The sequence below is a fragment of the Gorilla gorilla genome, chromosome 3 (genome assembly GCF_029281585.2).
Source record: "Gorilla gorilla gorilla isolate KB3781 chromosome 3, NHGRI_mGorGor1-v2.1_pri, whole genome shotgun sequence".
In the NCBI taxonomy this organism is placed as follows: Eukaryota; Metazoa; Chordata; class Mammalia; order Primates; family Hominidae; genus Gorilla; species Gorilla gorilla.
The window spans coordinates 179,135,027-179,207,115 of record NC_073227.2 but is presented as its reverse complement, the minus strand read 5'-3'; the positions used below and the strand labels follow the sequence as shown (position 1 = coordinate 179,207,115).

General features: G+C 36.8%; 1 protein-coding gene across 2 annotated transcripts; it reads left to right on the top strand.

Annotated features, from left to right (window-relative positions):
- The first annotated feature begins 16,028 nt into the window (after positions 1-16,028).
- On the top strand, positions 16,029-56,971 carry GASK1B (golgi associated kinase 1B). Of its 2 annotated transcripts, none has more exons than XM_004040566.5 (5): positions 16,029-16,068; positions 16,808-17,941; positions 32,547-32,761; positions 50,517-50,743; positions 53,946-56,971. In XM_004040566.5, exons 2-5 carry the CDS (start codon positions 17,032-17,034, stop codon positions 54,151-54,153), a joined length of 1,560 nt encoding a protein of 519 aa, XP_004040614.5. In that variant the 5' UTR covers positions 16,029-16,068; positions 16,808-17,031; the 3' UTR covers positions 54,154-56,971. The 2 variants fall into 2 exon arrangements, with proteins under 2 accessions (XP_004040614.5, XP_055240734.2); XM_055384759.2 differs by lacking the exon at positions 16,029-16,068 and adding an exon at positions 18,063-18,163 and having other exon boundaries at positions 17,032-17,941; positions 32,624-32,761.
- The last annotated feature ends 15,118 nt before the right edge of the window (positions 56,972-72,089 follow it).

Sequence of the window (72,089 nt, the reverse complement as noted above, 5' to 3'; positions counted from 1 at the left end):
ATAATATTAAAGACTAGGTTATTTTTCTATCCTCCCTAGAGAAAGCATTAAAAAAATCATTGCTACATAAAGAACTTCTCAAAGCATATCAAGCCAAAAAATGTAGAATAAATATTATAAAGCTGTATCAGGCAGTTAATGATGATACTAACAGTAGTAATTTATTAAATTTTTAAAATTGTGATGTTTATGGTATTTATCAATTTTTAAAATGTTGTAACTTGTTTTTATGTATTTTCTAAGTAAATATTCTCTTTAGTATCTAAATTTGTATTCTTTTAGTTAAATAGGGTCCTCCAAACTGTATGATTGTCAGACCCACAAAACCTACATCTGTCACCTGTTTTATGAGTCGAATATTCTGAGTCTTCTTCAGATGAATTGGTTTTAACTAAAGCTTATTTCTCTCCAGCATCTTCCTGCAATCTATAAGAAGTATGAACATGGTGAAGTATCTGCCTATTTTTCTATTTTCTAAAATTTCAGACATAGCAGGCATGTTGTCTGAATCCTAAATGCAATAGGCAATGATTTAACCAACTGTTTTGTTATTACATGTACCAGTTTCCTGGAAGTACCACAAACTGAGTGGCTAAAAACAACAGAAATTTATTCTGTCACAGTTCTAGAGGTTAAAAGTCTGAAATCAAGGTATCAGCGGGGTATGCTCCTGGTGAAGACTCCAGGGAAGAATACTTCCTTGCCTTTCCCTAGCTTCTGGCGGCTCTCACAGTCCTTGGCTTCCTTGGTTTGTAGCTGCATCACTCCAGTCTCTGCCTCCATCTTCACATGGCCTTCTTCTTTGTGTCTCTGTGTGCCCCCTCCTCTTCTTATAAGGACACCAGTCATTTGATTTAGGACCCACTGTAATTCAGTATGACCTCAACTTAATTACATTTGCAAAGGCCCCATTTCCAATTAAGGTCATATTTTGAGGTTTCAGGTGGATATGAATTTTTGGAAGGCACTATTCAAACTACTCCATTACGTAACAGGCACATTGTACCCCCAGATGGGGATGGAGTGATCTGCATTGTTCCTATGCCATCTTGTTCCAGCAAGTTCCACATTTTAAAGTCTGTAATTGACAAGATTTCAGTTCTAAGTATAAATACTCCTAGACTTACCTCTTTGATAAATCTATTATATATTCATAATATTCTAAATTGAAAATGCATTTAATACACCTAGCCTACCAGATATCATAGCTTAGCCTACCCTACTTTAAATATGCTCAGAAAACTTACATTAGCCTATGGTCAGGCAAAATCATCTAACCCTAAGATTATTAGATAATAAAGTGTTGAATATATCATGTAATTTATTGTGTATAGTACATGATAGAGTACAGTATCATTTTTCAGTCCTCATGGTCACATGACTTGGAGCTGTGGCTCACTACTGCCGCCCAGCATCACGGGAGATTATCATCTCATATCTATAGCCTCGGAAAAGATCAAAGTGTGGTTTCTATTGAATGCATGTAGCTTTTGCATCATTGTAAAGTTGAAAAATTGTAAGTTGAGCCATAACTTGGGGACCATCTGTACAAATCTCTGCATCAATAAAAAATCTTTGAAATGAAAGTGATTGAAACTCAATTTGAGCTTGTTAGGCAAAAGGGTAAATTTATTGGCACATTAATTATGGTAAGGACAGGGAAGATGGAACATCGAACTAGAGGCTCTAATCTGTATTATTCTCTTCCTTCTCCTCCTGTGAATCTTTCTAAACAGTGACTTCATTTTCTCAAGCTGGCTGAAATGATGTGCACCATCCCTCTTCCTGGGATCATAAACTCATTGCTTCATGACTAGAGATTAAATGTTCTCAATGTAAAAGTCCTGGAAGAAGGCTAATATTCCAACCTTGAGTAAAGTTCTCAACTGTGGGCCAACTGCTGTCCTAACAAGGAGATATACTGTTTTTGCCATAGCTTAGCCATGTATTCATTCTTACATCCAGGACAGTGATGGGGTCTATTACTAGAAGAAATGAGGAAAAAATGTTAGGTAGACAAAAGGTAGATGTTTACTATCAAATAATAGTTCCTTTCTCCATTCTCTCCTGTACTCCTCCACCCCCCTTTCACATAATACAGAGAATTGGATTAGAAATTGTATGGATCGGTCGGGTGCGGTGGCTCACGTCTGTAATGCCAGCTCTTTGGGAGGCCGAGGCGGGTGGATCACCTGAGGTCAGGAGTTCCAGACCAGCCTGCTTAACATGACGAAACTCTGTCTCTACTAAGAATACAAAAAATTAGCGGGGTGAGGTGGCAGGCACCTGTAATCCCAGCTACTCAGGAGGCTGAGGCAGGAGAATTGGTTGAACCCAGGAGGCGGAGGTTGCAGTGAGCCAAGATCATGCCACTGCACTCCAGCCTGGACGACAAGAGCAAAACTCTGTCTCAAAACAAAACAAAACAAACTAACAAAAAAAAATTGTGTGGATCACCCAACAAATAATAGCTAAAGCTAAAAACGAAGGTGAAAGAACAGTAGTTTTTGCTTTCAGTTGCAGTGCTCAAATGCCATCTAAAAAAAAAAAAAAATACATGTGGAAAACACTCTGCACTTGAAAGCTCAGAGACCTGAATTTTAGTCCCTCATCTGCCTCTAACATGTGATCTTGAACAAGTGACTAACATTACTCTTTCTCACTATCAATATACCTGACATTATGAAAGTCAACAAGAAAGATTTAAAAAGTAGTTTAGGAAAATCTATATTTAAAATGATAGAATGCTCTATATCTTCTGAGAAAGCTGTTGATTTAATTTAAGAAAATTAAATAGGAGAGAAAGTCTTGTATAGTGAAAATATCATTTAATTTGAATTTAAGAGTTCTGATTCTGTCTGACTCTCAAGTTATTTACCGGTAGGCCCCTCAAGCTGCTGCTTCTATAAAATCAGTGGGTTATATTTAGTTTATCTCTTAGGTCTCTTCCAGTTCTAATACTCCATAAAAATACAATGAAACCTCAATTATCCAAACTTTATATTGCTTGCTTCTTATAAAATGGAAATGTGTTTATCCTTCTGGAGGCTTGTAGCATGTCTTAAATCTGAAAAGCTACTTTCTCTTCAAATATTGTTTTAGTCCCATTTTCTTCTCCTTTCTTTCTGTACCTTGAGTAAACCTTTTAATTATATCTGATAAGTTTCTCAGGCGCTTTCTGGATTCTCCATCCTCTTAACTGTCCGTGTGTCCGTTTGGGTATTTTCTTCTGACCTACCTTTTAGTTTATAAATTCTCTTTTCAATTGTATATATTTTGTTTTTTTAATAAGTGAACTATGAGGTGTTTATTGATAATTTCCTTGTACATATCTTGTATTGAATTCGATAATCTTACTTAATCTTTGGGTTGATAAGTTTTTTGAGTTTGAAAATTCTATCATCATCTTTTAAAATATTGTTCTGCCACCATGTCTTTCTCTTTTCTTTGGGTCATCCAGTTACACCTATGTTTGATTTTTTAACTGTGTCCAATACATATCTTAAACACTTAGTTTTAATTTTTTTCTATTTATTTTTCTAATACTTTGCCTTTATATTTAATATTTTCTAGGGACCTGTTTTTAATTTCATAAACCTCATGTTCTGCTTTGTTCTATCTGCCTTTAAAACCAAATAAATTTTTTTAAATTTCAGATTTCTAAAAAATTTCAGACTAAGAATGTCCACTTAATTTTTTTTTTTTTTTTTTTTTTTTTTTTTTTTTTTTTGAGACAGAGTTTCACTCTCTCACCCAGGCTGGAGTGCAGTGGCGTGATCTCGGTTCACTGCAACCTCCACTTCCTGGGTTCAAGCGATTCTCCTGCCTCAGCCTCCTGAGTAGCTTGGATTACAGGAGCGCACCACCATGCCTGGCTAATTTTTGTATTTTTAGTAGAAATGGGGTTTCACCACGTTGGTCAGGCTGATCTCAAACTCCTGACCTTGTGATCCACCCGCCTCGGCCTCCCAAAGTGCTGAGATTACAGACATGAGCCACTGTGCCTGGTCCCACTGATTTTTTATAGCTTCTAATTTTCTGTTGAAATTCTCCCACTCCTTATCTTTTGCTTTACTTTCTTTTATCGATCAATCTAAGCATTTTAAAGTCTGAGTCTCCTGTAGAACTCTCTCTAAGTCATTATCTCTATCTTACCGGTAGGGAAACTAAAAAATTTCATGAAGAATAAAATCCATTGTACAATGCGTAATATAGTCAAAGATCTTGAAAAAGAATTGGTGTCTAAACCATTATTTTTCACTTTTAATCAATAAACATTATTCCTCTTTAGAGGAGATAAAAAAACCCATATAAAATATACTGAAAATAAATTTCATTAAACATTAAATGATGAATAGTTCTAAATCTATCTTCTTTGCATTCATTAACTAGCACTTCAGAGCAAAAATAGTGGTAGCTTTTGTTATGGCTTCATATTTCTTTAAAATATTGACTTAAAATAGATTTCCAATCTGGGGAATAGATAAGAACTAATGCCATTTGGTTTTAAACAGAATTGTGTTGTAATCCTCAAGCTAAAGGCATAGCAAAAAAAAAAAAAATGACAACATCACTGGAAATTTGCCTCAGTCTACTTACTGTTCACCATTTAATCAGACACTTTTTAATTCTGGCAGAAAGTCTAAGGAATTCATGGATCCACCTTCTAAGCACATCAAGGAGTGTTAATACACTGGACAGTTAGAACAATGGCAGCAGAACATCTTATTTAAACTCTTGACATAATAAAATAATTTTTTCTTGTTTTGGTAATAATATCATTAATACTTTACAGTTGTGGCATACTACAATGTTAAAGATTCAATTAAGCAAGAGAGCACCATAATACACTTTAAATAAGACTGCTATAACTTTCACAGGCACAGTTTCAAACAAGACTAGTCAACCCTCATTATTCATTAGGACTACTTCATATAAGTCAGCTTACCAATAAGTAGCATTTTACAAAAGCCTCTTATCTACTGACTTACCATATAGGTCTTAGGAAAAATGTTTTATTTTTGAATAGTTATATGGATACTATAAAGATGGTGACTGTTTATCACTATGTTGTGAAATTTCTTGCCTTCCTTCAATTTTTTTTTTTAAGTGGAGAAATGATTTTCTAAAAAGTCTGAGTCTTCTAAGCATAGCTCATCTCCTGGTAAAAATTGCAGTGCCCCATTAGTTAATAATGCCATCGCAAGCCGTCCTTTTCTCTCTTCTATTGTACCATACAAACAAAATTTGTGCAAGTCAAAGAGCAGGGCAAAGTTTTCATACTTCATAGAGCTTTAAGTAAGTTTATTTCATAGAACTGTGAGAGTGCCAGCCAAAGAGCTTCCAGTATGAAACTTTCAGTTGCCTTTATGGAGATGGCCACTGGCAGCCTACCACCTTGGTCATGCTCCGGTGGGCAGGCAGGGAGAAGGCAGCTTGCGCAGACAGCACAGGAAAAACGCCTTTGGATAGAGGCGGCTTCCCAGGCTCGTGAGCTGCAAGAGCCAGGCGCTCCAGTAGCACAGAGCCCGGAAATCGGGCACGCAGTCGGAGCGCGCGTGCAGGCACAGGAAGTGACGCAGAGTTGATGCATCAGGCTTAGGCTCAGGCTGCAGTGACAGCAGCTGCATGCAGGTCTCCTCGAGTTCCTGAAGGATGGAGCCTGGGTTTTGTTTTTTTTTTTTAATTTATTTCTAAATTTCCCCCCTTTTCCGTCTGTGTTGGTCATTTGCTGTTGTTATTTTTGGCATGTTTTATAATTTTCAGTCGGTTTTCAGAATATAGATAGCATACTGTACATTCTCTATATGATGTTCCCACGAAAGCGCTGTTTTTGTTTTTTAGTTATAAAGCACTTCAGTGAATGACCTTGATCCAGTTGAGACTTAGTTTTAAGCTTTGTTATACTTGACCTTTTTAATTTGCTGCTTACAGGATGTGACCATTAATCTTAGAAAGTAGCTTTGCCCAAGTCCTGGACCTAGGTTTAGCACGCTCCCTCTGGATTTAATTCTAATCTCTAACTCCTCAGTGCCGTTCAGCTGCTGAAATCTCTGCTCAGCATTCAAGCTTTCTGTTTGCTGTTTCCCACTACATATCTTGAAGGCTTGCCTTGTACATGCACAAGTCAGAAATTTACCCACAATTTGAGGGAAATTAGGATGCAGATTTGGGGACACTCTCTCAGCTTCCTGTCTTTTTCAATAGTTTGCTCCTCAAATCACAGCTCCTTTGGCGTCCTGAAACGCCAGACTTTGTCTCCTCTGACGTGTGAGACTCCTGCTTTCTTCTTGGGCTCTTTTCGCCTTCACCACAACTTGGAAAATGCCCCCAGGAAAATTCCGAGGTGAATGTTGAATACATCTTGTGTGCTTCCCTTTCTCAAGGATTTTAGCTGCTCAATATTACTTGCACTGGCTCTCCAATGCCTTCAGGAGATTGTTTATATATATATATTTTTCCAATTTTTAAACTTATTTTTGGTAGGAGGTTTAGTTAAATGTAAGCTACACTGTTGACTCCAGGGCCCAACATTTTATGCAGTGAATTTTAATTTGAACAGTTTTATCATTTCTGAATGTTATTTTAAGATTTCTTTTTAATGTGTACCCAATCATTTTTAAAACCTTTTGTTGCATGTTCCCTTTGTCTTCCTTTAAACAGTTTATATTTATCTATCTATATTTATGTTTGGATTCAAATAATTCCAAAAATTCTCTGTCTCTCTTTGTGTTTTTTTTTCTTTGTATGCTTGTGATTTCTAATATTAACCACAGATACCTTGATGTCATTTATGGAAGTTTTAAATTTCAGAATCTTTCATTTTTAGGAAATTTGTAAACAATGGATTATATGCATTTTTTCCTTATTTATTCTGGGTCTAGGTTTTAGGTAAGATGGCCTTTGAGAGTTTCCAGCCTGACAATATATACTGCTTGAAACAGAAAGTTATACATTTTAATTTTGAATTGTGCTCTCTGTGGAAAACTTGAAAAGAAATAAAAATGTTTCATGATGAACTTATGTTCACCAAGCCTCTCAGACACTTATATGCTTTGGCTGCAGAAATTCCAAACTCAACTTATTAAACTTTTTTATTTTACAAAGCTATATATTTTAGAAAGAAATCTATCCACCTGTTAGCTGAAATTCAATTAATTGTAAAGCATTTTTTCTTATTTAACGAAAAGAAGAATGTCTTTTTTTCCATGATTCAATAATTGAATAAGTGAAAATAAGCTTTGGTTCAGTTTGAAACTTATGACAGATTGATAGGTGAATTATTTATCAATGAAAATGAATTATCTATAAAACTACCCAAAGCAGTCCAATACTGTCACTTGGTAGACAAATTTAGCATGATTAGAATTGACATATTTGAGGTAAGTAGGCATGGTCTACTTAATTATATTGAGACAGATAGAATGGGAAGAATTGAGACCTGAAATTAGACATTTCTGTTTGGTTTGGGCAGGTTCTCAGGGTGGCAGATGAGGAAGAAGGTGGAGAACAGGATAGAAATGAAATTTTGAGAAGGGAGTCCAGCCTAGAAGGTAGGATCCTATAAGTCCCTTGACTGCTAGGCCATTGTATATCATTTTAACTGCTACTTCCAAAGTGTTTTCACAACGTCTCTCACATGATAGTTGCTCCAAAAATATTTTAAATGAAAAAAATAGAATAATAGAGGAGTCTAAAGATATGACAACAAATACTTCGGTCTCTAATAAGCGATTACAGGTTTCTCCATAATAAGGAGATACCTGCCAGGAGAACTGACTAAATCCATTCAATAATTGGGTGACCTCTCCCTTGATCAAAGTATAAATGGGCATGACCAACTCTGAATCTCCTTTTGACCGTGATAAATGAATATTTCTAAGGTCTGTCTTTCCCCACCTGATAATGACAAAGGTGACTTTTTTTATTTTTTTGGCATGGTAAGGGCTTGCATGTATTAATTCATCTAATCCTCACACCAGCTCTATGAGATTGATGCCATTATTAAGAAAGGTAAAACAAGTATTCAATTATGATACCCCCCATTTCAATTACATTGCCATGACTTACCTCATTATAGCCTCATATAGGTTACCATAGACTAGTTCTAAATTTCAAAGGCAAAAATTGCCAAAGATTTGAATCCAAAGTAGCATGCAGACTACATTCCTGATTATATTTTAAGTCTTTTGTTAAGTATAAAAGAAGATAGTGAAGCAAATTCTGGATAATTTGCTGCATTAGTAACTTAATAATACAACTTTTTCTTGAACCTGAAATCATGTGTTGGTCAATGAGTCTTACCAACAGTGTCTTACATCTCTTTAGAGAGTGCCTAGCCATTAGTATCATCCTTGCAAGAAAAGAGAAAATAATGAATGAGCAATTACCTCTTACAGTATATCGAGCACTGTGCTAAGTGCTTTACATATAGCATCCAATTTAATTATTAGAACCGTTCTGTGTACTAGATATAATGCTCTTAGCTTTTCAGATGAGGAAACTGGGCAAAATTAAATATCTTGCCAAAAGCACCTACCTGAGATAGGAATTTTTTTGTTTACAAATTCGTTAACTCAGTTAAATGCAGATTTGTTGTCATAAATTATATTGTCTGGTTATTTCTCTAAGCAATTAGTGCAAAGATAAAACAAGGAGTTGCCTTTGAACTGATGATTACCTCAGTCAAGGGTGGCTTCATTCCCCAAAGAACTGCAGTATAATGTGCATTCTTAACCAAAGCACTGGTCATTTCCTGTGGAAAAATAATTGGAGTGTGTTATATTTAGAGAACGACATGTTCATTCTTATAAAAATATTCAATTTTTTTTCCTGTGTTATACTCCTTGGTATCTTTTCATCTTTTTATTTCGGAACCCATTCCAAGCTTCTAACCAAAAGCTTTTAGGCTTATAATTTTTGGCTATGCTACACGTTACATGACCATGGGAACCCGATGACTGCCTTTTGGAACAGTGTGATTTTACTATAAAAGGAGTCTTTATGGATTCATAACTGGTGATGGGCTGTTGAGGATTGATTTTTCTCTGGCGTTTTTCCTTAGGCAGTCCCTCCACACCCAGCCATGGGTGCTCCTGGTTTTCATTCCATGGGATGTGAGCTGTAGTCTCTCAAATTCCTTCTTTTTCCGGTTTCTACATGCTGTGAACTTGCTTTGAGAAGGGGCTTGAATCTATAGAGCTCAGTAGGTGAGAGTGGGTGGCTGGGCAGGGTATGTGACGTTAACACATTCTGTGTTTTTGATCCAAAGGGTAAAATATCAGGAAGGAAATGGAACTCTCATAAAGACGGGAAAAGGAATAGAACGACCTTAAATAAACTGCAAATATTGTTTTGAATCACCTCACAACATTTTGCTTTTCTGTCCTTCTTCTTTTGGCATCTTTCTGTCTTCCTCCTGGCCTGCCCCATTCTTTTTGGGGCTTCTCACTAGGGCAGTCACCTGGAGGGCTTGTTTCAATATCTGTATTGAAACAAGACTGTCCTCCAGTTTCCGATTCCATAAGTCTCCGGTGGGTTTTGAGGATTTTCATTTCTAACAAATTTCTAGGTGAAGCTGATGCTGCTGGTTCAGGGCCACACTTTGAGAACTACTGGCCTTGGGATGTGTTTTACCATCTTAATATGTTCATTCATTCATGCATTTGTTCATTCAGTTAATGTCCAGGCAGTGCCTTAGACATTGCATACTCCCCACAGAATCCAGCTTTAGTGACAAGCATTGAGTAGGTCTTCAATACATTTTAAAGTGTTGTGCAACGTGCATTTCTCCAAGTCTCACTAGCCCATGGCTACCAAGCATTCTTTGGCAGGAGTGACTTGAACTGCACTGACTTTTACCCTCTCCTGTGTAGAACAAGAACTCCAGCACCGCTCCAAAAAGCACTTATTGTGTCTTAGGGATGCCTAGTCTTGTAGTTCATATACTTATAACCCAGGCAGTTCTGGTTACCACACACAAGCCTCTCCCATGGATGTCTTCTCTCTGTGCAGCTACTTATGGGTAACTTACTGCTGCACCTGCTGCTGTTGCTGCTTTCTATGGTAACCATGAAGTACACACCATGGGAGCTACCCACCCGTGCTCCAGAAGTTGCAATACTGGAGAGGTGATGGAGAGGATGAGATGCTCCCTGACCCTGCATCATATTTCCTCACCTTGCAAGCCAATGGCTGCTGATGCTTTGATATTGCACAGAATAATGTATGAAAATATCTCCATCAGTGCCTTCCTGTAGTTCTTCTTTTCTGGTGCTTGAATCCATAGTGTTGGGGAGGTGGGCGTGGGTGAATGGGTAGGGTATGTAACATTAACCCAGTCTGTCTTTTCCAATCCAGTTTTGCTATCAATTCTTCAAACTTGTGTATGTAGTTACACACCCCAACATTGTATCAGATATGCTATATATGTCTGAATCATAGTAGGTGATCCAACTCAGTTGCAAAACTACCAGATACAGATGAATAAAGGATTCCAAATTTCTCTCTACATTTTCTCCTGCACTTTAAGGTGTTTGTTTATAATCCCAATGCATTTCTAACATTCCAGATTTAATCTAGTGAAGCCAGGGGCCTTCCCTTCCTTTAAATGTACTCTGTAGAATTTTTTCTTTTACATAAACTATACTTTAGGTGAGGAGAGAAAAAAATAATTTGTTGGTCTCCGCTAGTTTCCTGCAAGGAGCCCAAGGGTTGAGCAGTTTTATCCAATCTTTACTCCTTTACAAACACAGAAAACTACTGCTGCGTGGGTTGTTCTATGCCAAGAATGACCTAGAGCCAGTGTGTCTGTCCTGGTTTCTCCTTTGTGTGTGTGCCCTGGGGACAGAGATGGAGCAGAGTATCGAGACATTGAGTGCCCATTTCTGAAACAGAGAAGCTTAGTTGTCTAGATTGTATGGGGGCTTTTTGAAGAAACCCAGGGCAACCTCCAATTTTCCTAATTCTTACTTTATTCCATGATAACTCTATGAATTATCAGGTTTTAGAACTCTAAAACAAATGCAAATTATTCTAATCTGCATAAATTATCTAATTATTAAGAAGTGAAATAATAACTTTATACATGTCTATCATTTCAAATATATGCAAAATTGGCTGTCATACATTTTATCTGTTTACCATATCATGGTATGTTCACGCAGACATCGCCCAGCTTCTGATCATGTGGCAGGACCATTCTAACACAGACACAACATCAAATAATGGAACAAATGTTCCTAGGGAAGTGAGGCAAATGGATTATTGCAGGAGATTTCCATACCAGGACATTGGAGGAAGGTGCATGGTATAATAGTAGACAGAGGAGAGAATACCTAATACAATGCAATGCCAGGCATTTTATCCGCTGGAAATATGCTTATTTGGTGTTCTCTTGGTCATATATGAGTGATTAGGCTATGGCACATAGTGTTACTTCACAGACTTGTAAGACCAGTTCTGAGGAGACAGGTGATTTTCTCCAAAAGCACTTCTCCTACTGCAAATAGATGTACTAGTTTAGGTCAACAGGAATGATGTCCTTAGGGTGAGCAATCAAGTGTCAGATAAAAAGTGCACATATTTCTATAAAATATATTCAATGTAACTTCTTTTGCATACAGTTCAAAAGACAGATACAGTATAGAGTACTATTTAACACTTTTATGACAAAATTTCAAAGACTATTAAGTTAAAAGTTTTTCAGCTGCAGGCAGGGCAGCTTGGTGCTGTCCAGGCCTGGTGTTGGAATGGATAGCAAAGGTATTAGCAAATTCCATACAATAAGTAGGGCAAAGGTTGTAGCCAGGAACCTATGCTAATGCTGGGATTTTAATTATAATAGGGTTATGGCTCCTAGAAATCAGGACTATGAGGAGCAAGGGATAGGGTCCCCCAGTGGAGGAGTCTGTGCAGCACTGAACCAGGAACAAGGTATCCATCTCCAGGTCTGCAATCTATGCAACAAACCTGGGTCAACAGTGGCAAGGAAAAACTTAATACTTAGCTTTTAAGTGATTGGAGTCCTTATATATTGTCCTTCACTTTCCCAAGGGCTCTCAGGAGATGGGCAAGCTGCCACACAGTCACAGCAAGTGACACACCTGACAGGAATGGGGGAAATGAGAGTGCTGTGGGTGGAAGAATGAGGCCCGATTCACTATCTAATCTGGTCCAGGAGTTGTCCCAGACTGAAGGCAAATAGCCTTTACCAAACCAGGATCTTACTATTGGAAGCCTTGAAGGATTTACGGATTACTTCATTGCCAGTGAAACCTAAGACATCATTTAATTGTAAAAAGGTGTTAACTTGCTCCTAGAACTAAGTATTTAACTCATAGTACAGTGAATTATAACTCTGCACATTAGAAGCTTTTAAAACTGTGGATTCCTGGGCCCTACTTTAGATCATTTAGAATCTCTGGGAAGATGGATGGGGTCTAGACACTCATATATTTTTAAAATTTTCAGGGATTTTACTGTTCTTTAATATTTAAACTTAATTTTTAAATGACTGAAGTAATATGCATTTTTTATTGTAAACAAATTATTTGTCCTACTCTACTTCTATATAGATTTATAACATATATACAAGGTATAAAGAATATAAAATAAATAGCTATTTATCTACCACCTTTTCCAATTTGAAGGATAAGATATATATAAATATGGAAAAGTACAGAAATCACAAATGTATAGTCAATGTGTTATCCCAAAATAAACATACTTAGGTAAATCCCATCTAAATGAAGAAACAGAACATTCCCACAATCCTGCTTTGCTCATGTTTTTTCTCCATCACCATCCTTGCCCCTCCATAAAGATATAAAAAGTCCCCAGGTAATTCTAATGGTCCCTACCATTATCTTACTGTCTACTTTTTCACTTTATTTCTCCCATTGTTTTTTAAGAAGAGAAAGTACTTTAGGCATGAGAATTATTCGTCTCTCTGATCTAATAATATTAATAATAATGAATGCTTTGAGTTCTATATGTTCACTCACAGATTATATTGTAAGTTATACACGAATGTTATATTGTGGCAACAAATTTTCAAACTAACGCTTGTTCAAGGAATTTAGCTTTATTTTTCTAAAACTAAATTAAACTTCTCTGTTTCCCATGCTACCTGATGGCAAAAAACACCTTTCCATTCAGTTTCAACAGAGACCATGAGCAATTGATGGCAATTGCTTCCACATTCGAAAATGAGATATGGATCTGCGGTGCTAAGGGAGGTGGGTTGCTGCATTGGGAAGTCTGAGGTTGCTGGAGCAAATGATGGTGACCATGTTCATTGGATCACTTGTGGGGCAGTACACAGAGGCCCAAGTTAGAAAACCAGCCTGTGGGTCAGCTTAAATGCTGCCTAAGAGAACAGCCTGGAGAGATGAGGTGATCTCAACAGAACAGGGGGCTACCCAGTTCCAAGGGACTAAGGGGCCATCAACAGCCAGCTAGAGAGATGCTTTGATAGTGGTGTCTTTGAATTAACCATCGCAGAGTCAGCTTTACACACCTGCCAAACCTGGAGAGCTTATAAGTCAATTTTCAGCGGTATCAATGAAGTAGCAAGGCCATTTCTGCTATTATTGCTTCTCTCTCTCCACTACCTTGGAACAGCCAGAGCCAGGCTCAAAGTGGGGTGAGCGGCTGGGTGAGTGGTTAAGGAATAAGAGCTCTAGGCAGGAACAAAAAAGAATGTAAGATGGGTCTCCTCTGTCCCTTTTCAGTAGATTTTGGTTATGCTTTTTGAGGGACTGCTATCTTCTGGAGAAATTCTGGGAATTTAAAAGAAATTTTTTAAAAAATTGACTGTGATATAGAATCAAACATATTAATTAGTTTATGTATATTATGTGTCTGTATGTCTATGGCTAACAACTGGAGAACTTTTACAAAAATTTAAGTATGACTGGAAAAGTCATGGGGACTGCCTGAGTTTCCATTTAAGAAAGTTGAAAAGAGATATCAGGCCACAGAACAGGTTTCAATGGGCAGTGGGGGGAGTCACTAAAACTGTGTTCTGATTATATCTGACAAGCCCCATTTATCCACTGTATTGGCTATATCAATATGTTGGCTACAAATAATTCAGTGTGCTTGTCCTCAATTCTACCATGATAGCTTTGCTGTGGTGCAGTGGTGACTATCTGTCAAGGCCTGGGCTGAGGAGAGAGGCCTTTGAGCAGTTTAATGAGGCATCATGGGGGATAAAAACAAACACATTGCTGAATATTTCAAATGATCGTTCCAAGGCTGCTATCTCATTCAATCATCAGAAGAAACCGATAGGGTAAGTGCTATTATTTTTCTTTTCTTACACATGGGGGAAACTGAGGCTTAGAGAGGTAAGATTACTTGCCACAGGGGACCACACGTAAGAGGTAAATGAGGAGAATTTAAAGCCAGTCTGCCTCCCTCTTCAGCCCATTCTCTGAATATCATAGTTCAGAGTAGATAGTGTAGCCTCCACTAATCCCTATTGTGGCTATAGCAGGGGACAGTGTATTGTTCTTTTTCTGGGAGACATTTTTGGAGTGGGGGTGGGAAGGTAGTCAACGAAATTTACTAACTCACACAACTCTCCCTATCTCGTAGGCATCTCTCCATGAAAAAAATAGCTCTAAAAACAGCTAGAGGAGATGTCTGCTTATTATAACTGGCCTCTGCCAAAGGCTTACTTTTAATTGTTATAGAGCCAGGTCAGTTATTCCTTTGACAGTGGAAATAATAAGATGGTTATAAAATGCAGCTTTGGTATGGTTTCCTTGCAAGAAGTTCACATTTTCTATCAAGAAAATAATTCTGTGTGTATGGAAGTGTGTACCTGAGAGTTTTTGAGTGCAAATAAAATTGTTTTGATGCCTGAATTCTCACAAAGTTTAGCCAAAATATCCAGGTACTTCCAGGCTACTGTCAATATTGGGATTGCTCCTTCTCATTCCTCCATGTGGCAGGACTTTTAAAGAGGAAAAAAGGACTGAGTTTAGAGTGCTGAAATAACAGCCCGATTATAATTTTTGTCAATTTACCACTTGGACGTTTATTCTCTCCTTCCCTATATATTCCAACTCCTTGCTCTTTTTGCATTATAAAATATAGTATTTTTAGGATTATACACCATATGCTAATCTTTTACCCACTCTTCAGTATCACAACTTTCTTTATCTGTGGGGAGGAAAAATCCCTGTCCCCTTTCTGTCTTCTTGCCTTTTGATTCTATTTGCCATAGTCTAATTGACACCCCAAGGTCATCAGCCCCTGCCTTTGTGCTAGGACACGCAAACCACCCAGGCCAATCCCTAACCTGTTTTTTCAAAAAACCTCCAATCAGACAGAATCCACGACTTCCTTTTGTGAACTGTTGCACCGTGCAACTGCACACTATAAATGTCTTTCCTTATCTGTGTGCACTCTTATCTCACTGTTCTATTTTTTCCCCTCATTTATATTAACTCTTTCTTACCTTTTTTTCTGAACTTCTAGGCCTTCTCTTTCCAGAACTGGTGGAAGACAAATGAAGCGGCCAAGATGGTAAGGTGAGTAGTTCCTGGAAACGCTTGTGCTCTAACCCCAAGTTATGTGGGATGGACACTCGAGGGGTGATGGCATTCCTCATTTTACAAGTTACTTACTTGGCTGCAGCTGCTCCACCAAGATAGCAAACATTCTCGATCTTTTGAACTTCATGAGACTGACATTTCTGAGTCTGTTTGCGAACAGGACACTAGAGGGCTCCCAGGGGTTAAAAATAAGTGGAAATTTATTTGAATGAAAACTGATTCTCTACGGCATTTCTTTTTTCCAAATTTAAAATTAAAGTTTATTTTAACTATTGTTTTTAAAAGCTTTGTATCTCTTAAAACCATGCAGCAGTCAGTTTCCAAGTTTTGCTTTGCAATCAGTAGTTTTCAAGGGAGCTTTTAAAGCTGAACTGAAATGTTTGAAATGTGGAACACTCTTGACCATGAAATATGTTCTACTTACATGCCTCAGCCTTTAAAAGTTCTTTGCATTAGAGTCAAGGATTACATTCTTCCTGGAGCCAAGCATGGGGCCAGCTGTGTAAGTAAGGTTGCTTACGAGTTTCTTCTTTTTCTTTTTAATAGTGAAAAAACAGAACTAGAGATGCTTTTATTTTCTTTCAGCTGACTTCGGTGGAAAGAAAAGAAATAAAAAGCAGTCAGAGTTGTGTTGTGTTGTGTGTGTGTATGTGTGTGAGAGAGAGAGAAAGAGAGAGAGAGAGAGAAACAGAATAAATGCAACTGCTTCCAAGATATATGGACATTTATGGCTTTGTATTATACTAACAATGTAAGCTAATGGAACATATTATTAATATGAAGAAAAATTTGTACCTTTAGACTAAGAGAATATGTTTCTACATTTTATTGTTAATACTTGCTGCTTGTACTTAGTTAATTCAGGACTTTAAAAAATAAAAATGGTATAGGTATAGAGTATTAAAAAATCATCTATTACTTGTCTTAAGTTCTTTCTGAATTTCAAAAAGGAAAAGCCCAGGTTTGTCACATTTTAACGCTTTTGCTTCAGAGTCAACTTAAATGACTCTAGGTACAAGTTATAAAACACTCTTGGATTTTTGTGGCTTGTTTTCACTACTTTCAAGTGACTATCAAATCTATACATCTATCTCGTTTCCATGCTTTTAAATTTTATTTTTAAAAACATTTAGTGGTGATATTTATGAAAGGAAATGATTACTTTTTTTCTTGACTCTTGTAGAGGAACTTAAATGGTTTGAGATTTTGACTCAGTTAACTCTGTATCCATTCATTCCCAGAAACAAGCCGCATTTCTCCTTGGGGAGACTGATAATTTAAAAGGTTTGTTGTGTCAGAAACATTCCCAGCTTCATCACCAACCCTTTCCTTCCACCTCTGCCCGCTGGAGACCACTTATATCCCGAAGCGGACGCGGCAGCTGAAGTCAGGAAACCATGCATCACATTAGCAGGGGCGAACTGCAGACTTTAAACTCCGTTCAACATGTGGATGCAGCAGAGAAATGACCTGTCCAGACAAGCCGGGGCAGCTCATAAACTGGTTCATCTGCTCCCTGTGCATCCCGCGGGTGCGTAAGCTCTGGAGCAGCCGGCGTCCAAGGACCCGGAGAAACCTTCTGCTGGGCACTGCGTGTGCCATCTACTTGGGCTTCCTGGTGAGCCAGGTGGGGAGGGCCTCTCTCCAGCATGGACAGGCGGCTGAGAAGGGGCCACATCGCAGCCGCGACACCACCGAGCCATCCTTCCCTGAGATACCCCTGGATGGTACCCTGGCCCCTCCAGAGTCCCAGGGCAATGGGTCCACTCTGCAGCCCAATGTGGTGTACATTACCCTACGCTCCAAGCGCAGCAAACCGGCCAATATCCGTGGCACCGTGAAGCCCAAGCGCAGGAAAAAGCATGCAGTGGCATCGGCTGCCCCAGGGCAGGAGGCTTTGGTCGGACCATCCCTTCAGCCGCAGGAAGCGGCAAGGGAAGCTGATGCTGTAGCACCTGGGTACGCTCAGGGAGCAAACCTGGTTAAGATTGGAGAGCGACCCTGGAGGTTGGTGCGGGGTCCGGGAGTGCGAGCCAGGGGCCCAGACTTCCTGCAGCCCAGCTCCAGGGAGAGCAACATTAGGATCTACAGCGAGAGCGCCCCCTCCTGGCTGAGCAAAGATGACATCCGAAGAATGCGACTCTTGGCGGACAGCGCAGTGGCAGGGCTCCGGCCTGTGTCCTCTAAGAGCGGAGCCCGTTTGCTGGTGCTGGAGGGGGGCGCACCTGGCGCTGTGCTCCGCTGTGGCCCTAGCCCCTGTGGGCTTCTCAAGCAGCCCTTGGACATGAGTGAGGTGTTTGCCTTCCACCTAGACAGGATCCTGGGGCTCAACAGGACCCTGCCGTCTGTGAGCAGGAAAGCAGAGTTCATCCAAGGTAACAGATTCACATGCTTCGTTATTTGCAGCTGTTGGGGATTCTGGTTCATTTTCTCTTTTCCCTCACTCTCTTTTTCTAAATGATTTTTCTCCACCCACGGTTCACATTTGGACAGCAGCAGCAGCAGCAGCGTGTCTTTCCATGCGCTTGGCATTCTTTATTTTCCCAGCCTGGGAGGATATGAGAGTTCCAGGGAAATGCTGTATTGGACATGCAAGAGTAAGCCCATACTGTATAATCTTTGCTCTCCATTTCCCTCGCTTCACTTCCCAGTGGCTTATTAAATCTAATTAAAGCCAACGGCAATTTGCATGATGAGGAGAGGAAGCTAGGCTGGAGGCAAAGAACTTGCTGACAGTCAGGCATACTATTAAATAGGTTACTATGGGAGGAAGTAGAAGTTTTTAAGAGTAAGGGGGAAGCGGGTTATCGTTCTTGAGCAGATGGAATCTTCTTAAGCGGCGTAGAGCCAGACCATGTTAGGTTCAACCCCCCCCCCTTTTTTTTCCAATGGATTTAACCTCTTTATTTAACAAATAAAAAGAATGAGCAAAAATTGGTGATTTGTTCAGTATGTATACTAACTAGCTGTGTGGTTTTATCAAGCCCCTGACTATGGTCTATTGAGCCTGTCTTTCAAGATTCTCACTTCTTGGGTGACAAACATTTTGGCAGGTTCTAACACATGTAGCCAGTTACTGCAGTTGCCAGCAAAAGGATTGGTCTGCGGTCATGCCCATGCCATATAAAGGATATTCTCTGAATATTAAAGCTATTCCAGGGCTCGAATACAAAGTACAGTGAGTCAGTGGCTTATGTTTGAATGCAGAATGATGCCAGAAGTTACAACTTTGAATCCAGATTGGCCCAAGAGGCTAAAATGTACCCCAAAGAGATTATAAGCTGAAAGGATACTTAACTTTCTCCATGTTACCATGAAATTTAGCATTTCAGTGAGGTTCCCAGGGAGCCTAGAATGGAATGGATTAAAATCCCTGGGAGTGGCTGAGACCCAACTGCATTTCCAATGGCTTTAGCATTATAATTTCATTTTAGAATGGATACTCCTGGAAGTACCAGTGATTTACTTAGAAAAATTGGACATTCCCTACTGATGGTGGTTCTTGTCTAAGTGCTCCAGATTCACAGGTATGCTTTGATGTCTCAAGTTTACAAAGCAGTCCACCACAATTATGCCAATGTAAGAAACCTTCTCAAACATTTAATCTAATGTTGATAAAAATGAATTTTTATTGGGTGCCCACAATTTGCTAAGGATTATACAAATTGATTCATATGTGTTGGCTCCTAGAATTTTCATAACAATGCTATGAAGTGGGAACTATTATTATTTCCATTTAGTAGATGAGAAAATTGAGGCTTATTGAGACAAAGTAATTGGCCTCAACTCTCACAGCTAGTAGGTGGCTAAGCTGGGTTTTGACTGTAGACCCAGCAAACTTCAGAACATAACTTCTTAGCCACTGGACTTAGGTGAATATGTAACTTATTATCCAAACTGGAACCGTGTAGTGTGAAAGGAGATGCTGGTGGGCATTGGGACAACAGGCACACACTGACTGTTCTGAGCAGAGTAGAGCACAGGATCCCCCTTGTTATGCTGAAATCCCATCCATTTTCATGTCATAAAGGCCCCAGAGAGGAGAAGATGAACTCCTGTGTATATCCTGAGGCAGGGTTCTCTGATATGTCCTTTGAGCTTCCCTTAGATGCTCTTGGATGGAAGTTGGGAGAATACAGTAGTGGCTAAAAGCCTGGGCCGTGGAGTTGGACTGACTAGGTTTGAACTTACCAATCATACGACTTGGAAATGTTGCCATGTCTCTTTATGCCTCAGTTTCCTCAGCTGTAAAATGACAATATTGCCTACCATATGAGATTGTTGTTAGTTAATACAGGGAAAACACTTAGAACCAGTATTTGCCACAAGATAAACCTTCAATAAATATTGGTTATTATTATTATTATTGTACCAAGCACATGAGGTACCAAGTTCATTGAATTCCTCACATAATCTCCAAGTCTCATGTGTTACTTCCTTACGTGATAGGACTATGACTAAAACTGCTCAATTAAACGTTTGTAATCCCAATCCCTCTTAGATATTTAATTCTTTGCTCTGAATTTCCAGCATCTTTGAGAACAAAAATTCATTTGAAGGCGGGGTTTATAATCTCAATATAGCCTGGATATTTCTCTCTCCTTTCATATGGGAGTGGTGATGGAAATAAACTAATAAAGCTATACTAATATGACTCAATTTAATAAATAAAATCCCTAAGATTATATCTCAAACAACATTCTGTCTTTGATACCTTCTTCTACTTAGTCATTTAGAGTCACAAAGTCAGGCCAGTTTCTCCAGGGGCTCATGAAATGATTTCATATAGTTATGAATACTCTACACAATATAATTCTACTCAAGCAGACTGTTATAGTCATGCAAAGTACATAAATAGAACACTTCTGGTCATGGTATAGACAGCATTAGGTTCTCAGTATCTCTACCCATCCACCTATTTCTAGTCTTTTCCTCACTGTGTCTTTCTTCCCTGATTTCCACGGAAGTGTGTAGCTTTCTTCTAGGGCACTGCTATTCTGTTGGTCAGAGTTTGACTTTATTTGAGCCTCGCAGCCCACCCAGGGAGGCAACAGATCTTACCTAGTTACCCAGCATCTTTTTCAGCTTGCTCTATATCATTATATTATATAATACATATTTGTATTATAATCATTTATTTAATCATCTGTTCCTTCCCACTACTCTCTAGGTCTGTGAAGGCAAAGATACTTCCTGTTTTCTTTAGAATTGCATTTCTGGCTCTTAGCAGAGAGTCTGGCCCATAGTAGATGCTCAATAAATATTTTGAATGAATGAAGGAATGCGTTCATTGCTTGTTCCTTGGACTCTAAACAGTAAAACTATACTGGAAGCCACCAGCTTCTAATACTTAGGACGCGTAATAACATTTTCAGTCTTAAGTCCAGGCTGGGCTTTCTCCTGGAGGATCTCATAAGGAATTCATTGTGGAGGTAATAAAAAATGTTTTTGGTAGCCTCCTTACAATGCAAATGAAAGGTTTACAGGGCTTATTCTTGTGAGAACTATCAATGTGGTGTGTTGGCATCACACTCTAGTGTAATTTGATAATGAGTTTTGTGCAGGAGGAACAATAGGATTTAATTTAGGTATATATTTCTCTGATGACCTGGCTTGGTCTGGGAGTAGATCTTTTAATATTTGAGAGAGTGAGAAGCCAGCAAAGCCTGTAAGTAATCTACCCTAAATGTTGTTTCTGTTCTGACTTTTGATTAATGTTTACAAAAATAAATTTATATCTGGCACCAAGAAAGTGGTTAGTCTGTGTTATAAGTTGAATTTAGATATTTAAGTTGTCTTAGTTAATTTTTCTAAGAATCCTATGCAGTAGACTTTTTAAACCTCATTTTAGAGATGAAAGAAAGGCAAGAAGACTGCTCAAGGTCATGTGATGATGAGTTAGTTGTCCAGCAAAAATTTTTGTCTTCTAACTTCCAGTCTTTTCTCTTTTCATAAATCTGCTTCCCTCAACAAATCCTTTAAGGGGCCCTAAGGTACATCGTCTTTCTCTATCACCACAGCCTACTAGAAAGTTTAGTTATTTAATATAATGAAACGGATGACTTATACACTGATGCACAGATATAGCTATGGGAACCTCCTTTTTTTCCTCAAGAAGACAAAGCAACCTTAACCATAGCTAAGAGTTATTGAATTTTCCTAGATATATATACCAGGTACCATTCTAAGTACTGTGCTTGCATTATTTCATTAAATCCTCATACAAATTCTACCAGCTGCACCCAGATGTCATTATGCCTGGGGACTCTGACAAACATTTAACAAATATGGAAGCTGAGGCTCAAAGTAATTATAAAATGGATATGTAATGTGAAAAGGGAGATGTAAGAAGGAATCAAATGCTGTGATTTGAATGATCTGCCTGCCCCAGCCTTTCAGATAAAGCTCTCTGTTGATTTAGTCAAAAGACAAAGAGTTCCAATTATAAAGCTCATCTTTAGGTTTTTTCTAAATTGGCAGGACTGGTGTGGGTGATCCAATCAGCTAGCTCAGTTTAACGTGGGACAAGATTTTGATTGTGTGACTTGATGAGTTCTAGATGATTCTTCTTAAATACAAAAAGATGTGTGAAATTAGTGGACTTACTGGTATTGTACTTCTTAACAGACTATTTTCTGACAGGTTATGCTCCAAGATATCCTAGAAAATGAGAAGGGTGCACTTGAGGAAGGGCAAGATGGTAATTAATTAGGCAGAGCCAGCAGTGTGCCACAATATAAGATCCAGCAGTTACCACTGGAGCAGATTTTCGTCCTACATGTTTCTGTGTAGGAAGTCTTAAAATGAATTAAAATATAGCATCAAAGGGCCTTAAAATGTTTGTGTGCAATAATGAAGTATTTTTCAATTGTGACAAAGAATCTAGTGTGATGTATCACATAGTATATACACTGTATTTGATGTGTGTTGTCTATTATACCACCTAACAATTTTACATAGCAGATATTACTCTTATTTTAAATAGGGGAATCCTGAGGCTCAGTGAACTTATAAAATGTGCCCTACGTCACCTACCTAGAGAGCAATGAAATTGGAATTTGTGCCCAATTCTGTCTCTGACACTGAAGTTTCCTCACGTTGCTTCTGTTAACCCACACTACCTCACAAATATAACTTACTACAATTATGGGATAATGTCAAAAATGTACAAATTTTAGCATGATGGTTTCTGATTTTACCACTATGCCAACATTTCTATTTAATTTCTTTTTTCTATTCAATAATCTAACATTGACAATATTTTTACTCAAGTGCAGTATTGATGTATCATTATGAACACTGCTACAAGTTTTTTTAATGCAAACCAAGGTGCCAGTGCTTACCAGATTTTCTTGTTTACCATAAACAATCACATGTGTATCAATGTGATGAACATATTTGTTTTCTGCCAAATTGTCCTTGCAAGAGTCTCAAATTATTATAAAAGTCACCAGATACTGTGTGGTCCTGATACATTTCGATAATTTAAAAAGTGAAAATATCCTAAAGTATTTATCTAGCATTAGACAAAGCAGACTATGTCCATGTAAAAATCAAGAAAATAAAAACAGAGAAAACCGAGCACCCTTCTGTGATCTTTGATTTAGCAGCTTTGCCAGAGCTTCCTCTGTAGTCTGCACAGTAGTGTGAATGAATCTCGAGGGACACCATTTTGGTAGCATTTAAGCATTGTACTATTTTTCATGCCCAGCATGGAAGATGTATTATGTATGCTTTATTTTTAGGATGCTGCTTTATTGCCACAAAGCTGTCAGACTGAATTAAGGTAGCCTAGTTCCAAGAATTCTGTATGTCAAGGCTGCTTAGATGACAAACTGCAGGCACCCCACAAACTTCCATTTAAATTCATTGTAGATCCCAAGTTGCTCACTGTTTTCCAACTTGTATTGCCTCTTCGTATTATAAAGTAGGAGAAATATATGGTATGTTTTTCACTCTCTTTTCAAGCCTATGTGAGCAGCACTGTGAGTTCTGGGTGAAAGTGCAGTTGCTGAGGCAGGGGGATGTCAGCTTTGCATTTTATATTGTTTCAGGCTTTCAGGTAAGGACACAGTCGTTTTGCAGGGAGTGTTGAGAATAACACAGATGTCCTCACAACTTGCGAACATACTGGCTTCCAAATCCTAGAAATCTTTGACATATAGGCAAACTTTCTGAAAATATTTAGTTAGGAGTGTGTAATCATGTTTTATTTTTTAAAAAGTTGGATTGAAAATATGTTGTGTTCTTCCTCAGAAAAGCCCTAAGGCTATTTCTTTATGAATCAAATTGAGCTGGTCAGCTTAATACATTCATTCATCAGTGAACAAAAGTTTACTGAGCCTCGGCTCTAAGCAGCGCTGTGCTCCAGTGTCCTCTTGTTTGCTCACTACATAACTTCATAGGCAAATGGGGAACCGGGCAACCTTCTCTGCTGTGCTTCTGTAATTTGTCCTTGGTCCCACACTCTGCTGGGATAAAAGGGGCGATTAATGGTTACCACAGTACCCACAGCATAAGAGATGCATGTGCCTTAACTCCATGCAATCTATTGTCTTCTATAGGATCACATTTATCTTTTCCTTCTTTAACATGTATTTATTGAGCATCTACTATGTGCTAGCCACTATTCTAGTCACTGGGGCTGCATCAGTGAACAAAACGGTCAGGAATCTCTGCTCTCGTGGCACTGACACTAGAGGGCCATGTGTGAGTTCAGTGTTCTGGAGGAAATCTTCCAGTCACCGATGTGAGGATTCACTAAGCACCTTCCCAAGCTCAAGGAGGTGGGCTCTTCATTGGGAGTGAATCTGCTGCTGTCTCTGAGTTGATGTAAGGACCACACAGGTGCAGGAGTGCTAGATAGCTATTTTTACCTAAGTTAAAAAAGAATTGTTACAGTTCCAATGTGTTTGTAATCAATTCAATTCAATAGCATTTTTATGTGTGAGGCACTGCCCCGGATACTAGGGAAAAGTGGTACAGTTTGTAATTTAAATAGCTTTGTGTTTGGGGGTGTGGACGGGCAATGTAGACTCCTTGCAGGTAAATCCTGATTCTGCCACTTGCTAGCTAGGTGACCTGGGATAAGTTACTTAATATTTTTGTGCTTTATATTTTATTAGCATAATAGGGATAATGACAATAAAAACAATGATGATAACATTACTTACCTTAGAGTTGTCATGAGAATGAAATGAGTTAATATGTATAAAATATAACATTGCTTAACGCATACTAACACTGTTTTTTTTTTTTTTTTTTTTTCTGAGACAGAGTCTTGCTCTGTCGTCCAGGCTGGAGTGCAGTGGTGTGATCTCGGCTCACTGCAACCTCTGCCTCCTGGGTTCAAGCAATTCTCTTGCCTCAGCCTCCTGAGTAACTGGGATTACAGGTGCCTGTCACCACGCCTGGCTAATCTTTGTATTTTTAGTAGAGACAGGGTTTCACCATGTTGGCTAGGCTGGTCTCAAACTCCTGACCTCGTGATCCAACTGCCTTGGTTTCCCAAAGTGCTGGGATTACAGGCGTAAGCCACTGTGCCCAGCTAACACTCTTGAATGCTACCTTTTTCATACCATTTCTAAGCTGATGTAGCTCTTTATGATATGCTTCTTTAGATTTTCTTAGTTGGTTTATCCAGATTGATGTTTACTTGAGTAGAATAAATGGGCACCTAAAATTTTCATTTAAAGAAGGACCTTGGAGCTTATAGTGGATAATAACGAGATCTCTTATTTGTGGAGTGCTAGGCAGTTTGCATCCATTATCTTATTAAATGTCACAACAGTCCCCTACATCAGATGATCTTGTACACATTTCCTGAGGGGAAACTGAGGATGAAAGAATAATATATGTTCCCTGAAAGCCTACAGGTAGCGTGCAGTGGGGCTGGGATACAGACATGGGTCAAGAGGACTCCATAGCCTCATTCCTCAAAGCTGTGCCTTACTGCCTCCCGCTATCCCTTCACATCATGTGTGAGCGTCCAATGACTGCAGCATGGGGCTTTCCCAGTTAATCATCCATCCAGATTGCAACCACTTTTCCCATTGCCTTGTCGCCTGATTCCTGAATGTAGCCATGATGCCTAACTGTTCCCCTTCTCATGATAGTGATCTGGGGTCAGAAGGAGAGAGGCAGTAGTGTTTCCACCACCCCTATTTTCATCGTCCCAGTATATAAGAGATACATGGGAGTGGATAGTTGAGCACAAGCTGGACAGAATGAGGGCATCAAAACCTCTGCACATCCCTGTCTCTATGTCTCAAGTGTTTCTCTAATCCTTCCCAATTCATATTGAGTGAAGACAGTGAAATTACACCTTACTAGGATGTCATGCCAGGCAAATTTTTATTCTGGGTCCATGGACCATTCCTTAGACTCTAAGAGCTATCCATGAACATTGGGGGATTCTGAAAAAATGCACTGAGAATTTTTGAGTGCTTGCTTTGTTCTAGACACTGCATCAAAAGTTGGAGATCCAGAGGACTAAGAAGTAGTCTCTGTTCTTCAGAGCTCTCAGCTTGGAAGACAGGAGACAGTGAAGCAAACCTACCTTACAAAAAATGTGTGATAAAAACCTCAATGGAGATATTTTTAGGAGGCCCTGTAGGCACAGAGAGGGAGAATTTAGCCTAGAATGTGTATATAGGGGCTTGAGTGGGAAATTATAAATACTTTTGGAAGAGGTAATGCCAGAACTGGTTCTTAAAAGTCACTGTGGGTGGTGTGAGAGATGGGATGGGTGCAGAAAGTATAGAGAGAATAGACTATGAAAAACATGTGAAAGCAGAGTGTGTTCAGGAAATTGCAAATAGTTCGGAAAAACAACAGATTAGGGTTTGGGGGCACGATGTGAGTTAAGCTGTGGTAAGTGGAGAGTGAGTGTGTTTTATGTCCTGCAAGGAGCCTGGACTTTATCTTGCAGAAAATAGGGAGTCGCTGAAGGGTTTGAAGAAAGGGAGTGATGTCATGGGCTTTGCACTGTAAGAAGTAAGAAGGTCACTGAGGTCAGGAATTCATGGCTCCTTTAACTGGATTAACAAAGGCTAAATCGCCCAGGACTGAGTCACCCTGATGTGACCAAGATTTCATCTGCAAAATGTGATTGTAGAGTCTGGCACAGTGACCACATCATCACCACCCTCTGAAGTCAAATTTGATTCCTGTTTTTTAAAGTGGAATATTGAGACAGGAAGAGTCTTGGAGTTTCCATTTATACAGCAGAAGTTCAGGGCAGACCTAGAAAGCAGAAGTTCCTGCCCATTTGTCAGAACAAAGAAGAATGCCTTGTTTTCAGAGGAGAACTGGCAATTTAAGTTGTTTAGGTAGTTGGTGATGAATGAAGTCACAAGACATTCTCCTTTCCTGCTTCCTTGACTTCACACTTAGCTAACTCCTGAGGAAGTATGGAGATTATTTTAACTCAGTTAGGCCTAGAGAAAACAAACTATGAAGCGAAAAACAGTTAGATAAATAAACATATGAAACGTATTCGGAATCACGCAGAGACCTGTTTCTTTTTTATTATTTAATTTAAGTTGAAAAATAATATTTGTATATGTTTATGGGCACAATGTGATTATTTGATATATGTTTACAATGTGGAATTATTAAATTAGGCTAATTTAAAAATCCATCACCTTACTTATTTTGTTAAATTTAAATTTTAACTAATTTATTTTTTAGGCTTCTTCAAATCATAGGATGATTTTTTTTGGGGGTGAAACATTGTAAATACATTCTTTTAGTAATTTTGATATATACGTTGTATTATTATTTATTATAGTCACCATTCTGTGCAATAGATCACTAAAGCTTATCCGTCCTGTCTAACCGATACTTCGTACCTGTTGATCAACACTTTTCCCATCTAACCCCCTCTCCCAGCCTCTGGTAGCCACCATTCTACTCTCTACTTTTGAGCTCAACTTTTTTAGATGCCACATATAAGAGAGGTCATGCAGTATTTGTCTTTCTGTGCCTGTATTATTTTGCTTAAAATAGTGTCATCCAGGTTCATCCATGTTGTCACAAATGACAGGATTTCTCCCTTTTTAAAGGGTGAATAATAGTACTCTATTATGTTTACGTAACAAAACACATTTTTCTTATCCATTTTCTGATGATGGACACCTAGGTTGCTTCCATATCTTAGCTATTATAAGTAGTGCTGCAGTGAACATGGGAGTGTAGACATCTCTTCGGCATACTGATTTCAATTCCTTTGGATAGATACCCAGAATTAGGATTACTGGATAGTATGGTAATTCTATTTTTAGTTTCCTGAGAAACTTTCATACTGTTTTCCATCATGGCTGTATTAATGCATATTCCAACCAGCAGTGCTAAGGGTTCCCTTTTCTCCAAACCCTCACCAACACTTGTAATCTTTTTGTCTTTTTGATCATAGCCCTTCTAACAGGGGTGAAGTCATATCTTATTGTGGTTTTAATTTGCTCCAGGACAAGTCCCTAGATTCAGGACTTGTTTGGCCATATAAAATCTATGCCTATGTAATCTACAGACTCCTACCTCCCCACCTACTGTTTTTAAAAATCATGAAAACCTTATGGAGGTTTATTTCTTTTCGCATTAAAGTTTTCCTTCAATGCGTTGTTGACAGTTGTGATGGGGCCCAACAGAATTTGTTTCCTGTAACAAAGATGCCACTCAAGTTTGACTGGCTTTTGTTTTCTTCAATGGGTATTATAGAGTTGTTTTTAATGAAGGACTTGAGCTGGACTGTCACTTGCTTTTTATCTTGTTCACAAGGAGTCTTGGAACATGGCCCGTGCAAGAGAAAGAACTTTTGATTTCAGAGCTCAAGACTTTTCTTCTTATTTTTGCTCAGTGACAAATGCTCACAGACATTCATAGCTCCACCCAACATGCTTAGCATTCACCTATAATTCCACAAAACCGCTCAGCCAGTGCTCAAAGTGAAGGGCATTTAATAAATCTAGACAAAGAAGATTGTGTAAAGCACTCATTCTAAGTGAATTTTCATGTTCATCTTCTCAGAAGAATGTCTTCTTTGTGCTTTTGAATAAAAAACGACTTGGGAGAGCACCAAATTCAGCGGAAATATTCAGATTTCAGAAAAAAAGAAGCTTTCCTGGCAAGTCTCATTTTTTAGGACAGCTATATAACCTTTAATTCACATGAACACCCACATATCTTTTAAAACCCGCTTTCTCACCACTGTGACAGAATTTTATCTCTTCACTTGTTGAGATTTCTCTAGAGAGTCCAGTAATGCATCATTTTGACAAACCTGAATGTGGAGAGATGAATGCTTCTCATCTCTGAAACACTTCAGGGTAAGTTGCTTTAACCAGTTTCCTGTTTTCAGAGGCAATTTTTCTGTCATCTCTTCAAATCCATCCAGGTTCATTTAATTCTTTCAAAAGCCTTATATTAAAAGAAGTGGAATTCTCCTCAACAGTAGTACTCATTGCTCTGAGATCTGGAGTTATACTGACTGCTATTATTACCTGCAAGGGCCACACACATGTATATGTAGCAAGAAGGCCTGTATGTGGAAAGGAACCACAGCCATCTGTGACTCAGTCTGTCTTACTGCTCACCATGCTTTTTTCTTGTTCTCTGGAAATCCCCTTTCCTGAGGTGCACTGATTTCTAGCAGGGCAGGAAAGAATGTCTTTATGCGATAGTTGGCATTCAAAATATTTTGCTGAGGGGAAATGGATGAATTGGGAGAAAAACATAGGCTATTAATTGAAAACCAATTATACTTATCAGCTGAACACTTTATTTGGCAGTTTGAGGACACCTTTTTAATGATTAGTATAGAAAATGTATCATTCCAAAAATTTGGTGATCTAAAATACAGAAATGGTGACTGACATACAGTATACCCATAAACTAAATTAGGGGTTAATGTATAGCCTGTAGGCCAAAAATGGCCCACTGCCCGTTTTTATTTTGTGAACTAAAAATAGTCTCTATAATTTTAAATGATTGACAAAAATCAAAAGACTAGTGATATTGCTATAACCCTTGAGACTCATATGAAATTTAAGTTTCAGCATACACAATAAAATGTTAATGGAATAGTTACAACCACTTGTTTATGTATTGTCCATGACTGCTTTTGGGCTACACTGGAGTTGAACGGTTGCATAGTTGAATAGTTGTGATATTTTAGGCCCTCAAAACCTAAAATATTTACTATCTGCCTTTTATAAAATTTGCTGATCACTGGGCTAGATTATTGCATTACAATTAAAATGGTACTATTTAAAAATAATTAAATGAAATATTTATAGTATAATATTTAGTGAAATAATTATGACAAACTCTACATACAGGATGATCCCAAATAGCTTTTTTTCTTTGCATAATTTTTGCCTCTTTCTCCTGGTAGAAATGTAAGCTCCATGAAAGCAAAAAACTTGACATTTATCTATTTATGTATGTAGCTGCAGGTTCTAGAACAGTGCTTAGTGCACAGTAAATGCTCAAGAAATAGTAAAGGTCAGTTGAAGCCTGATGAATTATGTGATTATGTGACGTATATATGTAATAATCATCAGAGCAAAACCTTTCTGGGGCATGTGTTTATGTTAGGCACCATGCTGTGAATTTTAGAGGCACGATCTCATTTCTTCCTGATAAGGTCAGTTTTGAATGTATGTTGTTGCTTCATTTTACAGGTGAGAAAAACAAGCTTTAAAAAGGTTACATAACTTCTCTAACGTTACAAAATGAAGACATAATGTGACTAGAATTTTGTTGGATTCCAGAGTCTGAGCTCTAACCATAAGTTATACTCTTTAAAAAAAAATTCTAGAAGCAGTTTACCTATTCAGATGAGAAAGAAAGGGATAGAAAAATAACTGGAGGTAAATATACAAATAACAACCAATTACTGGGAGATGAGGTTATAGGTGATTTTTATTTTCTTAGCTATACATTTTTATGTTTTTCTATATTTCATGAAATGAGTGGATTTACTTTTAATTAGTTTTACAATTAGAAACAAATGTTTCTAAAGGGAAGAAAAACAGCCCAGCAGGTTTCAATTGTTTATGTAGATCAATTTCCATATTTCTCCAAAGGCCTAATATGAATTGCTGAGGAAACTGCTGTCCTTCTGACCCGTGTGTTGATTTGTGTTGAAGTTCACTGTTAGGTTTCAACTCCCTTTGAATACTTTCTAGCCCTGAGCATGCAAAGTGCTGTTTGTGTGTATATAACTTTGGTTCAAAGACACTAATAGAAAGAGCTTCTTGGTGTTTATTTTTAGATGCCTGAAGTACACACCTTTGGAGGCTGTGTGTGTGTTTTCTATTTGTATTTGGTTATACTGGCCCAGTGCTGTCTTCCACAGCATGATGGATTGCTTTTAACTGGAATTTATTCTTTTAAAATAAATTGGCATAGTACTTGGGATATACACATTTAAAATTATCTGATATCTAAGAAGATAATTAGGCCCCAGGAACCCCAAATCATTTAGTAAGGTAAAAAGACATTGGAAGGAGAGAGAGAGTGCTACAAATGAAGCTCTTTTGTTATGGCTCGCATTTATTTCTCTGCTCTTCTCTTAGTTTTGTATCAATGATTGTGGCATATTTTCCATAATCCAATAGACTTTCCACATGCCCTGGCCTACATTGCAAGGCTAAAGGGAGAAAGATTTTTCTTTGAACAGAACTGGAATGCAAGTGATTAGAATGATTTAAGTGAATGCTATTAAAACTATTAAGGTTAGCATAACACCAAACTCAGGAGTGGTTTGAGAGGGGGACTGTTTCCTGTGTTAAAGACTGGAGATAAGAATTCTACAAGATGGCAAGACAGTAAGGTGGCAAAATAAAAGTTTCTAATAGGCCATAAAGTTATATATTGAGAACATGTAAGGCTATTTAAGAGAGGTTTTAAAAATTCCTGTGACAAGTCTGAACATTCCGGTTGTAATTTCAGAGGCCTCTGTTGTTCAGGCGTGTTAAGAATGAGTTAAGTGGGCTTTATTGCATCTTTGTAATTTAGTTGTTTTTATCAGGCACATCATTCTGATTTTTGAGTTATAAGCAAAGTTGCTCCACATCATCTCTTTGTGACTTTATTGGGCAGAAATGGGGGCTTGGGAATGATGTTATTGGTTTTAAGCTTGAAGTGTTGTTTAATGTGTCTGGATCATGGTCTTCCTTGTTTAACATGATTATTTCACTGGGGCTCATAATTCTTTGTAAAATTTAGCAATTAAAGAAATTACATTTCTAAACTTCCAAGAGTGAGACAAAACAAACTGAGTGACAGGTTAAAAAAGATCATCTATGAACATGCAGTTGAGGAACTGACATTTGCTTAAATGCACTTTGTTGAGGTTATGTGTGAATAAATGATCCCTTACCAAGAGCACTGTTGTGCTTGCACAGTTTCTATCAGGAAAGAAAAAAACCTCTTGCCTCTTTTTTTCTGTCTTTGGAGATTATAGTGATTGGTGTGAACCATACAATTTCACTTTTAAATTTGCGACTTCTAAAAATTCTTTTTCTTCCTGACATCATAATGTGGCCTCAGAAAATCAGACAGTTGTTATTACAAATAAAGAGCAGCTCCACTCAGACATTGAATAGACAATTATAAATGTCTGGATTCTTTCCCTTTTTGTGGTGGCTGCTTTTAGATGTGGAATAAAACCACATTAACCATAGGACGTTGTTATTGGTGCTTAGTAGCCTATTCCTGCCACATCTATAAAATATCTTGTTTAAATTTTTTTCATTGTCTGACAATAACTTTCTGCTTTATGAGACTTCAAACAGGAAGCATTGAGGTATGAAAGTATTAAAACTTCAGAAGACAAAGGGATCATAAAATATTGTCAAATTATACTCTCACATTTGATAGGTGAGCGTGAGACTGTGAAAGAGTGAACCACCTGCTCAAAGACACACCCTGAGTCAATAGTGTGCTGAAAGTGTGTTTGTTTTTCTGATTCTATAGATGGCCGCCCATGCCCCATCATTCTTTGGGATGCATCTTTATCTCCAGCAAGTAATGACACCCATTCTTCTGTTAAGCTCACCTGGGGAACTTATCAGCAGTTGCTGAAACAGAAATGCTGGCAGAATGGCCGAGTACCCAAGCCTGAATCGGGTTGTACTGAAATACATCATCATGAGTGGTCCAAGATGGCACTCTTTGATTTTTTGTTACAGGTAAGTTTATCAAATCAAGCCAATAGTTATCTAAGACTGGCGCTGAGTTATATTAGCCTGACACTAAGGAATGTTCAGCACCTGGAGTTTTTATGAAGCTGGTGATAACTTCTATTAGCTTGGTGCAAAAGTAATTGTGGTTTTGGCCATAATGGCCAAATGTAGATGAGGCCTCCAGGTAGCAGGCTTCAGAGAGAATACATTATAAATGTTTCTTATCAGACTTAAAGAGGTACCAGACTCTTAACCTCTCCTGGAGCAGGAAAAAGATCTGGAAAGGGAAGGGGATTCTCTACAGAATGTAGATTTTCCGCACAAGGGACAGCTTGGCAGGGCCATTTCAAAATATATCAAAGAAATACATCTTGGGGTAAAATACTTTGATTTCTCTCAGGGCCCACTGTCTGCCATGTTGGTATCTTATTGCTACAAAGAGAGTCTGTTTTGTCGGTCTTAAGTTCTGTTTTAATGTTAATGCCGGTCAAATGTGCCTGAATTCCAAAGGGAAGAATGTATAAGGAGGCATGCCCAACCACCCATTCCCATCATGGCCTGAACTAGTGTTCAGGTTTACTTTTATTTTTTAATTTTAATTTTTTTTAAATTTCAATAGGTTTTGGGGGGGCAGGTGGTGTTTTGTTACATGGGTACATTATTTAGTGGTGATTTCTGAGGTTTTGGTGTACCCATCAACTGATCAGTGTACACTGTACCCAATGTGTAGTCTTTTATCCCTCACTCTCCTCCCATTCTTTACCCTGAGACCCCAAAGTCCATTGTATCATTCTTATGCCTGTGCATCCTCATAGCTTAGCTTCCACTTATGAGTGAGAACATACGATGTTTGGTTTTCCATTCCTGGGTTACTTCACTTAGAATAATTGTCTCCAATTTTATCCAGGTTGCTGCAAATGCCATTATTTCATACCTCTTTATGCATCAGTAGTATTCTGTGATATATATATACCACATTTTCTTTATCTACTTGATTGATGGGCATTTGGTCTGGTTGCATATTTTTGCAATTGCAAATTGTGCTGCTATAAACATGCATGTGCAAATGTCTTTTTTGTATAATGACTTCTTTTCCTCTGGGTAGATACACAGTAGTGGGACTGCTGGATCAAATGGTAGATCACTTTTAGTTCTTTAAGGAATCTTCACACTGTTTCCCACAGTGGTTGTACTAGTTTACATTCCCACCAGCAGTGCAAAAGTGTTCCCTTTTCACCACATCCACACCAACATCTGTTATTTTGTATTATGGCCATTCTTCCAGGAGTAAGGTGGTATCACATTGTGGTTTTGACTTGTATTTCCCTGATTATTAATGATGTTGAACATTTTTTCATATGTTTGTTGACCATTTGTATATCTGATGAGAATTATCTATTCATGTCCTTAGCCCACTTTTTGATGGGATGATTTCTTCATACAAGTTTTTTTTAAAATTTAAATTTAATTTTTTTTTTTTTGAGACAGAGTCACAGAGTCTTGCTCTGTTGCCTAGGCTGAAGTGTGTTGACATGATCATAGCTCACTGCAGCCTCAGTCTTCCAGCTCAAGTGATCATCTTGCCTCCGCCTCCTGAGTAGCTGGGACTATGGGTATGCGCCACCATGCATGGCTAACTTTTTGATTTTCAATAGAGACGGAGTCTCACTATGTGGCCCAGGCTGGTCTTACCAAACTCTGGAGCTCAAGTGATGTTCTTGCCTTGTCCTCTCAAAGTGTTGGGATTACAGGCATGAGTCACCATGCCTGGCCATAAAATGCTTATAGAACAATATCAATCAAAAAAGTGTACTGAATAAATAAATAAATAAATGGACAAACTTAGGCCATTTTTCGTGAATGCCATAGTAAATAGTTATTATTATCTATACACTCTTTCTCATCAATTACACTGAAAATTTTATTTTAAATCAGAATAAATGCTTCATTTAAATGGTATTTAGGAATGTATTGGATGGATATTTGTGAACAATCTTAGAAAAGTTATGCCTGAAGCAAACTAAAATCACTTGCTCTATGATGCCAGAGCCAGAGCAAGGGAATACAGAACCCAGTTGTTAATTTTCTGTACACAGCATTCTTTTTGTTTCACCCAGTTAACAAATCTACATTCACAAAGGCTATGCCATTTTACTGGGTCTGTAAAATGTGAGAGAAACACAAATAATCTTTTATTCTTGAAACGTGGGGGTATAAACTGCCTAGACAAAAATTCACCTCCATTAGGATGACAAAGAGAAGTATTCTAGAGAGTGTTTGAGTCTCCAAGATTTGGTCAAACTTCTCTCAAAAGATTATATAAAATAACAGGAGCACATTCAGGAGGTAGAAAACTTGCTTTTTGACCAAAGAGACACTGTATTGTGTCACTGTATTGTATTGTGTTAGGAACTGGGACTCTGCAGTCAGTTACATTTCAGTCCCATTTCTGCTACTACTGATTTAACCTCAAGAAGTTGCTTGAACCTCTCTCTGCATTGGTGTCCTCATCTGTAAAATAGGAATAATAATGGTGCGTATATAGAAAGCTATTGAGTTGATAAAATATTTTTATATACATAAAGCATTTAGAATGATGCCTAGTACATGGTAGGCACTCAATAAGTATTACTTATGAATTAAGCAACTGATCATCCAGAAATAAGCGTAGAAATAAGTAAGAATTAAATAAACTAAATTATTTTATCATTATTTTTATTTATTAAATTATAAGCCATTCCCAAATAATTTCATTTGGACTTAGGTACTTATATTATAGGCCTTCGCCTATTATGTTTTAATTATTTTTGACTAGTCTGTCTTGACAAACTGTAAATTTCTCAAGGGCAAGTCCCTGTCTTTTTCAACTTTGTAACAATTCTATCAGCAGCAGAGTGTCTGGAAATGTCACACTTACACAGGGCATGGTTTATTGAAAAAAAAAACAAAAAACTAGTTATATTAAAATAGTAAGTCCAAAGTATCAGATTAACAATGTTGAAAGTAAAAGATATAAAGTGCTCTCACAATACACGTATATTTAGTTTTGTTAAAGTAAGAGAAATAGAAGTTTAGAAAATAAAAGAATCAAACAAGTAAAAAATATTTAATATTTTCACTGTTTGATGGCTTCTTCATATACTTACATTTTCTAAGAATAACTGTTTATTTAATGATAAATTAATGGGTGTTAACATAGAGGAGGACCAACAAAGATATGTCTTGGGAGATATCTTTTTCTACCATCAAAAAAAGGCTGCATGTATTTCTTTTCACTTGATTGTAACAGACTTTTCTGAGCTCTTATCTGTTCCAGACACTGAGTAGGTTTAGTGCTGGTAATAAAAGATGAATGAGACCATTTCCCATCCCTCAGGAGTTATACAGTCTAGTAGAAGGGACAGATAATCACAGCAGAATATAGCAGGTGCCATAATTAAAAGTAATATTTTATAGAAAGAAATTTTGAGGGTGTAGGCAGAAAATGTGACATGTAATCTAGAAATGGAAAAACCCGCAGAAATTAGCTGAGTACAAGAGACGGGAAGAGAGTCTATAAGAAAGAGGAATTTTAGCAAAGAGTTGAGGGTATGAAAAAGTTCATTGAGTGGGAGAAATGGTGCTTACAGAAATATCCTGTTCCCTAAAGGTGGTTTTCTTTCAGATGGCTGCAATAAACTTATATTCATAAATTCAATAGACAACAAGAATATGAGTTGGTATGACTTGCCTCCTAGATTTGTCTCTTTTAACTTAACTCTGTCCTCCTAATTCTTACCTGACTTCTAAAGAATTATTTCCTGAATCTAATGAATTTGATTAAGAGGTGTTCATCTTTGTCCTACTTTCTCCTATTTTTGATTCTGTGCATTATTTTTTTCCCACCTAATGGTGTGATAAAAGTAAGAATAAAAATTCCAACCAATCATTGTTGAAACAAGAGGGAACTTATTACTGTTCATGGAAAGATCTTTGTTTCTGCAGGAACATTCTATGTGCATAACAAAGAAAGATTCCAACTATGGCCCCCTTGATAGATGATGAGGATTTTTCTCCTGCTTGATGGTCAAGGGTCTTGCTGCCAGCTTTCAGAGGCAAGCGAGGAAACACACTCACAGTCAGGTGCTATGACAGCAAGAGACATAGTGCTCCAGGGTCCTGGACATTGGGATTTCAAATAGTTTGTGTTGGTTTTATTGCTTTGCTGAATCAGAATACTGCCAAACTAAATGACCTCTAGCCATGTATTTATTGGTAAGTTCAAGCAAACAAATGAAATAGTTTCACATTTGTTTTCAAGCAAACAGTGAGAGATGATGTAGTTGGATGTTGCCTTGGCTTCAAGTAGCAAAGAAAGTCTGGGATTAGTTGTCAGTATTGGGTAGCATGCTGAACTGGTGGATCTAGGAAGCAAAAACTGTCAAGAATCAGAGGGTTTAGAGAACAATATATTTCTGCTTTTTATTGTTTTTGAGGCATCTTCCCAATTTCTTTTTATGGAGGTAATTAGAGTGGTTCACTTGGTCACAAGGAATCACTTACTAAGGTAAAGGATATGGGAATGTATGATGCTAGGGATTAAAAATGACAAATTTCAGACTTTTGGGTATGGACATGCTAAGCACTGAACAGTATTGTGGTTATTATAGACTTTTAATAGTGTACAACTAAGTTTGTCATAAATGAAATTCAAAAGTCTGACTTAGACACAGTTTCTACTATATGTATTTCCGTAGTTTGTCACTAGAAGAAATTATTTCAGTATTGATGATGTTACTTAAGATAATTAATGATACTACTTAATAAAATAATGATGTTATCTTACTTAAGGAAGCTTCAGAAGACTTTCCAAATTATCTGGCAACGTTACAATCTTATTCTTCTGAGTACGGCTTGCAATAAGTGAGCATATTGGCCAGAAAACTTGGTATTTATTGGGCACCTATGATGTGTTCATTGCTTTATATGTTTAGATGTATAGAGACAGGGAAAGTGATATAAAATAAGTACATATACAGATCTACTTATGATATCAAGGAACATTTTTTGCAGGGAAATAATGTAAACAAATGGTAAAACATGACAAAAGAGTAGAATTTTATCAAAGAAGGGTTTGGGCTATTTTAATATTAGTAACAAGGAAGTTTGACTTATAGTTTTATTTTATTCAATTATTTTATTATGCTAAGTTTAATTTATGACACTGTATTTTTAAACACATAATCACATTTCAGGAGACAGCACAAAAGATTTTTTTTAATGCATGTGTAGGTAAACAATAATTTACTTTAGTAGCAAGTGGTCACTTCATCCTCTCAAACTTGATGTCTAGAAGTAAATTTGTTACCTCATCACCCAACAATTTGTCATCTTGACTGGCCTATATTTATTCATGACATTACTATTTTTAAAATATGCCAGGTTTGAGATTTTTGTGTCCTCTTTTCATCTTTCTCTGCTTAGTGTTTCATATTCAAGTAGCAGCGAACTTTGATGCTCCTCAAAATCATTCCTGTCACTTTTTCCTTTTCATTTCTATTAATGTTACCTCAGTCAGACTTTTTCCAATGTAGATCAGGATGCTGTAAGAGACTCTTAACTAATCTCCTGGTCTTTAGTCTTCCCCAACTGCCAATTAATGTGCAAATCATTGCTGAATTTATCTTTCCTATTTCCCTTTTAATCATATTGCCACTTGCAAAATAAAATCTCTAAAGACTTCCATTTGATTGGAAAATAAAGTTTAAATTTTTAGAACATTAAAAAATTATTATGGAAAATTAAACATATGCAAAAGAAGACAGGATATTATAATAAACCCCTATGTGCCTGTCACTCAACTTCAACAATTATCAGCTCATGATCCATCTTGTTAAATCTCTATTTCTGTCTACTTTCCACATCCACATTAATTTCAAGAAAATAATTGGCATTATATTATTTCATCTGTAAATATTTCAGTATGTATCACTAGAAGATAAAACACATGAACACATTACTATTATCACACACAAAATAAAATTGAGCAGTGATTTAGTCAAATATCCAATCAGTGGCCACATTTTTGTTTCATAAGTGTCATTTATATATTTCAGTTTGTTTATTTGAATCAAGATTTAAGTAATGCCCACACTTTGTGATTGGTTGGTGTGTCTTTTAATCAATGGACTTCATCTCTATATCTTATCTCTTCCCTTTCAATAGCTTGTTGAAGAAACCAGATCATTTGTTTTGTAGAGTTCACACTCTCGATTTTGCTGGTTATACTTTTGTGGTGCCTTTCTTTTACCCTTCCTTTGTCTGTGTTCCCTATAGATTGGTGTTGAATTGATGATCAAATTTAGATTTGATTTATTTTGTCAAGTCTTCTTTGTAGATAGTGGTGTGTTCTTTTATCAGAAGACATCATATCTGGTTAGTCCTTTCTCTGATAATAGCAGCTATTGATGTTCACATTGATCCACCAGTTCACTGGGAATTGAAAAATGGTGATATATTAATTATATCATTAATTCTTCATTTATTAGTTAGACTACTTCTTTAAAGAGAAATTTCACCTCATGTCCTGTTTGGTTATCCAGGGGTACAGTTTATATAGAAAAAAAATAGCATTGCTTTTAATAAATCCAATGACCTAATTTGCTGACTTTCCAATCTTGTCTGCCACTAGTTCCTCATAAGGTGTGTGTGTGTGTGCATGTGTGTGTGTTGTAGTTTGGTCTATCCACTGTTGATTAAATATGCCTCACACTCTTGTTCATGGTCACCACTGCCTTTAGTGGTAGAGATTATATAGGTCTTTCTTTGAATGTTCTACAGTGTGGAGCTGCTCATTATGGTATTTGGTGCTGTAAGAAACCACAACATCGGCCGGGCGCGGTGGCTCACGCTTGTAATCCCAGCACTTTGGGAGGCCGAGGCGGGCTGATCACGAGGTCAGGACATCGAAACCATCCTGGCTAACACAGTGAAACCCCGTCTCTAGTAAAAATACAGAAAAATTAGTCTGGCGTGGTGGCGGGCGCCTGCAGTCCCAGGTACTCGGGAAGCTGAGGCAGGAGAATGGCGTGAACCCGGGAGGCGGAGCTTGCAGTGAGCCGAGATCGCGTCACTGCACTCCAGCCTGTGCGACAGAGCGAGACTCCGTTTCAAAAAAAAAAAAAAAAAAAAAGTAAATACAAAGGCACTGACCTATGAATCTCCCTTTTGGGCATTAACATCATTTTTCTAGTGGAGACTTGACTTTTAAGACCACATTCTCTCACTTCACATAATTTAAGCAATTTTTCATGAAGGCAACTTTAAGAAAAAGAATAGCCTAGCCACCCTAACTCATGTTCATTATAGAGGCATAGCTTATGAGATACCTGTCCTCAATAACCAGAAGGTACTTCTGAATGTTTTCTGATACATTCTGGTTATTGAGGCCCAGTATCTCATAAGCTATGCCTCTGTAATAGAACATGGGTCATTATAACATGTGCTGGTACACATCCTTTTCAGACTGATCTTTGTCTCAAAGCATATCTCTTCCATTAAGAAACATATAGATTCCTCACATGTCTGCTTCCAACTTGAAAGCCTCTAGAACTTAATACATTCTTTCCACCTACTATCTAGCACTCATGCTTAGAGATTGCTGGCGTTGTTTTTCTAAAGCCTCATCTGCATAACATGTAGTCTAGAAAGTTGGTTAACATAAGTCTTTGCTCTTGAATCCGTCTGAATTAAAGAAGGAAATGTCTGATCAAATATGTTATATTTATAATTTCAAATTGCTAAGTGACAACCAGTTGAGCATTACTGGATTCATTCTAATTTTATTATTAATCAAAACTGCAGTACATATTTTTAAATTTTATGTCTCTTTTGCTTATTTCCACCCTTGTGGTGAATGTTTTAGACTATGTTGAAATTGATCAGTGCATAGTTAGTATGCTTCAGTTGTAAGTCTAGTTATAGACATAGCTGGGCTAGAAAGATGAGAGACTTGAGGAAGCCTGTGTGATTTCATAAATAACCATTTGAGATTCAAGCATTGTTTAATGTATTGCTGGGACTAGCTTTTGGGATTGGCTTCTTCACTAAGCCTGTGCCATTGAACCATAGACAGTCTGAAACCAACCTTGATGGGTATGCTCGAGCAAAGCAAGAGGTCAAAGCACTGAGCCTCTGAGTAAGTCTGGTAGGGTGCAAATATAACAGTTTTGGAAAAATGAATGTGATAGTGTTTTCATAGGAACATCTGAGAGGGCAGGCAGATGCTCATTGGGCTCAATGTATATGGTTTTTGTATGTATTTTTTAAAATTTATGACTCATTATTGGCTAATGAAGAAGTATATTCAGAGAGGGTTAAGGGTTAAGTGAGAGCTGGTTCAACCAGTACAAAAGTAGGATAAGTATTCTATTAGTTTCATGCTCTTCCCAACCATATTAATGATGTTTATGGACACATATCACTAAGAGATATATGGAGCTTCCAAGAATTATTACTGTTGTATGGTCAAATTGAATGGAACTGTTTGGGGCATGGTTTTTGTGTGCCTTTCTGGGAGTCCATAAGGGCAAAACTATTTTCACAGTAATGCTGAGACCTTTGATTTTTCACTTTTTTCAGTGTTGATATATGCAGTAGTGGTTAAATCTGTTGATGCTTTAGCATGAATAAAGGCAGGCACCAAACTATACCAGTGGTCATTGTACTCTTCACTGCCACTGCAGTCACAGGAAGAAAAACAGCACATGAAATAAATGCCAGATTCCCTTAAAATTTTTCTTGAAGCAATGAAAATCTATTAATTTTTAAAAATCTCTACCTGTAAGTCCCTGTCTTTTTAATATCCTGTGTCACAAAATGAGAATGTGTAAAGCACATCGACTGTATCCCGTAGTGCAATGGTTGTCTTGAGGAAACCACTTATGTAATTGTTTGAATTGTGAGCTGAACTAGCTGCTTTTTTCATTAAATGCCATTTTAACTTGAAAGAACAATTCCACTTCTCTCATTTGTTTGGAAAGTATAGCAAGTTCCTTTAAAATATCTTATTTATATTAACATATGATAGATTATTTTTATATGAACTTAATGCATACTTATTTTTTAAATTCTTGGCTTTAATTTTTCATTTAATATGGTAAATAACCACAAATGAATACTCTTAGGGGGTCCTCAGTAATTTTTAAGAGTGTCAAAGAATTCTGAAATCAAAAGTTTGAAGACCACTGCTCTAGGTTATCTTTTCTGAAATAAACTCCCTTTTGTCTATATAAGATCTAGTAACTTCAAAGGTATTACATTTCTGTGATTCTAAGATTCTGTGATTTTAAGATTTTGAGATTGCCACAAAAGGATGGGTAGGGGAAAACAGACCTTTTAGTAGATCGCTGTCTGCATTCTGTTTCAATGAGTGAGCTGAGTGGAGCTAGTATGCGTTCTTTGATTTCTTTCAACAAACATTTATAAAGTACCTGCACTGTATAAAGTATAATGCTGGTTGCTATAGAGAATACCCAGTGAATCATTCTTAGAGGAATTAAGTTGTAATCTTCATGAAAGCAAGAACTTTGTCTTTTCTAGCAGGGCAAGCATCGTGGTAGGCAGGCGGATGTTTTTGAAATCCACACGAGTCACTCGTTTTATCTCCTTAGGCAGGTTGCTATCCTCTCTGAACGTTTTTCTTCAATTGTAATATGGGAAAAATATATACTATTCTGGATTATTTTGATGATTAGGAACTTTTAATGTACAGTGCTTTAGCAGAATTCTGAAATATTTTAGCAAGGTTATTTAAAGGGCTTCATTTTGTAGCTGTTTTCTAACCCAAGAAGCATAGAAACATAGAATGGAAAATTCTATATGTATATGTAAAAGTAATTTTTAAGAAAAGTTTAACTCATAAAAGCAAAATTTATTTTTAGTGGCCAGAAAATAATTAGGCTGTCAAAATTAATTTATTTTTTCAAAAGAGAACTGATTTTTATAAAAAAGTATAAGTTAAAATAGCTATTAGATTTGTTTGCTACATTAGGTTCTGTTAACCATAACCAAAACTGAGTTTTAATATAGTCATTTAGCTTATCTTTACTTATTTTTGTCATTTTCCTTTAAAAATCTATATTATAGAAAAAAATGGATAGAAATTCTATGTTAGTAATAAAAGTAATACACATCGAGTTAAGCAAAAGAAGGTTTTCAGTGATACTATTCCTTCAGATATAAATGAACATGTTTTACTTATTTCTAATTTGATTTTATAGATTTAGTTCCAAATAGTAGTGCTTTACTTCACTGAAGAAAGCATTTAAAAATTTTATTACAATAAGGTTATTTCATTTCCATGTTAAATTTATTGCCTAATAGCAATTCATTCTATAAATCAGAATTTCATAAAATGCAAAAATTTTTTTTAGTCTGAGTGTTCTTTTTAAATCTTTACAGGAAAATGGATGTGTCTTTGACAGAGACTATTTTCATGTATCCCTGCTTGTGCAAATTATAGAACATAAATTTTCTTTCTCCAAAAATAGATTGTTGCTTGCCTGGTGACTCCAGTCTTTCTGGGGCATAGTGATGTTTGGCTTCTGGTTCTTATTGAGAGGTGCAGTATATGGATTTTAAACATTGCAGCTATAGAAATTGATCCAAATGTATAATAACCTTAGAATATTTTTACTTATACATAAAGAAATACTGCATCATTATGTGTCATTTATTAATGTGGAAGAAACTAGAGATTCTTCCCTGGGTTGGTATACACTGACATTTATTTTTAAACATGGAATTCTAAAGTAGAGGTGGAATAGAGCAATGAATGCTCTTTACAGAGGCAGAGGCACAAGGGAGCCTATGCCCATTGTTAGATTTCTATATTGCAGACTATTTTTACATTTCTCTTCATTCATCAACTGCTCTTCAAGTCACATATGCATGCTCACTAATTTAACAGGCACCTGTTGTCATGGCAGCAGAGAACAAAAATGAAATTCATTATTTTGTGCGGTGAGAGTTCGCAGGTGATACAGGTGCTGGCGGGGGTGGAGCGGGGGGGGAATACTGTGGGCTTTTGCTTTGTATAGCTCCCCAAGCAAGAGGCTATGTCTATATTAACAAGTGCCATGGGATTGTGGGATTTGTCCGAGGTTGCATTCTCTACAATCTAGTGTCCCTTTATACACTCATTAGACTACATGGGGCCAACTCTAGTTCTATTGATAATATGGCAACCATACAATGGTTTTCATCAAGACAAATTCATGTAAAGGGATTTTCCAGTGTAAGTTATTAGCTGATAAACAAATAAGTCCATGTGTTTTTGTATCTGTCTGTCTGAAGGGATGCTGGTAATGATAACGATTCTCACTGTCTTTTTCCCTTTTTGAAATAATTAAAATAATTGTTGAAAATGGAACTTTTTTCTAAATGAGATATCCAATGAGGTAACTTGGATTGAAAGAAATCTTCCAGAAAACTGCTAATTATAGAAAAGCATTTCCTTTGGTTATTTCTGTCAACCTGCCTAGTATGTATTTATTGAATGCCTATTACATACATGGCATTATGGCGGACCCTCTGTGAGATATAAGAATTCGTTATCCATGGTTAGTTAATTTAAACCCACATAAAGAAACTAACCAAAAGCACATAACAAGCACAGGCCATTCCATTATTTGGCCTGTTCAATTTTTTTTGCACTTTATTCAGTGTATGCTGCACTAAAAAAAATCCGTTATCTTGATAAGCCACCATCATTTTGTTTATTTGACTCTTCCCAATACAAAACAGTGCTTTGGAGGAGCATTGTAAATAGCCAAATACAAAGTGGGTGCCAACTTTCAGCAGGGTTCATTCAATAACAAACATTTATTGAGTACCTACTATGTGCTAGGCATTGGGTGAAATACTATGGTGAATGTTAAATTCCACCAATTACATGTCTTACTGCATATTTATACTTTCTCTCTGATATGCATTCTTCTTTCTAAAGATGCAGTTTTTAAATGCTAAAAACAGATCATTTGAAAAGAGATGGTGAGGACCTTAAGATGCTGACTTACCAAACCAGAAACACACACACCTACATACACACTTGTGATTATACCCTCACTTAGACCCTTAAAGAGGTGGAAAACAGAGGTGGAAAAACAGAAGTTTATCTAATTTAACTAACAGATTTGAATGAGAATAACATTTGGATGATGGGAATTTCCTACCTATGTTAGGAAGAACATCCTCATTTTACCCTGTTTTTAGCTGTCAAGCACATTCTGCCTGTGTTTCCTTTAGTTGTCATTCTTTTACTGTTTTCACCTGATGCCCTACCCTCTTGCCTTTAACCTTTCTTCCAGCTCTGCATGAGAAAATAAAAATGAAACTTGCAGACACATAAAAAAATTTTAGCTTTTTTTTTTATAGGCACAGTGCATTTTCTGGGGGTCCTGCTATGTTGCCCAGGCTCGATTTGAACTCCTGGGCTCAAGCAATTCTCCTGTCTCAGCCTCTTGAGTAGCTGGGACTGTAGGTGCACATAACTGCACCTAGCTAACAATACTCTTCTTCACCTTTCTATCTGACTACCTGCCCTAATGTTCCCTTTACTCTCAGTAATGTGGTCTCCTATTGCGCTACTCACAGTATGATCCAAGGACCCATGCCACTTTATACCAGTTCATGATGAGATAATGCAAAGTTACAAGTAAGCATTTAGAAACTTTGATAATAATTTGATAGAATAATTTTGTCTGCTGAATCTAACAAGATGTTTATCTGGTATTTTCCATTTCAAAAACTTTATTTCTCTGATGATTAATCATTTTTTTAAACAAAACAATAGTCTACATAGAGAAGCACTGGCCAAATACACTCATTGTATCTCTAAAGATGCCTTTGGATTTCTTACCTCCATGCCTTTGCCTGGTTTTTAGCTAACACTGCCTGGCTCTTAAAATTTAACTGTAATGTCATCTCCTTCATGAGTTTTTCTCTGAAATCCTACAGAAGTTCTTTGTATTTCTGATGAAACCTTTATAACTAATATTTTAAATTCAGTATCATTTAACGTTCTACACAAATGCGCCTCCTTTTTGCAGTATCGTTTTGGAGACTACCCCCGAGAGATACAATCAGGATGGATAAGAGCATGGACTTTAAAGCTGTAGATACCTGGACTGGAATCCTGAGTTGTGTCATTTAAGAGTTGAGGGGCCTTGGGGAGGTCAACTAGCCCTTTTTTGCCTCAGTTTCCTCATTTATCAAATGAGACTATTGGTATCACCTATGTCTTAAGGTTACTATGAGGATTAAATGAAATAATACACGTGAAGCATTAAGTTCCTGGCACATACTAAACACTCAATATAAAACTGCTATTAATATTTTTATTATTAATATTAGCAGCATTTTATATATATAAATAAAATAAAAATATAGTACTTTTTTTTTTTTTTTTTTTGAGATGGAGTCTCACCCTGTCACCCATGCTGGAGTGCAATGGGGCGATCTCGGCTCACTGCAAGCTCCACTTCCCGGGTTCAAGTGATTCTCCTGCCTCAGCCTCCTGAGTAGCTGGGATTACAGGCGTGTGCCACCACGCCTGGTATCTTTAGTAGAGATGGGGTTTCACCATGTTGGCCAGGCTGGTCTCAAACTCCTGACCTTGTGACCCACCCACCTCAGCCTTCCAAAGTGCTGGGATTACAGGCATGAGCCAGCATGCTCGGCCAAAATATAGTACTTTTTATTGCCTTCATCCAAGCATTGCCTGAAATTAGTGATTTAATCATACTGTTTTGAGGAAAAAGAAGATGTGAAGAAACTGACACAATTTCTTGATAGGCCCATTTTTGAAGACATAGCTGGTGTGGGTAGTGTGCATAGGGATGGAACATCTTTAGGTTTCTGCAGATTTCTAATGGGTTTTGGTGAACTAGGACAGTGCTGCAGAGGCACCCTTGTGTAGGTGCTGCAAGCATAAGTTGAATCACTCATGAAATGCTTTTTTCCTACAGGCAAAACTAACACTACCAAAGGAAAATGGAATTTAAAAAAAACTTTAGAAGAAGGAAATATATCTAAAAATATCCCACCACCACCACCAAAAAATTTGGCTGGAACACCTGGGTTTTTCTGAGTATAATTTTAGTTAGGTAAACATTGAAAAGATGTATTTTCCTAAGAAAGGAAAGACTCATTTTATGGAAAATGGTGATTGGCAGTATTTTAAGATGCAGAAGATTAGTTTTGGAAAAGATATTCCTGTTTTAAAGAATAAGATGTGAATTTGAACAAGCAGCAATAATGAGGACTAACACTCATTATTGCTTAGCTGACAAAATGTATCCCCAAATAGCCTTCTTTGTAGGATAATTACCTACGCAGACATGTAGATGTACACTACAGTGCTTAATCATGCAGTAGTTAAGTGAATGTTTTAAGTGTGCACTAAACAAGTATATTAAAACCATATTATGGATTCATAGCTATGTAGGATATGCTTTATTAGGCTTTAAAAAATAGATAAGCTGTCTTAAAAGTAAGCATAAATATGCTCAATAGAAAACTAAATTAACTGCCTAACAAAATGGCACTGAATTTAAGGGAGTAGATTATGTTTTTGTGGTCAAGTTTTTTTTGGTATATTGAATATGAATTCAAAAGGAAGCCTATAAACAAAATTCTGAGAAGAGCTAGAGAACATGAATTAAGAGGTACGTAAGCCCTTGCTAGACAAGGGCAATAATACAAAGACATAATTTACTATAGTTGGAGCATAAGGAAAACAAAGTAAAACCTAGATTATTTGAGACCTTACAGCTGATTTTACATCTGCAGGTGTACACACAGTGTTTGCGCGCACGCGTGCACACACACACACACACATATGCCCATCAAGTACATATATAGATCTGAAAAAAATGAGTGGCAACATTTTCTATAAGAGAAGTTGGGCTGAATGCACACACCTGTTTTCAGTAATAATGTCTCTTAGATCTGAATGGCACAACAGTCTGTCAGGGAGGTGGTGAAATCATCACAGACTGTTGAGTGATTCAAAATTAGATCAGATGAAGTACTTTAAAAGTACACTGTAGCAAACAATCTAATGTTGGTAAGGCAATAAAAAGATGACCTAAATCAATCTTTTCAATCTTTAACTTTTAATGCTTTTGTGTAGTTTAAAAATAGAAAAATATAATGTTTACAGAAGTACTGAAAGGGCCTTATCTCTAAAGAGCTTATTATTTAACATTAATATATGATATCCATGGTTTTGTTATAGAAACAGTACAAATGTAGTTATGTATCTTAGTCCTTTCCCCACTACTATGAAATCCACAATGATGGAAGAATTAAGGGTTTGAAGAAGCATTTAAGAAATGTTTGGTAGCGTTTTCTTTACGGGTTATATTCAAAACACATATGTCCAATATAATAGACTTTGATATTTAGTCAAAATTAAATAAGATTTAAGTTTTTTTATTTTTAATGTTAATGTGACTAGATAAAACAATGATGATAAAATGGTACACAGATTCTCTGAGAATCATTAGTTAATGTGTATTTTAAAAAAGGGGTGATTGAATGGGAAGCAGCTTATAGAAAAGTTAGTTTTCATGTTCTTTCTGACCTTAACTTAAATAATTGGCAATCAAATGCAGTCTCTTTTATATCATTTGATTTCTCTTATACTCAAAGTCAGTGAAGGTACTGCATAAAATGACTGAAATTGAGAAGAAAGGGCTCAATAAAGTTCTCTAAAAGTTTCTAATTTGTGCTTTTTTCATTTCATGTGCTATTCTAACCTACAGTGATTTGCTTGGGGCACTCTTGCTCACCTTTGGGAAACCTTCTTATTCTCATGTCAATCAAATGCAGATTAACAAGCAGTGGTAACTTACTGTTCCCTGGAGTCAGTCTATGTGACTTTTTGGATAAACTATGGGTTAGACTTATGGTCCCATGGATCAGTGGTTTGGAACCAATCTTGACAGAACCCTCCTTTTCTGTGACTGTTTCTAGGCCAGCAGTGTACCCTTTGACTGGTGCAAATGCTTGGTCTCTCGCTTGCCACACATGTGACCAGCTTTACATAAACTTCATAGAAAATTGGCTTATGCTAACTTCTCTTACAATCCTTGATCTCAAGCATGCTATTTGATACAAAGTCCATTTACATACAGAAAACAGAGAAGAAAGTCCTTTGTCCAGTTCTTGAAGCTTGTTCTGGTAGCAAAGGAAAACTAAATAACCATTTCAATTTTCCATTGGAAGTGGTAATGGTGGAGAGGTGCTGACCATGGGTAACATTTGCCTTGGTGCCTAGCTCACTGATAGGATGTAGAAGATGTTCAATAAGTGTTTGTTGGATAAATGAATAAATGATCATTCCAAAGTAGGCTAAATTTTGGCACTGCTTTTCGGCGTCCCTTTCTAAGCAGCTGGTCTCCTAGACAGCTCCATGGGAGCTGCAGAAACACAGGAGGATGAGAAAAAGATGGGAATTTAATACCAAAAGAATAAAAGTGGCAGTGTCTGTCTAGCCATCTTTTGACTAGTTAGCCTAAAACCATTCAATATGACGTACTGGGGAAAAAAATCGTGGAATTTTGGAGACAAACAAATCCATGTCTAAATCCTAACTTTGCTACTTACTTACTAATATTCTACCCAGGGCAGGTTACTTAATGTCTCTGAGGCTGAATTTTTCTTCATTTAAAATGGATAGATTACTCTTTGTCTTAGAAGCTTGTTTTGAGATAAATAACTTTGGATGGTATGTAGGTGTGTTTCAATAAGAGTAACAGTAGTTTTCATTTTTTGAGTGTCTTATAGATGCTTGGGACAGGGACGGAGTGTGTACACATATTTTCATCAATCTTTCTACCAGGTGTTCAAGGTAAAGAGTATCATTCCTGTTACTCAGGCGTTTACATTGAGAGTCGGTGATGGAAAGGAATCTACACAAGGTTGCAGAGCTCAGAAGTGTGAAAGCAGAGATTTGACTTAAATTTATCTGATTCCTTTGCCCAGGCTTTATTTTACCTGATTCATAAATATTATTTCTTTCCTTACCCAAAGGAAATGGAATTAAACAGTTCTTCTTTTTCTAATTAATCTGGTTACCCTCTTCTATAGGGTGGTATCCTTAACTCCCATAATAAACTTCAGTAGGCCCATTTTGTTCACATGTTTAGAATCTAGCTGTGGCCTCCATTTAGATAGTGCTTTTAGGTTTTATGATTGGGTCTCACATCTTTTCAATAGATTTCTTCTATGTGATTTCAAGTTAACTTACTGTAATACTGAAGTCCAGATAGGCTAGGGGATGCAATAAACTTTTTTGTGGCAATGAAGTAACTCCAATTTCCCATAAGCCACCTGAGGGAGAAAACAAGACAGAGCCTTCCAGACACTTAGAAGTACAATGGTGTTTCTTCTGCTGTGCGTGGAGTCAGAGATTGTGCTGGCCATGTGTCTGTATGTGATGTCAGTGGGAACTTTGAATATTTAGGGTGGAGATGCCTAACTTGGATAATCTGACTTTGGACCTATTAGCAGAAGCTGGAAATGCTTATAACTATGACTGAGTCAGAAGGATATGAACCTTGGACTTGTTCTGACAGTTGCCTTTAATTAAATGAGCCCGGCCCTCTTAGATTCTGGCAAGTCAGCTATTCAGAAAGCACTGGTCTTTGAAAATCTTGTAACTTTCCCAAGTTTTGTTTTCACTCAGCATCTTGGATTTTGTGTTTTCCATCTACAGATTTATAATCGCTTAGATACAAATTGCTGTGGATTCAGACCTCGCAAGGAAGATGCCTGTGTACAGAATGGATTGAGGCCAATATGTGATGATCAAGGTTCTGCGGCTCTAGCACACATTATCCAGCGAAAGCATGACCCAAGGCATTTGGTTTTTATAGACAACAAGGGTTTCTTTGACAGGAGTGAAGATAACTTAAACTTCAAATTGTTAGAAGGCATCAAAGAGTAAGTTTTATAGTAACATCTGCAGGACATCACATTTATGTTAGATAAGTAGCAAGGTTCTGAGAAAACTCACATCTTACATCTGATCATTTTGACCCTTGAAAATAATTGTGAATGTGGAATCTGGGAATGGAGACCCAAGAAGGGAAACAAACCCAAGAAGAACAGAACCAGAGTGCAGCCATAGCGCCTCTATCAACAACCAATACCGCCTACAAAGCGCATGCTACATTTCACATTCATGATGTTGCTTGGTTCTCATTGTGAAAATCCGTGTGGGTTTTGTTGGAAGAATGCAGGGACCTCTGGCATAGGATTTGGCAGAGCAGGGATAAGCAGGTGGCAGAGGCTCCATTATTAGGCATAAGATAGGACATGGGAAGAACTAATAGATGTGCAAATATTGACATGGCAGAATGTCTAAATTCATAATGAACTCAAGTGACTTTTATGAATGCAGTGGAAAATGACAGCCAATCTGGTAAGTAAGGCATAGTCTCAAAGGAAAGCTGACTGTAGAATTCAGCAGGAGGATTTTTCAGCATTTTGAAATCCTTCAAGGAGCCATAGATTAAGGGGAAAAGTATCTAACACCTGAAAGAGAGGGCTTATGGATGCTAGTTAGGGAAGAATTATTTATTTACTTAGGGTTGACCAAGAATTCAGGGAAGATCTCGAAGATCTGGGGACATCCGACAAGACTCAGAAAGAATGCTGAGTGGAGAGGGAACCAAAGAAGGAGTTCTGCAATGCAGAAGTTAAAACACAGTGGTTGCTCATGGCACACTTGATCATACATCTATTGGAAATAAAGGAAATTAGACGTTTAGTAATGGCAAGAACCCAGCTATAAAGTGTGAGCTGTTCAACCCCAGCAGTGGAAATTGTGGCTGGATTTCAAGCTCCACTGCCTAGTGGGCAGAGCCACTCTCTATACTTCCCATCTTAGTCAGAAATCAGATTGACTAAGAGACTGCGGTAGGGTGGAGACCTAAAAATAGAGGGTTCTTTGGTAAAATAGGTAACCAGCTGTGTGAAGCTAGGTGACTGCTGGAAACCTCATGAGCAAGTCTAAAATTGAGGTTAGAACCCAAGTCTTCCAAATCCAAGTCCAGTATTTTTTTTTTCTGTAATAACTGTGTTGCTATTTCTGTAGTAACTGTGGTGTGCTCTGTTACTATTACTCTTGTTAATAATATTCTGGTGCATATTTCTGTAATAATTGTGGTGTGCTCTGTTACCATTACTCTTGTTAATAATATTCTGGAGCATTTACATGGTATGGATTTTATGTACTTTAGCATTAAGAGCAATACTGTTCCTGTGAGAGTTATGAGACGCGATTTTATAAGTTTTTGTCGGGTCGTGCCCTGTTGACACTTGTTTCTCACATCTCTTTGTGGATTGAAGGCAGGTTATGTGGCAGGTTCTCTCTTTTAAGCTAAGGAAATTTTATGTGTCGGAAAATTTACTTTCCTAAGACATCACTTACTAAGGTGATATCGCAGGGTCTTCTTGAATCCCTAAATTCCCTCTTAGAATTAGGAGTGCCTGAAGAATACAGTCCATCCATTTCATACATTCATGTAAATGTGAATATCTTTATTTCTTCTTTCAAAGAAGATTTACATTTAAATGCATTATAAGGAGTAATGGGTTTGAAGTTAAATCTTCTTTGAAAATATAATTCACACATTGAAAAGCAAAAATGAAGGCTTTTCTAACCCCCAATTTATGCATTGAATATTCCTACTATTATATCAATGTAGTGCAGAGACAGGTAATATTTTTGCTTTCCTTTATGAAAAGGATTAGCCACTAAGGAGATCTAATGGTTTTAACGATTTCATCTCATACATTCTGCCACAGCTAAATTAGTTGAAGGGCTATAGAATTGACAATTCATGGATTATTAACACTTCATAAAGCAAAAATGCTACTTAATACTAGAGCCCCTAAAGTTGAGGCCCTAAACTATATAGTAATGTCTTCAGGGAACTCAGAGCGTCTTATAAACATTCTTTCATTCCGCACTTCCTCACACGCATTGAGCATGTCCGGCGCCGTGGCCTTTGTTCTTTCTGCAGCATCAGAACTGCTGGAGCACCTGATCCTCGGCTTTAGGGCACCCTCTGTGCCATCTCCATTGTGCTCCATTGAAATTTGGAAGAGGTGCTTAGAAGGCCTGAAATTTCTGGCAGAGTGTACTCTTTAAGCAAGTATATATGTTCTTACCATAGTTTTTGAGGTATAACTGAGTTTATTAGAAATGTACTCTTAAAACAATATTTTTACTGTGCTTTTATCAGCATTTTAGTGAAAGTTGAGAAATGTCAAATTGGGGATTTAGCAAAATATTACTTATGTTTTTGATCTAGAAATTTTGCTAAGTCCTTCAGATAATGTATATGCTGGACTCCTGGCTTTCTAAATGAAGAAAAGCAAGCACAATGCATTCTTTTAAGGTAATTCAACAAAGACCCCTCTAAATTGGTCTTAGGTTTTCCAGAGAGACTTTCACTGTGGAACTAAAACTTTTCTCTGAAACTGGAGTTTTGCTAAATTTATTTGAAAACATCTTAATACTCTAGTTAAATAAAATGATCTTAAATCCTCAGAGCTCCAGGAGTATGATATGACTCAAAGACAATTCTTTCTTTAATTTGATGTTTTTGAATGAATCTTATCTCATTTTAGTACACACATTTTTTATTATTTCACATAAATTCAGTTGTGTAACTTCTATTCAGGCAGAATACTTTATTGAAGTTGTCATTATCAATTTGTCTCTCATATTTTCTTGCATAAAATCCCACCTTGAGACATCTGAGGATACTGTTCTACTTGACAGATTAAAGGGGTTTCCACAGGTGAAATGAGCCTAAGACTAAGAAAAGTATTTCTGCCAGTCTAATAGAATCCTTTCCAATTCCATGCCTTTGTTTGAGTGTACGGAATGACCTTAAGTAAGAAGTCTGTCATGTTCTGAATGGTGTAGAATATCCAGTTCACTGGAAACACTTTCTTCTAGTATATTATTATTAAGAGAAGTGTCATCTTGGCAGTAACAAAAATGTTTTGGTTCTCAAAGATACCATTTGTTAGTGTGATTTATGACAGATTAATGAAAGGCAGGACAGTTGGGTAAGGAGTACTATTCCCAAGCAATTACTAAGATTGAAATATCATTTTATCTTTTCAGGTTTCCAGCTTCTGCAGTTTCTGTTTTGAAGAGCCAGCACTTACGGCAGAAACTTCTTCAGTCTCTGTTTCTTGATAAAGTGTATTGGGAAAGTCAAGGAGGTAGACAAGGAATTGAAAAGCTTATCGATGTAATAGAACACAGAGCCAAAATTCTTATCACCTATATCAATGCACACGGGGTCAAAGTATTACCTATGAATGAATGACAAAAGAATCTTCTGGCTAGGGTGTTAGATATATTTATGCATTTTTGGTTTTGTTTTTAAATCAAGCACATCAACCTCAAGCCCGTTTAGCAATGAGGCAGTGTAGATGAATACGTACAATAAATGACTTTAACCAAGTAGCTGTAATGGAACTCAGCACTGTATGCATACTTAAAAAGGTTTTGAGAAACAAACTACTTGAGAAATATTTGTTTATATTTTTCTCTAACATCATGCTATGTGTGAGTCTGAACATCTGACAACAGAAATTTCAGTTATTATTCTAGCTAAGTTTTGAAAACATTTGTCATGTTGTTTAATAGAAAAGTGCAAACCAGAGGTACTGACTCCATTAATAAACCATATTTTGTGCCATTTTGACTGTTCTGACCAAATACTAATGGGAACAATTCTTGACGTTTTTCTGTTGCTAATTGTTAACATACAGCAGTCTCTACACTACCCTGAGGCAACTCTACATTGGAACACTGAGGCCCACAGCCTGCAAGAGCATCAGAGCTGACCATACATTTAAACAGAAATGCTGGTTTATTTGCAAAATCACCAGCATATTTTCTATTGTGTCTATAAAAAATCAGCCATTTAAGTACAAGAATCGTATTTTCCATTCCTTTTTAGAAATTTATTTTGTTGTCCCTATGGAAATCATTCACATCTGACAATTTATATGTTAAAGAGTTTTACTCTCTCTATTTTGGTCCAATTTGTATCTAGTGGATGAGAAATTAAATAATTCTAAAGTATGAAGTTACCTATCTGAAAATGTACTTACAGAGTATCATTTTAAAATGGATGTCTCTTTAAAAATTTTGTTACTTTTACCAACAATGTGATATAATTTATGTATATTTTATTAATAATAGTGAATTCCTTAAAATTTGTTCTATGTAATTATATTTAATTTGGTTTAATGGTTACTGCCCAGATATTGAGAACTGGTCCAAATATTGAGTGTGTTTCAATATATTATCTGGCTTATTTCAACATGAGTAATATGAGCAAAATAAGTTAAAACCTGCGTCTGATCAATTTTCCTCATGACTAGAACTAAAGCAGTAAATTTGGACAATATTAAGCCTCAAATAATCACCTCCAAACTCCTTCTAACACTTTTTAAATCAGATTGGAAGACATGGACAAATCAGGTTCATGTGTTGCATCTTTATGTCCTTTGCCAATATCCAAGATCATCACATATGGTAGATATTCACATGGAGTTTCAAATTCAGAATAGATTACCATTACCCTCCTGCCCTTACACATCCTACTCCTTATTTAAAAGTTCTATTTGTGACTTTTTCATTTCCTGAAAGTTTAAAAATACAATTTGAGAATGTTTATAATACATTCTCTCCTGTCTTTTCACGGTTACGTCTGTTATTGCTAAAATACACCACATTTTCTTTGTTCTGGTCAAGGGTAACTCAATATCTGTGTGAAAGAGAACTACTAACAACATTACAATAGAGGCTAGATTTGAAAAAAAAATCTATAGATCTAATTGATACAATTGTAGAACAAAATGTCAAAATAATGTTTTAAGTATAAGAGAAGATGGACCAAGGAGAGAGAGATCATTTGAAAATCTAATTGTAGCTTTTCTAGGCTCACATTCATGTACTACTTTTAGCACCCTTATGGGCTGTGCTCGCCCCCTGGACAGTTGAGCTTTGGATTATCTTCCTCTTCAGTTTTCCCTCTATTGACCCGAGTGTCTCCCTCTGCTTCTACAGATTTATAGTACTCCTTGGCTCTTTTGAGTCTCCACTTTTACTCACTGTCTCTGGGATTTTTAAGATCCTTTTCTTCTCTTATAAGTCATCCTCTTAATGAAAATTAGCCTAACAAAAGTTTGGAGACTAGAATCCTACTTTGAGCCACTGACTTGAAATAACTCTTTTGGCAAGTTGCCTGACATCCTGTCTTACCAAGGTGGCGTATTTGCATTTTTACTGCTTAAAACATTTTTTTTTTTTTTACCATCTTTATCCAAATTTATCATATTGATGGTAGGACTAACAGGCTTTTTAGAAGCTGGCTTTAACTTTGAGTCTCAAGCTACAATGCTGTTGGGCAGCCTGGTCTTCCCATGTGAGGGTTTAACTTTGTTTATTTGCCTCCAGTTATTCCAAAATGCTTATTAAATGAAAGGCCCAGGAACATGTTTATTTTAGTCACCTTTGCTTTTTAACAATTTTGTTTTGTAATCAATGAGTAATACATGATGAATTATTTTTGACTAATGGATAGCCGAAGGCCAGGCTTTTAATTCTAATAGGTAATGTTCTTCTTTTGTCTTATTGAAACAATGAGAATACTCTGTGCATTTCAAATGCACTCCGATTATGCTGTGGTTTTATTCACATAAGCACAATATGTGTTTTATTTATAACTTCATAACAAACATTATAATAATTTACCTTAGCAGACATGCAAAAGCTTATTCTTGTGTGACTTTCTTTAAGCTAATAATATAAAAATAAATATGTATCTTAAAAATCTATAATAAAACATTAGAAATTAAAGATATGTGCTTTTTATTTTGCAGATGAGTTCTTTTGCTTTTGTAGATGTGTTTTCAGAGCTAGGTACAGAGGAATGTTTGCTACCTTTAGCGGTGAAAAAAGAAAGAGAGTCAAGAATTTTGTTGGATTGTGTTTGTGTGTGCATATATTTGATATCATCATTATATTTGTAATCTTTGGACTTGTAATCATAGCCTGTTTGTTCTACTGTGCCATTAAATATACTTTACCTTATACATAAAGAATAAAATACCTAGATGTAGATTTATTTACACACTGTCTTGTGAAATTCTTATGTTTATGTCAGCACAGAACAAGCACACATTTAGAGCATTCATCTGAAAATTATATGGAAATTGAACATGGGTCAAATAAAGATGATAAAGACCTTTTTTAAAAAATTAAGTATCATAAACAATAATCAAGAACTTTCATGCATGAAGGATAACTAGAATTGACTTGTCAAATAAAGATGATAAAAATTGACACTTGGGACTACTAGAGGGGGACAAGTGTTGAAAAACTAACTCTTGGTTATTATGCTCAGCACCTAGGTGATGGGATCATTCATATCCCAAACCTCAGCATCACCCGGCATGCCCAGGTAACAACCCAGCACATTTACCCCCTGCATCTAAAATAAATGTTGAAAAGGAAGAAAAAAAAGAAAGAATTGACTTGTCAGAAAAATTATATGAAACGTGGAAATAGCCAGAAGAGAGTTTTGTGTGTTTTTTCAGTGCAATGCTGGGATTAATTTTCTATTACATAGGCTACTTAACAATGCAGGAGGGGAGAGACTTGTAGACTTTTGTTCCATAGAGATGCAAATAATTTCCTTCTGGTGGAAGAGATAACCTTAATAATTGGGCATTAACCAGTTTTAAATCTAGTCCAACAATCTTATCCTAATATTGCCTATAAACATTTAGCTTTTGAAATACTCTTTTAAATGGTTTTTACCATCTCACCAGTTCCATCATTAATTGATTATTTGAATAAAATCTTTATATTCACTTAACATTTTCATACGAATCAGTTTTTTATCTTTTGAAAATTTTGCTTTAATAAACATTTGACCACAGAGCCATATAATTTTATTTCCTTGAGAGTCATGATTTTACATTTTGGAAAATTTTACTTTAATAAACTTTCAAAATACAACTTATACATTTTTTTTTTTTTTTTTTGAGACGAAGTCTTGCTCTGTCACCCAGGCTGGAGTGCAGTGGCAAGATCTCAGCTCATTGCAGCCTCTGCCTTCTGGGTTCAAGGGATTTTCCTGCCTCAGCCTCCTGAGTAGCTGGGATTATAGGCACCTGCCACCATACCCTGCTAGTTTTTGTATTTTTAGCAGAGATGGGGTTTCACCATGTTGGCCAGGCTGGTCTGGTACTCCTGACCTCGGGTGATTTGCCTGCCTTGGCCTCCCAAAGTGCTGGAATTACAGGCATGAGCCACAGCACTTAGCTAACACAATTTTATAATAAAATGGGACCATGAAGTCAGCATCTTGTCCAACAACTTCATCCTCCTGATGGAGGACTCTGAGGCTTAGTGAGGCAAAGTGACTTGCCCCAGTCTATACAAACTGTTGACCTAGAATCTTCAATGTTGAAATTGACTTAGAAAGTTAGAAACCCAAGATATTCTCAGAGATTTATTATCTACCAAGATAAAATAAGAAATCTCAACTTTATAAACCTTGAAGGTTTTACAGGCATATTCGTATGTAGTAATAATTTTAGGGCACTGTTTTATAAACATTTGGAGAGCAGAATAAACAAGAAAGCTACTTATATTATGAAACTTTTGATGATTACATTGCACAGTTGATCGAGAATTTACTATGTGTTATGCTCTGTTAAACAATGCAGATACACGAATTAATAAGTAAATTTTTAACATGTTAACCATCAATCAAGACCTGTAATTGGGCTTTAAGTTATATCTTCAGTAGCAAAAACGTAGGAAAACAATTCTTTTGAGAAGTGTCCAGAAATGAACTCTTATTAGACTAGAGAGGGGATTTGGTACTCACAGTAAGAGTTTGCCTATCTGTAGTTTATTGTCAATGATTGCTGCTTCAAATGATAGTTCAGAGTCACGTTGTGGCTAAATGATCTGATCACCTTAATATGTTCTGCAGACATCATCATGTTCCAGTGTCGTGTTACAATAATAGATTAACACTGTTTTGCAACCTAATGAATATACTGATCTATCAGAAATGCATTAATTTATGTTCTGTGTTGTACCAGTGGTATTTAGCCTTTTATGAGATCTGGATCTCTTTGAGAAGCTGATTAAAAGTTCAGCTGTCCATACAGTTCTGTATATAGTTTCATGGGGCTCTCAGATCTGCAGATACCCATTTATGGAGCTCTTCCCTCCCAGGTCTATGGTCTCCCAGGTTAAGAAAGCTTGCTTTCCAGTGTGTTTAAGAAGATGGGAAATTATATTATTTGCATTCAGAAGATCTTCACCTAATATATTTTAAAAGCTTTGTTTTTATGCAAAGGTGAAAACTTGGGTTTTGGTAAAGAATATTTAATGAGATACTGTATTTACCAATGAAAGTTGAGAGACAGTTTACTTTACCAATTCTTAAACATTTTCAGCCCATACCATCAATTCCAAATTCACTACCATTTACTTAATCAACTACAGAAACAAATCGTCGATTTTATTTTCACTTCAACCTTTAATTTATTAAAAATTACCAGTTACCTGTTTTATTTGCTGTGAAATACAAAAGATCTCAGATAGTCCCTTTTAAAATTGTGTTTTGCACAGGAACAAAAAACCAAACACTGCATGTTCTCACTCATAAGTGGGAGTTGAACAATGAGAACACATGGATACAGGGAGGGGAACATCACACACCGGGGTCTGTTGGGGGGTGGGGAGCTAGGGGAGGGATAACATTAGGAGAAATACCTAATGTAGATGACGGGTTGATGGGTGGAGCAAACCACCACGGCACGTGTATACCTATGTAACAAACCTGCACGTTCTGCACATGTATCCCAGAACTTAAAGTATAATTAAAAAAATTGTGTTTTGGAGTATGGGAGAAATATAGTCCATGTTGAATGATTTACTGCCAGTGGTTTTCTGGGCATCACCATAATGCTCCTGTGTTTTATTAAACAATTTACTAAACAAATGAATGAATTTTTCCTAAAGGAATTATTTCCTTGATATTTATGCAAAGAACTGTAACCATTTCTTACTGTTGTTTTGGCCTGTTAGAGGAGTTTGAAGTGTCTATGCTCATGTCATCTTTTGCCCCACTTCCAATTTACACACAGCTGTCTTATGTCAAAATATGGCATCTTCACCGATTTTTAAGCTCTTTAGTCCTCCGGGATAGGGCTTTGCTGTAAGAAAGGTCTGACTAAGAAGGGTTGCTGGCAGACTGTTTTGCAACCTAAAAATGCACATGGTAAGCCAATGAAGTCACAGGAATCCTTTCTTAAAACGGCATTGCATGTGGTTAAATTTGTTCAACATTATTTTTCATCTTAGAAACGTACCATTTTATCCTCATGACTCCAAAGTGTATTTAGTTTGTTGATAAAAATATGCAGTCATGTGTACATTAAGAAATCTCTATGTGTCTTCTTTTAAGAAAGTTATCTGTATTTTGTAAGAGTACTTGTCAAGATTTCTAAAGCTTTTGAGACAAAGAGCTAACAAATAAAAAAAAAAACTCTTGTCAGTGGCTTTAATCACTGCTGCAGAATAGCCAGCTGTGCTATATTTCGAAAGGCAAACTGGACTGCAGAGAGTGGGACAAGTCTCTAAATAAGACTGAAACAGCTGTGATTCTGCAAGATGTGCCGACAGTTTCTTTAGCTTCAGGACACCAGACGTTATTTGGTTTATAAAGTACCCTATGTTATTGGCTCTGCTTCTGTTTAGAAGAACAAGATATCGTGTTCTGTACACTCATTTCAGGCTCTCAAGAGTATTAAAAAACCCCATCATTCTCAGCAAACTAACACAAAAACAGAAAACTAAACACCACATGTTCTCACTCATAAGTGGGAGTTGAACAATGAGAACACATGGACACAGGGAGGGGAACATCACACACCAGGGCCTGTGGAGGGGTTGGGGGCTAGGGGAGGGATAGCATTAGGAGAAATACCTAATGTAAATGATGGGTTGATGGGTGCAGCAAAACCATGGCACGTGTATAACAAACCTGCACGTTCTGCACATGTATCCCAGATCTTAAAGTATAATAAAGAGAAAAGAAAAGAAAAAAGAAACAATTATGATCCAGATATTCCCTCTAACTTTCTGAGAATACATTATTATTAAGCTTGCAAGATTCAGTTTTTTGAAAGAGAATGAGCAAATAATCTGTAGCTCCTCCTAGGAGGGAGTCAATTTTCTTCTCTTTTAATCAGGTAACAAATGACAGTTATGACTTTCCCAGGAGTTTTGGTGGCTATTATGGCAATGCTATTTGCTGTTCTTATTGAGTATTGCTGTTAGTATGCCTTTGTTGCTTGCGATACCAAAAGTTTTATCTCAGACAGAAAGAATATGTTATGTTTAGAGAGGAGGGATGTGGCAGCATCCAGAGAAGCAAATTCCTAATTAAGGACAAATTTCTAATTAAAACCTGACTTTAGCCTGGGTTTTCTTTTTATTTATTTCATTATACTTTAAGTTTTAGGGTACATGTACACAACGTGCAGGTTAGTTACATATGTATACATGCGCCATGTTGGTGTGCTGCACCCAGTAACTCGTCATTTAGCATTAGGTATATCTCCAAATGCTATCCCTCCCCCCTCCCCCCACCCTACAACAGGCCCCAGTGTGTGATGTTCCCCTTCCTGTGTCCATGTATTCATTGTTCAATTCCCACCTATGAGTGAGAACATGTGGTGTTTGGTTTTTTGTCCTTGCGATAGTTTGCTGAGAATGATGGTTTCCAGCTTCATCCATGTCCCTACAAAGGACATGAACTCATCATTTTTTATGGCTGCATAGTATTCCATGGTATAGATTGCCACATTTTCTTAATCCAGTCTATCATTGTTGGACATTTGGCTTGGTTCCAAGTCTTTGCTATTGTGAATAGTGCCACAATAAACATACGTGTACATGTGTCTTTATAGCAGCATGATTTATAATCCTTTGGGTACATACCCAGTAATGGGATGGCTGGGTCAAATGGTATTTCTACTTCTAGATCCCTGAGAAATCGCCACACTGACTTCCACAACGGTTGAACTAGTTTACAGTCCCACCAACAGTGTAAAAGTGTTCCTATTTCTCCACATCCTCTCCAGCACCTGTTTCCTGACTTTTTAATGATCGCCATTCTAACTGCTGTGAGATGATATCTCATTGTGGTTTTGATTTGCATTTCTCTGATGGCCAGTGATGATGAGCATTTTTTCATGTGTCTTTTGGCTGCATAAATTGATAGACTGCTAGCAAGACTAATAAAGAAGAAAAGAGAGAAGAATCAAATAGATGCAATAAAAAATGATAAAGGGGATATCACCACCGATCCCACAGAAATACAAACTACCATCAGAGAATACTATAAACACCTCTATGCAAATAAACTAGAAAATCTAGAAGAAATGGATAAATTCCTTGACACATACACCCTCCCAAGACTAAACCAGGAAGAAGTTGAATCTCTGAATAGACCAATAACAGGCTCTGAAATTCAGGCAATAATTAATAGCTTACCAACCAAAAAAAAGTCCAGGACCAGATGGATTCACAGCCGAATTCTACCAGAGGTACAAAGAGGAGCTGGTACCATTCCTTCTGATACTATTCCAATCAATAGAAAAAGAGGGAATCCTCCCTAACTCATTTTATGAGGTCAGCATCATCCTGATACCAAAGCCTGGCAGAGACACAACCAAAAAAGAGAATTTTAGACCAATATCCTCGATGAACATTGATGCAAAAATCCTCAATAAAATACTGGCAAACCGAATCCAGCAGCACATCAAAAAGCTCATCCACCATGATCAAGTGGGCTTCATCCCTGGGATGCAAGGCTGGTTCAACATACGCAAATCAATAAACGTAATCCAGCATATAAACAGAACCAATGACAAAAACCACATGATTATCTCCATAGATGCAGAAAAGGCCTTTGACAAAATTCAACGACTCTTCATGCTAAAAACTCTCAATAAATTAGGTATTGATGGGATGTATCTCAAAATAATAAGAGCTATCTGTGACAAACCCACAGCAAATATCATACTGAATGGGCAAAAACTGGAAGCATTCCCTTTGAAAATTGGTACAAGACAGGGATGCCTTCTCTCACCACTCCTATTCAACGCAGTGTTGGAAGTTCTGGCTAGCCTGGGTTTTCTAAATCCCAGAACTAGGGACCTTTTGAGTCAGATAATTCTTTGTCACGGGTAGCTGACCTGTGGATTGCAAGATGTTCAGTAGCATCCCTGGACTCTACCCACTAGATGCCAGTAACAGCCCCTACAGGTGTGACAGCAAAGAATTCTCTAGACATTGCACAATGTCTCTGGGAGGCACAATCATTTCCCAGTTGAGAACCACTGCTTTAGCCCATTGATAGTCCTTTATAAAGGGTAACACTTTCACCACTTTTTGGTTTTCTCACATTTCATTTATGAAGATTTTCTCTGTCAAATTCCTTGTATTGTAATTTATGGCCACATTGTATGACATTGGTAATAGCCCTAGGAGGTCTGATGGTTTGGAACAGACGATGCTTGAGCAAAGCCACATGAGAGTCAGAAGGAAGAAGCATCTTGAGCTCTGAAATAAAATGTAGAGGTGAAGAATAAATCTGGGAGCATATAATAAATTAAGTATCAGGGTGAAAATTTTAAAATGAGTTGTTGTTGCAGATAAGAGTGCTTGCAAATCTGTGTTTTCCATCCTGTGTCCCAGGACTCAGTATCTGTATTCTTTAAGAAGATAACCTGGACTGTAAAGAAGCTGATTCCCCTCAGGAACCTTGTGGGAGCCTCCTCTGAAAGAGGATCAAAGAAACGGAAAGTAGGTTTTTCCCTACCAGCAATAGAGGAGAAAGAATAGCAAAATGCACTAGAGTGGAATTGTTTTAGCCATGATATAGTCAGCCACCATGGAGCAGTGCAGTCACAGTGTCAGTCAGGGTAGGTTAAGTAAAGCTATGGTAACAAATGCCATTAAATCTCAGTGGCTTAAAACACAAAGGGAGATTTCTCATAGCACATGTCCGTCACAGATTGGCAGGAGAGTTTTACTCTGTAGAATTTTATTCTATTTTATTAAAATGGTAGCCTTTTTTCTTTTTATTGATGCATAATACTTTTCCATATTGATGTACATGTGATATTTTGATACATACATACAATGTAATGTATTTGTAATGAACAAATCAGGGTTATTAAGATATCCACGACCTCAAACATTTCTTCTTCACCTAAACAATTTATTTCAGAGCTCAAGATATTTCTTCCTCCTGAGCTTCATGTGGCTTTCTCAAAGCTCCCTTTTCCCAGACACCTGGGCTGATGGAACAGCCTGAATGCTTCCATCTCTGTGCCTGAGCGGGACAAAGTTCTGAAGGGCCTTTCACTTCCACACACAACTCACTGGACAAAAGTAGCCGGGAAAGGAAAGACACTAGAAATATCTGGTGAATAATGTTAACTGCAGTGTATGGTGAAAGCTACACGTGGCACCTCTCATTATATCTGAGACAGCACAACTTAAACTTATTATTGTTTTTCCAATAACCTTTTACTTTTGGAAACCTTCCACCCCAGTCCACCCTAATCTCACGTCTGCCCTGGATTCCAGGCCATAGTGAATAGGTCCTGTGATGTACATGTGACTTAAGCTGGGCAAATCACAATCTTCTTTTACAGCTCTGTTTCATGTCATAATTCATTGGTTCAAAATTGAACACCTGACCTAAGTGGGCCAATCTGAATACTTCCCTCAGAATTTTATTTTATTACAATGGTGAAATTTTTCCTTTTTAAAAATTGATACATAATAATTGTGCATATTTATGAGGTATGTATGATATTTTGATATATACACACAATGTGTAATGATCAAATCAGAGTTATTAAGATATGCATGGCTGGAAACATTTATCATTCCTTTGTGTTGGAAACATTTTAAATCTTCTCTCCAGCTATTTTGAAATATGTAATAAATTAAAAGTATATTGATAACTATAGTCACCTTACTCTGCTATCAAACATTAGAACTTACACCTTCTATCTAACTGTATGTTTGTACTCATTAGCCAACCTCTCTTCATCCCTCCCATTCCCCACCCCTGCCATATACTTCCCAGTGCACTGGTAATCATTATTCTACTCTCTACCTCCATGAAATAACTTTTAAGTCCTGCATATGAGTGAGAACATGTGATATTGTCTTTCTGTGCCTGGCTTATTTCACTTAACATTATAACCTATAACTCCCTTAGAATATTAGAACTGAAAATGAGGAAAAGAAACCAGGACCAAAGACTAAAGTAATAATGTATAATCTTCCAGTGATTTTAGCCATGATTTCTTCTATGTGAGCTGGAGAAACTTAATTGTAGGTAGAGAGAGAGAGAAGAAATGTGGAAACAGATACCCAAGGAAGATCTGATGTGAAAGGAACCTTGTGGCTTTTGATTTCTTTGTTAGTTGCTCTAAAGTTTCCTCCCAGTTCCTGGTTTCTGTGAAATGACTGAGTATCCTTTTATAATTCACCTTTTAGCTAATGCTTAATCTAAATGGATTATTCTTCTGATACTTGCAATGAACAGAAAATCTATAATTTATTTCTAAAGAAATTTCTTTGTTTATTTATCAATTTTAGAAAGTATATCATTATTCTTCCTATGACAGATTAAAAAGTTTGTGCTCTTAGATTTTTCCCCTACTTCCTCCATTCACAAATTAACTTCTAAAAAATTTACCATCATTCTTACATTGTTACTATCCTTAATATTTACCTTCTGTTTCCTACTCTGTCACAGGTGCATTAGTTCTACATTTGAATGGATTTCATGCCCACCATCAATTACAACTTCTTCCTTCCTGATGTTTTTATTTTATTTCATTCATTTCATTTTTGACTGGCTTCATTATCAAGCAATTTTTACATACATACTCGTAAGTTCCGTCTTCACTGAGCTTTGTTCATTTGTGAATCTCACTCTGTTATGTTTATGTATGTAAACAATGATCTGGCTGATATAAAATCTGGAGTTCTTATTTTTTCCCTTGAAAGTCTGTAGACATATTCTAGCACTGTCATCTGACATTGAACATTGTGATAAGATTTCTGAGGCAACTCTGTTTTTTTTTCCCTCTAACTTTTAGGTGATTTGCTTTCCAATTTTAAGGCTCATTGAATTCTTTCTTGATTTTTTTTCTTTTTTTTTTGGATTTATTTTTCCTTCATATATTCTTTGAGGGATACATTCTCAGGACTCATCTTAAAGTTGGTCATTCTGTATTGTATTTTCCTGAAACACAATATGCTATCAACATATTTACATTTTACTTTATTTTAGGAAGATTTTACAATATATATTTGAACATATTTTTGGTTTTATTTGTTTGTTCTATTTTCAGGTTAAGAAAAACTTATGATGTGTGTATGGAATCTGCTTTCAAATCAATTTTATTTTCCTTCTTTGCTTCCTTTTATTTTTTTCTTTATTATATGTACTATTTCCCCAAGTGTTTTCTTTATATACCTCATTCTATTTCAGCAATATCTATTCTACTTCTTACTGCTTCTAATTAGTTTTAATTCTTCCAATTACTTTATTATCTTCAAGTCTCTTTTCTGCTTTTCCAGCTCAGTTTTCATCTTTCAGTGATTTGTTTGCTATAAGTTTTTCATATTTGTTTTGATCTAGGTTTTCAGAGAAATTAAAGTTTTTGGAATTGAATTTGAATTAATTGACATTGAATACTGCATTACCATATCAGCATCAAGATACAGATTTCCATCAGTGTAGAATGTCTGTTGACCAGTGCTGCTCTGGAGCACAGGTATTGCTCTGTACTTTTGTGTGGGATATACCATGCATTTTCTGTGCTCAGCAGCAGTTACTGTTTTGTTCTTGTCTTCTGACTTCCCTCCCTACCTACCAGGCAGCATATCTAGGTTAGGGCTTTGTTCTCAGAATAATAAGACACAGTATCTCTAGATACTAGGTTAGGGCTTTGTTCTCAGAATAATAAGACACAGTATCTCTAGATACTAGGTTAGGGCTTTGTTCTCGCAATAATAAGACAGCATCTCTAGATACTAGGTTAGGGCTTTGTTCTCAGAACAATGAGACAGAGTATCTCTAGAGACACTAAGTCAGCCCTCCTCCTGTGCTTTTCCATGCTGCAGAACTAGACCCCCACAAATATGCACCCCCTTCCTCCCATCTCCAGTCTTTGAAAGACCAAATAAAAGATCCTTCTTAGGTATCTTAGAACCCAATTAAAAACAAAAAAGCTACACATTGTTTATTACCTGGGAAATATGCATAGTTGTTTTGGTTCTCCTCCAATTGGCGTAAATGCTACTACATATAGCTGCTATTTCTCCTAGGCTCTATTTTTGGTAGTAGTCATTTTACCAGTTTTATGCTTAATGCAGCATTCTTTCCCATAGTTTCATCCTCTTTATTTATTTCAGTGATTTGCAACAAATAATGTTTTGCTCTTTTTCCTATTTTGTTTTATTGAGAGGTTATTATAAATTCTTTAAAAAGGCAGCCATGTGATGAAGATATTTGTTAGAGTAGATTGGTGTGTATGTTGTGGAAAGGAATAAGGAAGACATGGGAAGTAATTTAGAAAGCTTTAGGAGTTACATAGGCATGAGATAATCAAGGAATGAAGTAGGATGGGACTAATTCTGAAGTGTTTTTGTACATAACTGTGGACCATTACATATTTTAAGATTCAAAGGTAATTTACTAACCATTCTAAGAAAAATATCGTTGCTAAGGGAAACAGCTTTAAAAACGTTCTAGTAACATTATGAAAACAGGGGCTTCAGGCTTTATATATACTTTTCTTAGCTTTAGTCACACCAATAGTCTTCTCTAAAGAGGCTGATCTAAACCAGAGAGAAGATCACCTGAGGATACATCATTGAGAGAAATTTAGACACACACACACACACACACACACACACAAAACAGCCAATCCATATAAAGAGTTAGATTGTTTTCTTTTTCTCTTTTCATAATGAACAGACTGATTTATTTTCACAGTTGCCTATACACCAAGCTACTATGATGACCAGGATAAGAGGCTCAACTCAGGCTGAGTTACCCCAAACCGTGAGATTCCATTTACACTTTGGGATTTTTGTAGCTCAAGTAGCACTCAGCTGGCGATGATTAAAGAATTCACTTGCTAATTTGATTTCTCTAGGGCTTTATTTATTCCTTCATGTAACAAATATTTATTGAGTGCCAACTATATGCCAGGCATTGCTTTAGGTCGTGGGATAGCTCAGGGAACAAGAATTGAATGCATTTGTCTCTAGTAACTTCCTTTCTTCAAGCCTTTAATCATTAAACTGTAACAGTTAATGTCTGTGTGTATAACAGAATCAGGAACATTAGCCAGATACTATTCATACATAAGAGAAATTTATTTTATATAGCATTCCCTTAGTCTTCCCCTTCTGTTCTTCAAATGTTCCTACTTAAAGAAAACATTAGTTTTCAGACATCTTTGAAAAGATAATCAGAATCTTTTGAATAATATAAAATACCCTTCATAATAGCTCTAGCCAATGAATTTTTTTTTTTTTTTGGTCAGTAATTGTGTATTTTGTGCCATTTTACATTCTGGTCTTCTTCCATTTTATCCTTGGTAGAAAAAAACCTACCCTATAAATCATAACAAAGACTACAGAAAGAAATAGCTTGGATTTTTGCCAATCTTGGTAGTGTACTTTTAAATCAAGGAAATGTTCTAAAACCAATATTTAAATAGCACATTTGGCAAATTGTTCTGTCCTGAATAAAATGGATGACATTTTTTGAAGAGGAAGAGAAATGGGAAACAGAGAGGAAGTTCAAGAAGCCATTCTCTGTGAGCTGGCTTTCCTTTGTTGCAGAATAGTCCCCTTCAAGGGCCTTCAACATCCTCAATCTCTTTTTTCCATTACTGGCAATCCTCTTTTCTTCTTTTTGCACTTTGTTTCTGAGTGTATTGCAAAATTGCTACCTCAATTTATTTTTTTCTGGGAGCCTTTTCAAGGCACTTTCTGACTAGTTATTCTGACTAGTAATAACTAGTTTCTGACTAGTTATTCTGACTAGTAATAACTAGTTTCTGACTAGTTATTACTAGTTATTGAGGTAACTTTTCTGCAATGTCCAGCCATATCATTTGCGTAAAGTCTCTGGTGTATCTTTCCCTTTCTCACTGATGCTGACCCTCTCCTGCTCTTGGCTGGAATGCAGAGACGCACCTTTGATATTCTGACCCTTCTCATGTGCCCTTCTCACTCACCTTAGTGCCCTCCCCACTTCCCTCCACTGCATTGTTACTTTCAAAGAGATCCATAGCTTTTTTCCTACTATCTAAGCAAATGATAGCCTCGCCCTTGCTGACTACCTCCACAAACCTCTTGCCTATCTTATCTTTCAACTCTTTAAATGTTTCTTATGTAAGTATTGGATGCCATTAAAATCCATTGAAAGAGCAAGGGGCAAATAATAGAGAAAATGACACAACTGGAAACTTGGTCAGTTTATTTGAACTTATCTGGTATAAATTTTCCATTTACATTGGGAACACGATTGCATGTCAGGTCTAGAGAGTTGAGGACAGAAAAACGTGTATCACATGTGCCACCTTAATAACAGCTACTTGTGTCATGTTCTTACTGCTAGAGAGGCATGGCACAATTCACTTCAAAAACAATATCTACTTTATTCTTCACAACAGCTCTATCAGAAAAATGAGAAAATGGAAAGACGAAGAAGCTAATAATTTACTCAAGATCAAACTGCCAGGAAGTGACCAAACTGCCTTGGATTCAGATCCAAATCGGCTGGACTTCCCCACTTAATGCTTATGACAGCTGAGCCACACCACCTTCCCAAGTTCATCCAGTGCTCTCTCTACTCTGTCAAACTGGCTTCCCTGAGATAATTTGTATTTCTTATCCACAGTGGGATAAATTAGAGAAACCATAGCCAGGTGTGTAAGTGGAAAGATTGACTAATAGACATCTGATAGAGCAAACAGCCTAAGTCTGCAATATCTCTCTCAGGTCTGTCTTTATTCAAGTGTATGAGATGGTGGTAATCATCAATGTTCCCCAGTATCAGTACCTAATATTTAAAAGGGTTATCATGGTGGGCCATGCGTTTGGGCTTGATGATTCACAAGAGGTGAAGAGAACTTCAACTCTCAATTGCAATCCCAACGCATTTGTCATGATGCTGAGTTACACAGAACTAGGGCACATGTAAAATAAATACCTCTTTTTGTTCCAAGCCTTGATGAGCATTTTTCTTGATGCATTTGGATTTCTCCGGTAAGAAAATGACAATGTAAAGCCATTCTTTACATTCAATGTTGTGAGTTTGAACAAAGGGCTGTGAGACTGCTATGATGTGAAAGCTGGCAAAGTTCACAGAACAAAGGAGGGCAAAGCCCCCTTAAAATCACAGCATTCCACTTCATTTTACTTTGTGTTGTTATGTCGAAAACTGAATTTGCTAGTTTGCAAGTAGATATAATGGCCAGTAGAGCTTGGTCAACTCATTAGTTAGTGTGTTTTAAACAAGAGATTGGAAAAAACAAAGAACAGATTTAAACTCATATAAAATCAGCTCTGTACTGAAAAGAATTCTTACTTTCATTCAGAGTCATATAAAAAAGTTTATTTTCATGACCAAAAAGTGATACTTCATAAAATTTGATAGCATTGCTTTGATTGAAATATTATTTTTGCACTCTTGTTACCAGTTGTAGGGATGACAACACCCTTAAAAATAGCAGTAACACTCCAATATATATTCAACAACCCAATATCTATTTGGTTGGCTTATATAAGAGTTGGCTTATATTGAGGATTGGGAAAGATTGAGAGTTAAAAACATAAATGTCTCTCTTTATAGGCAAGCACAGTTTTTTCTAATAATCCTGGGATTCTCTGTGCTGCCATCTCATCAGGAACATCAGGCAGCATTAAAGCTCATAGCCAAGGGGATATCTGAGAATTTGACACACAAAGTAATAGGAAATTCATGACTTCAATCTAGTTTTCTTTGAGGGAATGAGGTGCTTTTTCAGGATGCTGTGTTCTTTCTTATAAAGCCAAGATAATCTATTAAATCTACTCCACTGACATAACATAGAAGTGAGAGGGAGAAGCTGTTCCCAAAGAAGTGGTTAAGACAAAAGCCATTTTACAAGATGTTATTGCTGAAAAGCAAACCTCCATAAATTCTATTTATCAAGACATGCACTTCCACAGTAGTTGATTTGTTTTCATTGATGTATTTCCCCATCACAATCCAAAAACTTGAAGCACCTAGTTTCCAGTTAAGAGTAGCAAAATATTAAGTTACAAAAATACTGATAATGAGCAAAAAACTTGAATGTTGGACAATAGAAAAGAAAGAGACTAAGACATAAAGTGATTATTCTGAAGAAGTTTGGTATTGGATATAGGACCTTCTGAAACAGAAAAACCAGCAAATTACTCAGAACCAGGACAATAAATGTGATAAGCACCTGGACGAAAGATGTCTCCAATGTCACAGCTACATAAAAGTTTCACCAATTCCAATATTACTTTTGAATATTAGAACCAAATTATAATGTATATTTACATGATATAATATCTATGGATTTAATGCATTATATAAGATATATTGTTATACATATATGTATATATTCAATATACATAAATTCATCAAATATATATGAGCATATGTATATGCATAAATATGTATATAATTATATATATGCACTTATAACATATGTATGAATATTAGGCATATTTCTCTATATTATCCAATGTATTAACTATTTTTTAATTGTATATATAGGTTATTCTTTAGTGTGTGTTCAGTCACATGCATCTAAACTTGAAGTCCTTATGAATTCAAGACTAAGAGAACCTCTTCAGCTGATGTTAGCCTAGTGATCACTCCTGCTAAAATTTCTGGTAGGTGATAACTAATTGCTTTAACAAATGTTGTTTGTTACTGAATGCCTGACATATTCCAGGCCCAATAAGAAGTAGTGAACAAAACAGATATGGTTCTTGACTTTTTGAAGCTTACATTTAGGATAGAAGATGTACAGTCAAATTGAAAATTGCAATAAATATTCTAAAAGGTAACAGAAAGGATGTTGTGTT

Bases quoted from the DNA above. Each gene is read 5' to 3' on its own strand.
- GASK1B (XM_055384759.2), top strand. From the start codon at position 17,032: ATGACCTGTCCAGACAAGCCGGGGCAGCTCATAAACTGGTTCATCTGC. The intron at 17,942-18,062 runs GTAACAGATTCA...TTTGGACAGCAG, and splicing joins GAAAGCAGAGTTCATCCAAG to CAGCAGCAGCAGCGTGTCTT. The intron at 18,164-32,623 runs GTAAGCCCATAC...TCTTCTGTTAAG, and splicing joins GCTGTATTGGACATGCAAGA to CTCACCTGGGGAACTTATCA.